The following is a 60,948-nucleotide window of genomic DNA, read 5'->3' on the forward strand; positions in this document are numbered from 1 at the left end:
CAGGTCTGCGCAGGTCTTGCTTGTCTCAAACAAGCCTAATATCTATATATTTTATACTATACTGCTTACCGTTTTCATACTTTATATATCTTAGCATATTCATACACACTGTTCATACTGCTCACAGGCTGATATCTAGTGTATTCATACCCCACTGTTTATTCATCATTCAATTCATTCTATATGTTATTCTGTAGATTGTGTGCATTACTTTCCACTTCACTGCTTGTTGCACCTGGTTAGAAGCTAAACTGCATTTCGTTATCTCAGTACCTGTAATATGTGCAATAACAATAAAGTTTCTCTTTAAGTTAAACCAAATCATTAAAATAAAATCTATTGTAATGTAATGATTTGGTTTAACCTTATTTATTGAATACATCATTTAAAATGGCAAGATTAAATCAAATTACAATCATGTTGTACACATCATAAAGCTTAAAGTGGCAGCTAAAGAATTAACACAGCAGCAGGTCTGTTCAATTCATGCTCAATAAGCTTCATGTGTGCGGATCTGAAGGGACTGATCATTTGTAGCCTGTCCACCTATCAGTTTTGCAAACATTAAGAGGGAGGAGCATTACTATTGCATCCACTTCATCTGCAACGAAAAACGCCAACGCAATTTCCGCCATTGCAAACCCAGCCAGTCAAGCCGACTCCGAGTCCGAGCTGTCCGACTTAAGACGAGCTTTTGGACACCTCCCCCGGCTGCGATCGGCTACTCTCGTCTACTTTCGAGGCGAGCCGCAATGTGTCTCAAACAAGCCTAATGACTTCTTCTGCGAGGATTTATAAAAGCAGCTGGAATCCCTTAAGTTGCTATTGGATAAAAAAAGTTAGGAAACGCCCCTATAGGAAACGCCCCTATAGGAAACGCCTCCTTGCTGCGGTCTGCAGCCAGACCCATCTCCAGTTGTCAGCTGAGGCGCTGAGGCTGAAGGAAATGATATGGTGCTTTTAAAGAAAATGGAGATATACATACTTGGTATTTAAAGTTGGAATCTAACACTGGTAAGTAACAGTTGTCATGTTTTTTCAAGCAAAAACCTATGTCATTAGAAGAATTTGAAATATGCTATGTCACTATTCTACAAAAAAAATGCTTGACCAAACATTGGCCATTTTTATTGGTTTTATTTTTACAAAGACAGGAAGACATCCATACTCACACAAAGTCCAAAATGTATACTTAAACAATCCTTTCTCTCTATTTCTGTGAGCCCACTGCACAGATACAATAATAATGGTTGACATGTTTATGGACATCACACCATCACAACACCCTTCTTGGATGAGAGCCATAGACTGAGTAACTAGCCACATATGTGTTGTAATGAGGCCACTGTGCCACTAGGGGGCCACTGTGTCGTATTAAACGTTGTATCTTGATTTGTTGTGTTTTTCCTTCATTTAAGAAAAATGCTTTCTCCATATTTCAAAATATCTTAGAGTGGCCAGACGACACTGTCAGCAAATTTTTTGGTTTTTATTCTTCTACTATCTATCAGATTAACTTTGTTAGAAATTTAAAAAGAATTCACAACATGTGTTGTCTCTTCATTACTCATCACTGTGGCTAATGATGGCCGACAGATGGAGTTTGGTCACTATTTCTCTGCTGACTGCCGAGAGCTAGACATGCCTAAGACCTTTGACTGTGGTTTGTTGCACTAAGTCACTGGCTGGGGTTAACAAAATCACTGCAAGACGTATAATTCAGTCAGATATCAAGTCATATGCAGCTTCTAGAGAAAAAGGCAGTCATAGAAGAGAATACAACAGCAGAGAACAAGGCATGTAAGTCCAAGGCAGACATCATAAATCATTTAACAGCAGTGCACATGGTCAAGGCCTACATTCGTGCACATTAACCACAGAGTTAGTGATACAGTAAGAGAGGGATAAGTGAGTCACAATGAGAACGACTTACAGTACATTAAAAAGTTATGTGACGTTTCAGAATTTATTTACCAAGTACATAACATGCATACCTCAGTAAGAGCAGACTTAACCAGAAAATTGAATGTGCAATAAAATAAACTGCAAACTAGTCAATGAACCAGGAGAGGGAAGCAAAGAGAGTCAAACTGTGGAGTTCACAACCATTTTCCCTGAGATGTTTATTATTCATTAACACCTAAAACAACATATAGTAAGATGCTTTAACAAGTGACAGCATTTTGTAGACTTTGAGCACAGAAAATGAGAAAAAAGGTCAAATTGGCATTATGTTGAGCATGTGAACTTAAAAACACATACTGTACAAACCAGTCAATCAGTGTCTCTTCATATGTAAACCAGAAAGTTAATCAAGCCATAAAGGAGCATTTTCCAAGTTTCCAAAATGAAAAACCTGGAAAAATGTCCAGATCTACAGTAGATAAAATGAAATACTTTAACAGTTTTATACAGGAACATATTTTACAAAAATAAATATTGTGTCCTCGAGACGTTCATTTGCCATACATGGCATGCATACAGTAAAAATGATCCAGTATAGAAGTCTGCCAATGCATTATCTAATTTTACAAGGTTACAGTTCATTTATGCGTTCATAATTTACAATCATATAAAATCCTGTCCCTTAAATATAATTTATCCAAGAGCATTTGCGTCAATGGAGTTTCTTTAACCGTAAAAACCATGAAAGAAAACAGCGACACAAAGGAGGATGATGGCGTTGGCGTTGACGACGTTCCTCCATAGAGGCTTCTCTGTGGTGTCTGTGAGCTTCCTCTGCAGCTCCGCCTGCTCCTCTGCACTCAACCTGGGCGCATTTGTCGGCTCCAGACCGCAGAAACTCATCACTACCTTCTTGCAGCAGCCAGGATTCTCCTTGGGCTCTGTGATGGAAAGAACAAAGGTGATGAAGCAAATCTGCATGTGTGTTTGTATGTGTTTATATTCAAGGTCTGCTGAATACCATCTATCTCCATATTGTTGGACTCTTGATTGTCGATCCAATCGTCCTTTTCAATGTCAATCCTCTCCTCAGTACAGTTCCTCAGAGTCCAGCACAGTCGATACAACTAGATAACACAACACATGGGTTGAAACAAATTATGTATAAGGTTGGTTTTTGCAGGGACTTCCAGTGATGTTTGGGAGTTATTAAATATCTATTCTTATCTCACAAGCGGTCACGTACATGCTTGTCTTCGATGGGTTTGGTCACAAGAGAGATTCCCACGATGAGGATACAGGAGACAACAAACAGAATGATGGAGAAGTAGAGGTAGTGGACTCCACATATGATGGTGGGACATTTACTGGGTTCAACGCAGCTGCCTGTCCCAAAAGCAAACTCTGCAATCATTCTGGAGAGGCCGATAACTAAGCCAATCGTGAGGCCATAAAATGCACCCTGAGGAAAGAAGAAAAAGGAAAACGTTCAGTCTAAGTATTGGCATGACTATAGAGCAATGACACAATGACAAAGCTAACATGCTGATTTTATAGCAAGTGACACACTTACTCTTGGTTGAATGTGTTGCTAACAATTGTTTTATTATGACAAACATATATAAAGGTATTTGACCATAAACTAAAGATTTGCCTTTTCTTATCAAGCTTCCAGTTTGTGTTCGGGCGGCAGACACCCTATCCGTTTTTAAGAGTGCGCTTAAGACCTTCCTTTTTGATAAAGCTTATGGTTACGGCTGATTAGATTCAGCCCCTAGTTTTGCTGATATAGGCTTAGTTTGTCGGGGGACATCTTACTTCTTCCTTCTCTCTGTCTATACCTGTGAACTCTCATGTTCCGATTAACCCAGCTTCCCCAAATGTCTTTCTTTTTGGTGTCTATATACGCCGGGATCCGGAGTCATGGATGATCCTGCGGTCCTGTGTCCTGCATCGCGAGCCCTGGATCTTGAGTCGTGGCTGTGGTCCTAGATCATCGGTCCTGGATGGATATCCTTGTGGATTCATCTTCCTATTATACACACATGCATTTCCAAACATTTGGACTACCTATGTTGCAAATGTATTATCTTTTCAATTTACACACGGCATCTATTGCACGTCTGTCCGTCCTGGGAGAGGGATCCCTCCTCTGTTGCTCTCCCTGAGGTTTCTCTCATGTTTCCCTTTAAACTGTGGGTTTTAGGGCAGAGGGTGTCGTATTGTCATACTGATATTCTGTACAAACTGTGAAGTCCACTGAGACAAATGTAACATTTGTGATATTGGGCTATATAAATAAACATTGATTGATTGATTGATTGATTGATTGATTGATTGATTGATTGATTGATTGATTGATTGATTGATTGATTCGGACAAAATAAAACAAATCATAACCTAATGCTGATATATGGACATGATTACATTTAATCCAGACGGGGACGTGAATGTGTTCACAAGATTTAATCTAAAGGAAAAGAAAAAGAGCAAAAGGAAAAGTCGGCAAAGACAGTAGGCTTCTTTCTCTGGAGACCAATTAATGTTACTGCCAAATTGTATGGCAATCAATCCAGAAGTTGTTGAGATATTTCAGTCTGGAACCAACATATCAACTCAACTAAATGAATCCTAATGAAAAGGAATACTTTTGGGCACAGGATAGATAAAGGTGCATCCAGCAGTCACATAAAACAGATTTATGAAATATACATAATGCAGATTGCAAATAGAAATCGACAAGAAATCATGGGCAGGAAGAAGAAATGAGCAGAGAAAGTAAAGCAGCAGCATAATTGAGAGTGAGCTTGTCAGATTATAAAATAGTCCTCACTGGCTTGTGTTAATAGTCTGATGACAAATCTGCTGATGGTGTGCATGACTTCAGTGCTTTGGCTAAGCTAATGTGACAATCGTGAGAATAAGAACGATTTCAACAGTTGGTCCATGTTCATGACACCTTTAGAGTATTTTGACCCCACCCCCACTTTTTTAGATCATATGACACATGTTGATTCAACTGCTTTATGGTCAGGATAAACCAAATGTCCCAAGAAGAAGAGCAGTAAGACAAAAGATGTTGCCATGACCTTTGGCTAGTAATGACATAATAACTTTATAAAAGACTGCACTTTAACACACTCAACGCCTTTCTTATCCAGGCTAGAGATATGGCTCTAAGGAAAGGTCACATCTGCCACAAGGGAGTGCCATGGCAATTGGTACGTTCCTGGTGCCTGAAGCATGACAAAGTTCACATTTGTCATGCTTCAGTGAAATATGAATTGTAATTGGATAAATAGAAATTAGTTTATAGATTTCTAAACAATACAACTAGTACCATTATCGGATAAAAATGTCAATTTGTTCAATATTTTGGTTTCCATTAATAATAAGCTTTATTTGTATAGCACCTTTCATACAAGACTGTTATTCCTACGTGCTTCAGAGTGGATAATTAAATAATATCTCATAAAATAGTAGTCACAGAAAATTATAAGACTCAGTTGCACTTTGTGTGATGTGCAAATTAGCCAGAATAAGCATGACACACGCTAATCTAAAATGGTTAACATAAACAGTTTACCTGCTTAACATCAGCATGTCAATACTGTCATTGTGAGCAAGTTAGCATGCTGACATTAGCACTCACAGCACTGCGCGTAGTTACATCTTGACAATGCTACTAACATGGCTGTAGGCTATTTGTCTTGTTTATATGGAGCATGCAGAAGATGTTTCTTAAAATTGTAATATGTAAACAAAAAGGAGATGATTGAAGTGGACACTCACAGACTCATTGACGCGTTTGCAGAAGATGGCAAGCATGAAGACAGCTGCAACAGGTGGAGTGAGGTAGCTGGTGATGGACTGGATGTAGTCAAAGAGCTGACCACTCTGGGCTTCCTGCACCACGGGGATCCACGCAATGCTCACACCAATCAGGAACACGATGAACACTCTAAATCAAAGATAGTGAGTCATGTATGATATCTCTCATCATCAGAAATCATAATAAACACACCCCCCAATTGTGTTTTACCTCCCAGCGATCATGAGTTCCTTTTCAGTGGCTGAGCTGCGGATCTTAGTGTAGATGTCCATTGTGAAGAGAGTACTGGCACTGTTGAAGATGGAGGTGAGTGAGCTCATCAGAGAGGCCATCATCACGGACAGCATGAGACCTCGCAGACCTGAAGCAGATTTTAAAAATTCACTTCGGTAATACCGATGTGTGCATTTTCAGATCATAAGATAAATGTCTTTAGCCACCCACCATTGGGCATGAGTTCCACCACCAGTTTAGGATAAGCGATGTTGGTGCAGCCCACCTTGGCATCACAGTATTTTAGACATTCAATCGGGTCCACACATGCCACCTCGTCTAGAATTACATGAACAATAAGTCAATAAGTTATATTTAAATCCAGCTTTATGTTTGCAATACTTTCATCCTCTTGAGCCTAAATATGTCCGTCACATACTCACCAGTGTAAAGGATCCTGCTGATCATACCGGGGAAAACCATGAGAAACATAGGCAGCAGTTTCAGGTAGCCACACAAGATGCAGCCTGCCTTAACGTGAGATAAATTCTTAGCTGAGAGACAGCGCTGAACAATCACCTACAGGAACAAGAAAACAATGGTGTACCTAGTCACAAATGGGAAAGATTAGTGGCGCAAAGATCGATAAATAGGTTGAGTAAGTAGATTTGAAAAAAGTCATAATGGAAATAATTAGATTTAGGTTCAATGGATATGCTGCTGATAGTATTTTACTTATAGACTGACTTTATCTATGTGCTCGATGTCAACATTTAAATCATCATCTACTCTTCTCAGAGATCCAGCAACCATCTGCCTGTACAGTAAATCTTATCTCAGTCTCTGAGGCTGTAAGGTCTAACTAAAAGCATGTCTCTCCTCATACAGCAGGCCACCTTAAGAGCGCTCGAGTGAGTCTGGCAAAAACAGGCAAGATAAAAGCACAATAATGTGTACACAAATATGTACAATCAATTGAAAGAGTCTGGACTGACCTGATCTGTGCACCAGTACCAGGTGGCCTGAATGGTGAGTCCAAACACAAGGCCGGGCCATGGCAGGTCTCCTGTGATCGCATTCCTAAAAATATGGAAGGAGTCGGCCCGAGGCTCGTAGCAGCTCGCACTGATGTTAGCTGTTACAGAAGGGACGGCCTCCATGTAGCGCAGCTGGAATTGTTCATAACCTCCGACCTCATTGAGAGCTGCACATAGGTGTAAAATAACGTTATGAATCATTTTTACTCCAACACTTGATTTCACAAGCACGATTTTTATAGTCAAAATGGAAACTATAAACATATAAGAAGCTTAAAAACTTAAAATATCATATTACCAAAGCCCATAAGGATGAATGATCCCACAACCATGATGATAGTCTGTAAGGTGTCCGTGTAGATCACTGCAGCCAATCCACCTGAGATAAAATATCATGATGGTTTTAATTCATCAATTTTTTTTCAACGTGATCTTTGTCCTTCATTTTCACTTTATGGAGAGAACTTTGTACATGATTTGATCCATTGTTGCAATGAGATGTTAAACTGTATTATAGGCAATATTCCAAGTCTTTTTACAACTAAAGTTGAGGTGTGCGTTATTACAAAACAGCAACCAACAGAAGGCCATTTCCAGCTTATCACAGTTCATGGGTAATTAAGCACAGTAACACACAACTGATCAACGAGACAGGAAGAGAGAGCGAGTGTGTGGGTGTGTATCTACATCTCCATATAAGGTAAATGGAGAAGACTTTACCCCAACTTGCAACCACTCTGTTAGGTAGATAAGAATTCTGGGTTTCATTTATGAAGTGAGTGCAATGGAAAATAAAGTGAATGCATCCTGATGGGACAGACCTGTGACTGTGTACAGGGCTGTTATTGAAAGTAGCATGACAACAGCCAGGTAGATATTCAGCCCGAGAGCTTGGTTGATAAAAATGGCACCAGAGAACATGTCTGCCTGAGTGGAGAGGAGAGGAGAGGAGAAAACACATAATTTCAATCAATAACGTACATCTCGTTGACATAGAGATAATCACTAATGATGTGGACACTTACTGAGATCTTGGTGAAAACATACAGGAAGAGGGACAGCACAGAGAGGTAGATGCGAATTCTCTGTCCTCCAAACCTCTTCTTCAGGTATTCAGGCATGGTGACCACCTAAACACATCCATAGTAAATTAGGTTTTGATTGATTTGATTTGAGTCTTTATGACTTTCAACTGCTATTTTACAGGGCCACTTTCGACTTAAAAGAGGACATACATTTCAAGTTTGCACTTGTAGTTTTGGGTTTCCATCCAAATTGGTTTTCATACAAATGACACATTATTTATGGTCCGTCAGAATATACTTCTGAATGAAAGTCTCTGTGTTAGTACTTGGTACTTTCAGCTCCATTTCTGATTGTCTTGCAAGAGAAATTGTAAAGGTAGTTTTTTTTGTTTTCTGGAAAACCACAAGAAACGTACTGTTTTTTTATTAGTAGGCAGATACCAAAATAAATGTATGCAAAATCACTGGAAAAGAAGGGGGTTTCATGTTAAGTCGCCTTGAATGATTAAACTGTAAATTAAGTAAATAAATACATGTTTACCATGATTATGAATGCATACTCTGGTGAAGTGAATACATACGTATATGAAGGTGTATTGTGGCCTGTGTGTTTCGTTTACCCCAGCTTTGATGTAGATGGGCACAAAGAGCCATCCCAGAATGACGACCACAAAAAGAGCCTGAAAGAGACAAAAATGCACAACAATAAATAACCAATGCACCATTTCCTTAAAATATTCCTATAAAGATAAAGTTGACTTCTGTTTCCTTCCTGTATCTGCAGGGTGGACCTCCCATGATAATCTTCACCAATCAGCTCACCTCAAAGAGATAACTGATAGTATCTGTCACAGGTTAGAAACAGAGGAGATAATGTTACACATCAGACATTATTACTCACATTCCATTCAAATCCACCAATAGCGATTCCTGAAGCTGCAGCGGTCCCAGCGATTCCTACAAAGTGACCACTGCCAATGTTGCTGGCAAACAGTGATGCTCCAATCTGTGGAGTGCAGAGTTATATTCATAAATCATTTACATCATTTTTTGATTTTCAGCTAACTGTGCCTTTATTTTTTACAGTATAATTGTACTGATGTTATGCCTGTCTGTATGTATTTCCTTTATCATCATCTGTAAAACACTTCAGGTTTGCTTTGGCTGTGAAATGTGCTACATAAATACATTGTTTTAATCTTGCCTCTGCTTGAATAATAAGTGATTTACTCCACATTGCTCTATATAACATGAGGTGATATTTTATACTACAATTAGCATTAAACAATATAAAACATGTCAACATGAGATACCCACCGGCCACCACACCATACTCCTCCCTGCAAGGAAGAAACCACCGACTGTGGCTCGGTTGGTGCTGATCATAGCCTGCAACAGAAGAAGAACATTTAAAAAATCCTTAAAACAGCACAAAACAGCAACAGACTCTATTTTTCAGTTATATTTGTTAATGATTACGTTTTGTGTTATGTACAGCTGTTAAAAGTGATAAAAAGAGTGAAAGAAACATATTTCTACAACTTCCCAATATCACAGTAAGTGTATAATTCTTCCTACACCTTTGTGGACATGACATAGTTATTTGTTGTTCATGTGAATTTGTATACTTAGAGTCTGCTGTTGATTTTATTTGTCTTTTTAAAAATAATTAAATGTTTAAAATAAACCATGAAGTATAAATCTTGCTTTGCTCTTCATTAATCTATCTAATATGCATTCTGAAATTAAAATATACTCTGATCGGCAATACAATTATACTGCTGTGATTGCACAATATGAACCAACTAGATTACATATAATGTACTCTTAAATGCTGCTGTAAAGGTCTCTGCTGGTTAGAGGCCTAAAACCTCTTATTTTAGAATGCAAATAAATATATTCTTGAATTCTCCAACATGTAACAAACATTTATAAATATATTTATATTTGCTCTTGTGGCTTAATAAAGACATATGTATTCTTATTTAAGTAAAGCAACTCTCACAACTATAAAACTGTTGAAGTGTTTCGTATTCACAGAGAAGAAGGATTTAAAGGGCAACCGAAATGAACTCACCCATACTCCAACAACCATCACAACCACAAAGTAAATCGTAATAACGGAGATATCTGCAGCATTGTTAAGAGCCACGCCGGCCGTGCCATTACTCGCATTGCTCCTCATTAAGGAGAACCCAAAATAATCCTTCGACATTTTGCTGAGAGGCTGACCAGAGAACAGGACTGTTGCTAGAGTCGCTCCTCTTTGACTGAATCACCTGCACAGACACTTATGTACCTTTGGCTGAGGTGTGCGTGTGTGTGTGTGTGTGTGTGTGTGTGTGTGTGTGTGTGTGTGTGTGTGTGTGTGTGTGTGTGTGTGTGTGTGTGTGTGTGTGTGTGTGTGTGTGTGTGTGTGTGTGTGTGTGTGTGTGTGTGTGTGTGTGTGTGTGTGTGTGTGTGTGTGTGTGTGTGTGTGTGTGTGTGTGTGTGTGTGTGTGTGTGTGTGTGTGTGTGTGTGTGTGTGTGTGTGTGTGTGTGTGAGAGAGAGAGAGCGAAAGAAAGACAGTGTGTGTAAGAAAGATAAAGGGGTGGTAGCGGTAGAGTTTGCTTATCTAATAAATGACCAGATAGTGTATTTAGTTAAAATCTAGATGCTCTGATTAACCTTGCTGATACATGGCAGGGGTTTGTAGAAAAAAAGATGTTTCACCTTTCAGCAAACAAAAAGTCTTGTCAATGATCAACCCACAAGGAAATACCACAAGTAAAGAAACAAGTGGTTTTTTTAGACAACGGACTACATGAGCACTGCACTTATATTCAGTTCCATTTAAATGGACACTATGGCAAATATAACACCATAGCCAAAGCTCTATATTACAATTTAGAAGATTTTTTTTTTTTTTAAAAGATAGAAAAATAACAAATTGAACCATCCAACAGTATATAAAGTACTTAAAATGTACTCCACCTATGCCAGTTTAAAAAGCTTCTTACAGTAAGTGATTAAGCATCGGAAATAAAATTACACCATTTATGATATTAAATAATTGTATTCTGAAAGGGACCATTTGCCTACGTATATATCTTTAGCTGTTTATACATTTGTGCTATAAGTGAAATATCTGATGTATGAAATTGACTACACTGATTGAGCTCCACTTACTTACACTTAAAAGACATGAGTACTTTTTCCAAACTGCTGAAGGAAATAAGATTTCTTAACACATTTAAGCTCTTTCCGACTTCTCACTGCCCCTTCAGACTGACTTTGAAACCTCTGTTAATAAGTAAAACAGGAATATCCTATATACAGTAGGCCTATGTGTTGCCTAACCAAGCAAACGTTTGCTATTTATTAACTAACACTAGAGTAATCCAGGGAAAGGCATAAATGACTTGTAAACTTTAGAATGTAAATGTTAAGATTTATTTAGTTTAATATTTGATTTAGAGCAAGACATTTACTTTTCTATGAACAAGGACATATGTTCTCATTTACTGTAAGTCACGTACAAAAGAGGACCTTAACCCTGCTTCCCACAGTGAATACTAAATATAACACTTTTCCCTTAAAGACATGATTCTTTATTTGTGTTCATTATTAGTCTAACAGATAATGTTTGAAGGAAGGAGCTAAGGAAATTACAAGTTTCTACAGTCATCATCATTTTCTATTTGTATGATCACTGAAAAATATGTAAGTATAAGTACTGTAAGAAGCCACTAGGTGTCTCTACAGTGAAACTAACCTAGGGTTCAGCCAACTGTATGAGCTCATACAGATATTTAGGGGTACAGTATCGACTGTGGTATAAAATATATTTCTTTCAAAATGTTTGAGTATATCAACCCAAGTACTGTGCTTGGGTAAACTTTACACTTTATGCATTATTATACTGCACTACCATTTCAAATACATATACAAAATAATAAAACAAAATGAAATCAACAGATACACAACTCGTGTGTTATGGTGGATTACTTCATCATTTAATTTATATTCTGTAATAGGCCAGTCTATATAATGAGTACTTTAACTTTTGATACTTTAACCATTTACTATGTTGATGCAAATGTTGTATTATTATTCATTACAATTTTAAAATAATGCATCTTACTTTAAACAGTATTTGTACACTGATTTGTGCAACAGCTTGAACTCGGTAAAAGGGTTGAGTACTTCTCAAATCACAGTTGGTTCCTCACTCTATGTTGTCCACATAGTCCACTCATGTTGTCTTTTTAAACCTTTTTGTGTGGACAGACTGCATGATTGACAGCTCCCATCTTGTTTTGTTACAGCATGATCATTACCTTATACAATGTAGTGACGTCATATTATCTCCAACAAAGCTCCACCCAGCTTCAACCTGACTGGAGGTGTAATCAGCCAGAAGGATTGAAAACACTTGTGTTTGTGTGCACATGACCTTATACATATTAACAAGAAATAGAGACATTTAATGTTTTTACCATGTGTGGATGTACCCGGGTGATGGGTGCTCACCCAGGGTTACAGCATACAGTGGATTGTGGCCTTGGCAAAAGGAAAATACAGCAAGCCAGCAATCTTGATATTTAAATGTAGGATTAACAAAGTGACTGTGATGTTAATGTTCACTGAGACAAATGTGGTTACAGGTTCAGCACCCAGAAAACACCAATATGGTTTTAACCAAGCTGTATCTCTGTACATAACCTAAGTACCAATGACCATATAGTAAGTGCATCTTATCCTAATTATAACCTAATGTGATTAAGAGATCAATTAACTTACATAGCCTAAAGCAATAATCACCTAAAACCCATCAGTATGCACTCAGTAAGCAGTGATTGGATTATTGAAGGCTGTTTTATTCAATTGCATCAGGTGTACCTAGTCTTGCAGCTCTGTCTCTTCAAATCTGACTACATTTGATTTACTCTTATATCCAGCTGTTACTGCCACAAAATCTAATTCAAACCACATTTTAAATACCAACCTACCTCCAACATCTGTGCACTCTCACCACTTTTGTCCCAGTGTTTTAGATGGCTTTGATTCAATTAATTAATGCTTGCTGCTTTATGTATTATTATAATGCTGACATCCATGTCCAAGGCTATAGTGTTCTGTCACAGCTGATGATATGGGGGAAGAAAGGAGAAAAAAGGAAAACAATTATTCCGGTTAATGCTATGGCATAAAGACAAATTATAATTGTAATCTGCTAATGTGCTACAAAATAAAAATAAAAGCGATTTATTGTACACACAATACTAAAATTAAAACATGTATTGTTTTAGATGTGTATAATAATAATAATGGGTAACAGGGAGCCAAAGCTCTGCAATTGTGTGTTAATCTTCCACATCATAAAGGTTTAAGAAAGAAAAAAACTACATTACAGCAACCACCACAGGACTTCTTCAGAAAAGTAACACCCTGGATGGTGAGGAGAGGAAGAGATGTAAGGGAGTTATATAGGAGAGTTATCAGACTGCTGCTGTTACAAATGGCTGCTTGAAACCCCTAAATGAGGACAATCAATATTAACTTCAATGAAAATCAATCACTGGAATGAGGCCAGTGCTCTGTGGGATTAAGGCTCGGTCACACTTGCTGATTTCAGTCCTGATATTAAACCCGAAAGCAGCCGTCAGACTGCTAACATCCACAGACAGGACAAGATTTTCTCAGCCTATTTGGATTTTTGTGTGGCCCAGTTTATTTATTATTATTTACTAACCCGTTTCCCAAGACAAAAATCTGATCATTAGAATTATTGTAAGTGTTTAAAACACACATCAGTATAGCAAGACCACAAACAAGCACTGCAGATTAGTGCAATACATTGATCTCTTTCAGGATCCATTCCCCGTAGTCTGCATAGTGTGGGAAAGTACATACTGTAGTTGCATTGGCAAACAGAGCAGTGAGTGTCCTGCGGTCAACACAGACACAGATCAGATCTATGATTCAGGAGACTCAGGCACATAGCCTCAAAACACAGACTTATGAACAGTTATTATTTCATTAACATGGTTGGTGAGAGTTTCATATTGTGCTTTGTCCACATTTCCATCAAGTAAAACATTAGGAAACAAAGATACTAAATAGACATGATCATTGAATGTAGCGACCTCTCTGGGGATAAAGTGTCATTGCTTTGGTGTCGGGCATCCAATAAATGCAGTGGTCCCACATGTCATAGTTACACATTTCAATCAATCATTGGTATACAGCTAATCGATTACAGAAAATTGAACAATATTACTTCATAAACTAGGTTTTCAACAAAACTTGCTGTAAATATCTGGAAGAATCAAAAGGTGTCTGCATATCTGTTAACCTGCAGCTGGACATATGTAGTATGATGCTAACAGAAGTCTGTTAAGGAACTCATCAATTTGTTTTGATTAATCTTACACACACAAAAACGACTAATAAAGATTGTAGTTTAAATAATACATTTTTAAAATAAACTAAATAGCCTGTATTAATGAATATATTGACATCATGATTGGTCTTATCTACCCGACAGTAAATGCGGAATAAAGACGATTGTGGCAGAGTTCAGTTGTTGGCCAGCATATATTGATGTGCATTAGTTGAAGAGTGTAATCACAACAACATCTCTGGGCACTGTTCCATATTCAGTATAAGAGGAACATTGTAGCCACAAGCCATGACAAAGAATGCAGGCCTTTCACCCAGGGAGCTGTTGATGCTATAAAAGATGTTAGACGAGGGTGAAAGAGGTGCTTCAAGGTGATCAGCTGGAACCTGAAGATAGTCCCTCTGCAGTCATTAAAGGTGAGGCTCCCCTGTACGTCAAAACCACAATGCACCCTCTCTCTGATCACGCTGGGTTTTTGTGAGCAGAATTGTGGGAGCTGGAACGCTGGTGTCTATCGGCCCTTTTTCAGCTCCCATGTGCTGAGCCTAAGCTTTCTCTATCTGAGCAACAAGTCCTCCAACTCATACGACCAAATGGGTCGATTGTTCAAGCCCTTATTACGACCAAATATGTCGTTTATTCAAGCGCTTAATACGACCTATAATTACGTTTTAAAGTTGTCGGCCTCGAGTGCTCCCGTTGAATGCAAACGTTACAGAGGGTCGTTTATTCACAAATAACCCTCTCTGTAAAATCCTAAATTGTAGGATAGTTTGGCCATTAACACGCTTTTTGATTAGATTTCTAGCGAGAAGTATATATTGTACTTTTAGAATCCACGTCCAGTCGATATGTAGGATCTATAGTTTGATAGATATTACGAAGATGATTTGAGGTTTCCTCAGGAGAACGTGTATATGCGGCAAGCTTCCATGTAAAGTTACGGGTTGAAAACAGTATTTCCAGTCTCGACGTTTTCATAATAAAACTAATGATCAAATGATTTAACAGTGATATCTGCAGTGCTCCTCAACTAAAAAAGCATCAGTTTATCCTAGTTAATTATACGACATTAATTGGTTTAAATTGTGTACAATGCTTTTGTGTTTTTCCCATAGGTTTTTCTCTTTCGATTCTGAGACACATTTATTTTTTAGGTTTTGATAGGCTAAAATCACGCCGCAATGCACGTCGGGATATGGTGTTTATGTGATGAAATCGGAAAACATTTAAAAAAATAAAATAATACTTTATTCCGAGTGTTCTTGCTTTTCTCTTTGAAAGTCATCACATAACAGCATTGTAATACACAGTTCGGCTGCATTAAATATTACATATCTGCCATAGATATTTATTTATAGAGCCCTGATCAGAAGACTTCTGGACAAACTGGAAGAGATGCCGCCAAAACTGAATACGTGCCGTGGACCATAAATATATCAACAATTAAACACATCTTCCATTTATTTTCACACAATACGTTTCCTTGCAGTATCAACACTAATTCGGCTGACTTTTATATTTGATCCAATTAGTAGATAGTCTGTATTTACACCCTAACGGTGCACAGCTGATAGAAAGGGACTTTTTTGTAGTTTTTAAAGATATTACTGATTTTCTGAACTACCTTTCCAACTCCTCATGCAGTTGACTGTTACAGGTCTATACAGGTTCATGGTACAATGCATAAGCTTCACATCGAGAGACTGAAACTGTATTTTCCTTTACCGTTCTGTTTTAATTTCACAATAAAGTGAATAGTCATATTATGTTTGATATTATTATGTTTGATTAACTAGACCACTGTTTTTTTAAACCGCACCGCCTAGTGGTTAAAGCACGTTATTGAATTTAGTTGTTGAATAACGTCACCTTCTTAAACTAATGGCCTAAGTCATATTTTGGAGAAAATGTTTTTTTTGCCTAAATCATCTCTTCTTGATGCTGGCCACCTCTGGTAAAATTGCCTACATCCTTATTGAAAAGAAAGTGCTGTTCCTACCCTGATAGTATAATGGCCTATGTCAAGAGTGTGACTTAGGCAATATATTTAAAAAAGAAAATTGCTTAAGTCACATTATCTTGTGACTTAGGCCATTTGACAAGCTTTACAAAATGGCTGCTTCAAGAAGAAAGAAAAACTAACAGATAAATTAAGTTATTTTCATGGTTCAGGGCTTGTCCCCTGTTGGTAAGTGATGTTTACTATACTATAGGCTAGGCTATAAAGCAGTGGGTGGGCATTAGGGGCAAAGCCCTCGAATGGTTTAGGTCGTATCTGACTGGTAGGACTTTCTGCGTCAGCCTTGGGGACTCTGAGTCCTCGTCTGCTGCTCTCCTTTGTGGGGTTCCACAGGGCTCAGTGTTAGGCCCCCTGTTGTTCTCCCTGTATTTTCTCCCTCTTGGGTCCATTCTTAGGAAGCACGGTATCGCTTTCCATTGTTATGCAGACGATTGCCAAATATATGTGCCACTTAAAAAGAATGACTCATATTCAATTAAACCGCTGTTAAACTGCCTTGAAGACATTAAGTCCTGGATGTCATGCAACTTTTTAAAATTAAATGATGACAAAACCGAAGTGATGGTTTTTGGTGCCCCTCAGACCACTCCTATAGACCTAGGATCCCTGGGCCACTCCACCAGGCCTACCATCACAAATCTTGGGATAAAGATGGACCCTGAACTCAAGCTTGACAGCCAGATCAAGGCAGTTGTTAAAAACAGCTTCTTCCACCTCAGGCAGCTAGCCAAAATAAAGTCTTTTTTGAATAGTGACCTCTTTGAAACTGTAATCCATGCCTTCGTCACCTCCCGCTTGGATTATTGTAATGCACTATATATGGGGATAAGTGCATCCTCCCTTGCTCGCCTCCAGATGGTGCAAAATGCAGCAGCACGGCTACTAACTGGCACACGCAAACACGAGCACATTTCCCCCATTTTATCTTCACTCCACTGGCTGCCCGTTCATTTGAGGATTCATTTTAAAACTCTTTTATTTACTTTTAAAGCCCTGAATGGCCTGGCCCCGCCGTACCTCTCTGAGCTGTTACACAGCTACACGCCCACTCGCACTCTCAGGTCAGCTGATCAGTTGCTCCTGAGGGTGCCAAAAACAAAGTCTAAGCGCAGAGGGGACCGTGCTTTCTCTGCTGCCGCCCCTAAACTGTGGAACGACCTGCCCTTGCTCATCAGACAGGCTCCCACACTGACTGTTTTTAAATCCCGTCTGAAAACCCACCTCTTCTCCTTGGCATTCAGAAACAAGTAGAGTGTTGCTTTTATTTGCTTTCAGTGGTCTATTGTTTTTATTATATGCCTGTTATTTATTTTTTAATTATTACGTTTATTCTGGTTTGTTTTGTGTTTGTATCTTGTATTTTAAATGTATTTATATTATGTTGTGTACAGCACTTTGGTCTGAAGGTTTTTAAAGTGCTATATAAATAAAGTTGGATTGGATTGGATTGGATAAATGTTGTGTAGTTATTTAGTCTTTTAATTTCACAATTACTGTAGCTAATGTAGCTACTGTAGGTATTATAGTTACTGAAGCTAATGTAGCTACTGTAGCTCCATGAAGCTTGCACACATTTCCCTCTGGGACAATAAAGACTCATCTAAAAACGAATCTAATCTTTCAAAACTAACGGTTACAATTACAGCATAATTATAAATAAGGAAAACTACATTTTGCCTTTGTCTGTTTTAATTCTTAATATTGTCCTTTTTCCACATTACATTTCCATCTTATTAGGAAAGATTAAATGTTTTTTTAACTGAATTTGGCCAAATAATATTCATTAAATAGCTTTAATGTATTAATGCATAGGACCACAGTGCCATTACAAAAATGTTTTTCACCATGATCACACAGTTGTGACCGTACACCTACTCCTTTTTGGTAGGAGATGCACTTGACTTTTCAGACACCGATCAGGAATCATCCAATGAAAATGAGACTGTCGTTAAAGAGGTGGAGCAGCATGTACCAGGCCAAGACACTGTGGGGGTTTCTCAATGTCGAGGACGCTTCCTTGTCCTCCGAGTCAGGTCCATCAGAGGCTAGGCAAGAATCATTCCTGGCTTTCGGAGAGTGAAGAATGGAACAGGCTAGCAAGTGTGCAGGTGTGCGTCATATGATTTGCCCCGCCTTACATGTTCCGACAAAGATTTGGGGAATTGGTCCGTGCGCAAAGCATTGTGCGGATTTTAAGACCGCGGAGGATACACATGTGCAGCCTCGAAATTTCCAGCAACGAATTACGCCGGCCTCGGTAGAATTCCAAGGATCCTGGACATTGGAACAGTCCTTCGGCGGGACTCGATGAAGTAGTATCCTTGAAATAGTGGCTCTGGAGCAGCGTTACTCGACATTGAGAAACACCCTGAGTCAGATGGAGCAGACAATAACCTAAACACTTTCATTGAAGAAGAGAGTGTTGCTGAAGATGCCATAGCAGACCCGTCCACACCATGAAGAAGACATAGATGATGATGATGTTATCATTGACCCAAACTACAATCCATCCTCTGATGAGTCCTCTGTCCCTGAAAATGAAGACAGTCTGGCAACAACTTCAGAACATTATGGTCCTCATCTAGAGGATGTATGAAAACAATACGATCAAAAGGAAACAACATAAATACCTCAGCCCAGAAACATGGAAGCAAAATGAATCCAAGAAGAAATATCTCAAAATAATGGCATACAAGGCCAAAGGTGGCAAAGAAATAGCTGCAAAGGCTATGGGCCTTCCCTGCAATTCGAAGTTCTGTCAGCGAGTCACAACTCGAGACTGTCAATCCATTACAGAAGAGCAGAGGCAGTGGATATTTGAGAAAGTGTGGTCAATGGACAACTGGGAAGAACATCGGTTATACGTCACCACTTTGGTCACAAAGGTTGCAATGAAGCAAAAGAAAGTTGGTGAGGGATCCAGGCGCAGTTCATCATTTTCCTACCAACTGAAACAAAGACACCATCGACCATGATGAACAAGTGGCAGACCCGTCAACTACATCTGGCCCTAAGAGTGGCAAAAATGCAAAGCTGGAAACTGCTGTGACAGATTTCCTTCAAGAAGTTCCTTCACCCAGGCACAACCATCTCCCAACTACATCGGGAATCTCAAAAGGCAGCTGCAACTGCTGAAGTTGACGCTCTGCCAATCAAGGCGAGGAGGTTTCAGGACCTTCCGTCCATGAAACATGTCATGCCCTTCGAGTGTCATCAGCTTTTTGACAATTTGCCACATAATTACACACACACACACACACACACACACACACACACACACACACACACACACACACACACACACACACACACACACACACACACACACACACACACACACACACACACCAAGATGACTGAGAAAGGTTCAGGGGAGAAACTGATTTAAATGGAAAAGGGTTAGCTACAATTAAAAACACAGCAAAGAAGAGCTGGAGGGAGTAGTGAGGAGAGACACATGCCTCCTCAGGGTTTGATTTACTTGCCTTTTGTTTTATTTAGCTAAGAGGGATTTAAGTTGTACCTTTTGAGTTTGCTATATTGAATTAAAGGGCCAAACTGCCCTCTGTTTCCTGAGTCTCTGTATGCTCTTCTAGCATGTTACTGTTAGTGGCTGACCCAGCCCCATGGTCTGTCACAGTAATGCGGGAAAGAGAAGTGCACTGTTTTGCCTAAGTCACTTACTCCAGAAGTAATAAGGCCTAAGTCAGGTTTCAAATTGCCTAAGTCACAACAACATGTTCGTAAATTGGCCTAAGTCATCTAAATCTCTTATTTTACACAATTGACAGACAGTGTTATGTGTATGTCAATAGTCATATATTGTCATAACCTTTTTGTGTGAAATAATTAATATATATCATATATTCTATATTTAGTTAAGTTTTTTCTGTTTTTTGAAAAACCTTCAAATATGACTTAGGCCATTAGTTTAAGAAGGTGATGATAAGTTATATTTGATGAAAATATTTAAATATTAAGAGTAGCCTACATACAAAATAGGGGTCAATGGTAGAAATATAGAAAATATCAAGAAGATACTGTAGTGATCTCTACAATAAAACAGTTTAGTGTGGGACGTCCAAAGATATTAACAGGAGGATGTGCAAAACAGACAAACTGATAAGGCTGAATTTGACTCAGGTGTAACTAAAGTCTGATTTAAGGGTTGTTTATATTTCACATCATTAATCAGAATCTGCAAATTAACAAAAATAAATGTAGTAGAGTAAAAATACCAGGTTAACCTCTGAATTGTAGTGGAGTAGAACAAAGTAGTACATGCTGCTGTAACAAAAACATTTCCCAACTTGGGATCAATAAAGTATATCTTATCTTAAGATGATCGATGGCTACTGCCATATTTGCTAAATGTGCATCTGAACCTTGACAAGTGCATGTTTCAGGCTTATCAATTAACAACAGGAGGGGACACAGACATAAGACCAGCTGTTAAATAAAGCTCTTCTGACCTTAGGTGTCATGTGGGTATAGTGATGCTGCCCATTATGGACACAAGCGATTTTCAACCATTTATTCATTTTATGTTTTAAATTTGATAACACCAATGTCTTTCATATCCCCTAAACCTCCAGGGATGTATACAGTTTAATACTGGCAACTTCTAATTGTGGGAAATACGAAAACGTCTTTTAAAACTACAATTCCCAGTAGAGACGTGCCATAGAACATGTTGCGAAACACACAATAGCCAGCATCATTCTATTATATGGCTCTGGCCAGCATGTGTAATTGTGGGGGGGAGGGCTGGGCTGGACCCGTCCAAGTCCAGTTTTGGATAGTCTGGCGTGGTTCCATTCCATTTCAAAGAGCTGTTTGACACTCGACGTAACCTTGTCGCACTGCCACTCCAACATCCAATCACAGAGCTTGAGGGCTAATCACGGGGTTTGAAAAGCAAGGCGGATGTTGTAGTCCCAAACGATAGCTGGGGATTCTGGGTAGTGTAGTGTATTTGGAAACTTTGTAGTGTCTAAACTCCGAAAAAACAATTTGTTTCTTCGAATCAAAGGTTAAAAACACAAAAGCATTGTACACAATTTAAACCAATCAATATTGTGTAATTAACAAGGATAAACTGATGTTTTTTAGTGGATGAGTATGGAGCATAGACTGTATGGAGATATCACTGTGTAATCATTTGACAGTGTGGGGAATACTTCCGGTTTTATTATGAAAACTTCGAGACCGGAAATACTGTTTTCACCCACGCTAACTTTACATGGAAGCTGCCCCATACAGTACACGTTCTCCTGGCGAGACCTCAAATCATCTTCGTATATCTATCAAACTGTATATCCTACACATCCACTGGACGTAGATTATAAATAATTTGTAGGAGGACAGGCTGATCTGAGGGTTACCTACAGCCACTCACCCTTAACAGTGAGGGTAAGAGAACCTGGAGGAAACAACTTCTTAGATCTGGTGACTAGCCTTTTTTACTTGTCAAACACAGGTGTAAATAGTAAAGTTGTTAATTGCTGCAAATTAGAAATTGTTAGAAATAAGTCATCAATCAATAATGTTATTGGCCTTTCCCGCCATGAAACTTAAGTGCAGGATGTACAGCACACAGTCAAATCCAAACGGAAAAAAAGTCTTGCTTTAGGTTATTAGCCAATATTGCAGGAGAACCGTGTATCTTTTGTGTGTAAAAAAAACCTCAAGGTTCAACATGCACTATTCATTTGCACAACAGCAACTATAAGGATATGTTAGCCACAAGGTGGCACTTTGGCACAACCCTGAATAAATGGTGCATCACTGTGACGCCAGCAAAAATATAATAAAAGAGCTATTGCTGCACAAAATAGATTAGCCTACATAACAAAAATACTCATAGATTGTACATTTTAAATAAACTATCCTGCATTTTGTATGTTTAAATGTAGGTCAGAGGTCATCTTTCAGTTGATGCAGGCAAGCTACTGTTCGAAAGCAGAATAGCATTAGATTTAGTAGGCCTGTGTAATTTTCCAATGACTAAAACCCAATTGATATATAATATTTGAATGTGTCGATTGGTGTTGTCAGTAAAACCATTTAAATAACGATACCGTGGTGTAAAAAAATATAGCAGACAGGTCGCTTTTCTGTTCTGAAAATGTTAATTTCACCTGTAGTACACATTCACAACAGCAGATGGGGCAAGTAAGCTGGGTATATTTCCTTAAGGGAGTGGAGTTTGTAGCTTTCCTTTATTATTATCTGTCCAGGTGTAGCTTGTTTGCTAATTAGCCCCACATCTATCAAGCTAATTAAGCCTTAGTCCAGTTGAAATACAGGGATGTTGATCTCCTCCTTCCTGTTTTGTTATTAGGATTGAGATCAATGTATAGCTAATATTAGTAAAAACAAGTGGAAAACGTTGCCAAACCCCTTGCTATTGTTACCAGTAAAGTCAACTTCGAAACCAGTCAAGAAATCAACATAGCTAAGAGGATGCTAATGCAAGCACATTAAAATAAATGCTGTTCTTTCCCAAAACGACCTGCTTCCAAGAAAGAGCCTGACAGGACTGAAGCCTGAACTCTTCTAGCTGCTGTTTACACACAGGTACATGCTACAGGTGAGACACAACTTACTTAATGAACTTCATATATATAAGAGAGCTAAAGAAAGACTTTCCGACTTACCTGTGTGAGTGACATGGTAGCATCGAAGCTATAGCTAACCATAGCGGCTAATAAAGGTGCACACATTTCACAGAAGAGGATGACATTTCATCACAGTCAGGGGATAATTGACTGCTTCATCCTAGCTCTACCTGCCAGAGCAAGTGATAACTTGAGTCTCATTAAGTCTGTCAACCATCTTAAACCAATTTCAGCAACCCAGGAACTTTTCCTTAGCCTTTTGCTTTCAAGGCCCCAACTTAGACAACCCATAGTGACACAACCTTAAACCACTAGTTCTTCTCTTTCATTTTAGTCCTAGGCCTTAAAGGTCCCATGTCATGGCCATTTCTACTGATCATAATTCCATTGTTGAGGTCTAATAAAAATACATTTATATTGTGCAATTTTTCAAACTCACATTGGTTTCTCATACAGCATCTCTGTATAGTATGTGTATTCACTCTCTGTCCTATACGGCTTGTTGGAGCTCCTGCCCCCCCTCCCTGTGAGCCCAGTGGCCGTCTGCAAAACCCAGCCCCAAACACACACACACCCGCAGTCTGGCTGGGAGTTTGTGTGTGTGCCCAGGCTGAGTTCCGCGCTGTCTCGCCAACCCCACACCAGTGAGCCAGCTCACAGTGTCCCACTCCTCCCAGCAGCGAGCCTCGCAATGTCCCGCCGAGTGTGTGTGTGCGAGGAAGTCCGTGGATTGGTCCAAATTTAACGGCTTGGCGGACATAACGTAACGTCACTATAACCGAAATACGTCACTATACCCAAGAAGTAAACAATGGAAAAAGAGAAATCTCCAACAAGGCGTTCTGGGGCAGCAAAGACAGGTATTTTCTGTGTTGGAGTTTTACTCGCTACAGGGTGTACTTTGAGGGTTTGTGACTCTGCAGACCGTTTATATGCATAAAAAGCTACATAACACACAAGGGGACGGGTAATAACTGGGTAAAGCATGAATGTCATGCTTTTCTGGTTATTACCCGTATAATCCCTTGTAGCGAGTACAACTCTTACACAGAAAATACCTGTCTATGCTGCCCCAGAACGCCTCGTCGGAGATTTCTCACACACACTCAATCTTTTCTCAGCCGATTTCTCCTCCCTGAGACTGTGTGTGTGTGTGTGTGTGTGTGTGTGTGTGTGTGTGTGTGTGTGTGTGTGTGTGTGTGTGTGTGTGTGTGTGTGTGTGTGTGTGTGTGTGTGTGTGTGTGTGTGTGTGTGTGTGTGTGTGTGTGTGTGTGTGTGTGTGTGTGTGTGTGTGTGTGTGTGTGTGTGTGTGTGTGTGTGTGTGTGTGTGTGTGTGTGTGTGTGTGTGTGTGTGTGTGTGTGTGTGTGTGTGTGTGTGTGTCAGATGGCCACTGGGCTCATATAGAGGAGGGGGGGTCAGGAGCTCCAACAAGCCGTTTAGGACAGAGTGAATACACATACTATACAGAGATTGTATGAGAAACCAATGTGATTTTGGAAAATTGGACAATATAAATCTATTTTAGTATACCTCAACAATGGAATTATGATCAGTAGAAATGGCCATGACATGGGACCTTTTTAAATGTAGGCCAATGAGATGAATGTGCTCAAGCTTGCATATCTCCTGTTATTTAATTCCATTTTCATATAATTACTGGTTATTTCCTGCAATATCTACTTAAATGTAATATGCTCTAAAGTAATCTGTAACTTACTGTGCAACCTTAGCAGTGTAGCTTTGTTTTGTATGTATTGGACTACACATTTTGATGTTGATTGTACTGTTAATGTAATTGTTTTCCTTTTTTGATAAACATGAGCTAAACACTTTAATTGAAAAGTAACTGCCTGTTCCCACATAATAGTTTTTTTTCACAGCAGATGTTTTGAGTTGTTATAGCAGGAAAAGCACAGGTGGAACCGATATGTTAACGAGGGCTTAACAATGGTGTCCAAGTAAACCAGCCCTTGACAATCACAATAACTGGCCATCATACATGTTATGAGGTACACATTTGCTTTTCCTGCTGTGATTCGTCAAAATGAATGCTGTGAAAAAACGCTGTTTGTTAAATTACAACAGACCAATTGACACAGTGAATCAAGGGCTTTTGTAGTCCTTGATGCATTAGACAGCAAGGCTTTAATCCTTAATGTTGTGATTTAATATGTGGATTAATTTCTCCATTAACGAATTGTTTGGTTTATGAAATTTCAGAAAAAAGAAAATAATTCCTCCACTTCGAGCTGCCTATTTTAATTACTTGTTTTGTAGTTATTTATCCTTTTAATATAAAAAAAACTGAGCAAATCCCTGCCTCAAAACAGTTTGAGGTATTTATTCGTGTAAACTTCATATCTTATTTTCAAACAGTATCACAAAAAAAGCATTTACTTTTAATTTATTTTTTGATAGGGAATCTGTATCAATGCAGTTTTGTTTGTAAGAGAAAAATGCAATGCTAACATGATGAAAAAGGTTGGATCATATTAGTGATAAAGCATTCGAGGCATTTTTAGACGGTTGTAATAAAGTGTGGCAGGAGGGCATATTGCCCAGAATTTGAAAGCCAGTAAGCCTATTAATTATAGGTGGATTGCTTCTCCTGAAATCGTATCTTTTTGAAGTAATGGAACATATGATGAAAGGACTTACAGAGGCTGAAAATAAATCATTTCTTTTAGGGTGATCATGAAATAGAGGGTCACCAAGGAAATGGAGATAAATAGCAGATAGATTGAAAAATGGTTGCAGCTGCGTTCTTGATATGGATGAGTATTAGAATACACTACTGTATAAAGGTAAGTCATGTATTGGATATTGTATCTAAGACAGGTGAATTTTATTCTGGTATGTATGAGGAATGTTGTCATCTAACTAAAAAAAATATTCCTTATTGACCAATAAGGGATCAAATCAGTTCAAACTATATTGCTGCCAGTTTTACCGAGACTATTACACCTGGCTTTTGAACCCTAGACAAACTAAAACGTTCACGCTTCTATACACTGCTGAAAATTCTCCAACAAGTGCCCTATTTACTCCTGTTTGAGTAACTTTCACTGAATAATACAACGTCCAGCTGTTTTAGTAATTATTGATCTTTCATTGCCCTTACGGCTAAGTGCCACATACTGGAGAGGTACAAAAAGTACTGAGAAAGCCATGTTGAGTTGACAATAAAATAATACAACATTTGGCAGCTGGCTGAAGTGATGCATTGATTCAGTTGTTTCCTTATTACGATAGAGCACAATTAACCAAACAGAAAGTGGATGTAGAGTTAGATGAAGAGAAGGAGGACAAGTGAACAAGAAGTCCCTCAACCAGTCCGGTCTTTATCCGAATGGCACAGTTTCTAAAAAACCTGTGATTGATGCATTGCAACTTTTGCTTCCACAGCCTTAAACGCTCACTGAGCTGCACTGGTATTACAAGTACAGTCCAGTGATTTGATTGTACGCACACATCAGTCAGCAGTCAGTCATGAGAATGATTTAAGAGGACCAAAGCAAATCAGGGTCATGTTCATGGAAAAATGGCACACCAGTTCACTCTCAGGAAAGCAGATGCACAAAGCCCCACTTAAGGCCATGTTTCCTCTACTGTTCTAAGAGCAGGAGCTTTACAGTAAAATTCAGCGCAAGCTGTTCATAAAACTACTTTACATTCTTTCTAACAAAAAGATTGTTTGGGCTTAACCGTTGGCATAGCGTAGGCTCAAGATATACATTGTTTTGTGCCATTTGTTGAGACACCAATATGAGTTAAAAACAGTATGTCTTAGATACTGTAACTGCAAGGCCTGCTGTCCTAATCCCATGATTGGCAGGAGACTTGAACATAGCTTACCATAACTACACTGCATACTTGTACATACATCTACATGTTCTATAAACATGACTGCATAACAGTGACATACCAACCACCAAGTTATTTTTCTGTACATTTATTTAATCAGTTACTCTCGTTGAGGAATAAGAAACATGCAAAGATGGACAGATGAGTATTTGCAATAAGAGAACTATGATGCAGTTTGTTGGTACACTAGGAGTCTCTTTGTCTGTCTCTGTCCATCAGTCTGACATGTTATGTTCCAGTTCGTCCCACACTGCAGATGGCACTTAGGTGGGACTTCCGCTTGCAGGCTGGCAGGCGTAGCTACTAGTGCTACTGAGGGTTGGGGGTGTTTATTTGCTTGTGTTGCTTGTGCTTGTGTCTGTATTTTCCAAGCATGTCTTTGTGCATTGTCAAATTACTAAATCAGTTTCACAAATGTGCTTGTGTCTTATTTGTCTCTATTTCTATGTATTTTTTTCTTAAGTTGCTTCCAAAATGGTGGGACTAAAGATGCATTTGGGCGTTGGTCTGTTAAACTGTTGCAACATTAAGTAATTGGCACCAGTTGTTGTTTTCAAAATAGAGGAAACTTGATCCCTGGTCATCTGGATTCCACTCAAATCAATGAATTTCTGACTCCCTCTTCCTTATTTTTATGATTCTTTCTACATATTCCAGCCATGTAGCAGGAATGTTGGCCCAAAAGCACTGTTAGATGGACTTGATCAAGGCTTTAGGCATTTCCAAACACCAGGTAAGCTAGGCCCATGTTTTTATTACATCCAGGCTACAGCAGGCTGGGCTTCTTTTGTTAAACAAACACAGGAACATTGCCTGGGAAGGCATTGTTCTACTTTTCATAATATCATAATGCATGTATGAGGAGGTGATGTAGAAGTGCTAAACACAGAGATTGTGTTCAGTGTATAGACCAAGGGAAGAAGGTACTAGCCAGTCTGTCTGCGGGGCCTTCAGTTTTTAGCATATACGACTCGCACAAAAGAAGGGCTAACACAATGACAACAGAGCCTGAAGAGAGGGCCTCAAATTGGCTGTGGATGAATAGAAATTAATCCAGCACAACACATTTTGTCTGGTATTGTAAAATGTATGTACATTCAAGATGACAGGCAACAGTAACCCTTGTTATGAAGGTTACTCGACCATTCATATTGGCTTTTCATCCTCCACAAATTGTTTGGAAGATGCTTTCATGCAGATTGTTAGATATCTTATGCCAGCATTATTATAGCACGGCCCGCCGGTTGTTCTGATTGTTCCTGGTTGGATGGTCGGTCCACCGCTTTGGTCCAGACTGGATTGCCAGGAAATGTTGTACTAATTCGTGGATTCCTTTCAATGAATCCAAATGAATTCAAGCGATCCTTGGACTTACCTCTAGCGATTACAACACGTTCTGATTGGTGGAGAGAAATGTCTCAACAACTATTGGGTGGATTAATGATGACATCAGACTTTTCATTTAAAATGTATTAATTGGCCCACATTTTTGATTTATGACGAATCACTGTAAAATTCCCATCAGCTCTACAGTGCTAATTAACGTATGCTAGCGTGCTAATATGGTAGAATTATCTTGCAGGTTAGCAGCACACATTTTAAAGCACTACTGTGACCATGGCTGTAGACATTTAGTTGTGTAATCTTCTCAGATTTTATATAGAAGGTTTAAATTGGTTATTTTGGCAAGTGGCATTTAAAAAGCAGTTATTGTAATTACTTTGACAAAAGCGCTAATAATATATTGGCTATAACAGCTCACTGGCCACTTGCTGTGTTTCATTGGATGTCTTAATACAGGCTTTTAAAGGTCCTGTAAAAAAAACAATATACTGGACTTTCATATAACTAACTTTAACATAATTGAAATGAAGAAAATCTACATTAGCAACATTTTATACCTTAATTTTATAATGGCTGTTTTACAAGTTCAGTTCAGATAAAAAAAGCTACAGTCAGAAATAGCAATAGTGCCAACGAAAAGCTTGACAGACATCTATAATTGGTGTCAGATGGGTCAAGACACGGTTTTGAAAGAGAACAGTGTCTCTAAAAGACAGATGGTTATCAGCCAGATGTCAGGGAGGGGTTGATGGTATGAGTCTAGAGCAGATCAGAAGCAATAGTTTTGGAGGGGGAGAAGGGGCAGGGTTTAGGAGGGGAGAAGTTAACTCTGCTTATGGGAATATTGAATAAGACTTCAGGATGGGTTGAGGAACATTAAGCTCATGTAAAAGGGGTCAGAGGAGGAGAGGATGACCAGGGTGGCCCGGAGGATATGCATCGGCTCGCATTACTGTTTGTGGGCAGTGAACAGCGGGAGGAGCAGTGCTGAGACGAGAGGATAGACACCATCGTCTGCGTGTCAGATGCAGGAGACTGGAAGTAGTAAATAAGAGACCAGATGAGAGGCTAAAACTTTTCCAAGAAAGCCAGACTTAGGGGAATTTCCTCCCAGCTGCCCGAAGGCTTGTCCATTTGATTCGACCAGGTGGTTTACAGCCATGAGCAGGTGTGAGCAGATATACAAGCTTAGAGAAAAAGAAAAGGCCCAGGGGATATGAGGGCAAGTATAAATGTTGAGGTCAGCTGTAGGGAGTAAAGAGAGGGGAGCAAAGGACAGCTGGAAGAAAATAAGTTATACATTGTGTTGGTGGATGGGAAAACTAGTTTAGACAACAACACGGGAAGCTCCAGTAGAGGCCCGTAGCATGGCCGTCTTCTGTTCTCTTGTTTTTCTTTTAGAAAAATGTCTCAATGATTCAGGAGACCTAGAAATAGACACAGCCGTGGAACATGCCAGGGAGTATAGATATTTATTGTTTCAGGACTGTCATCATAGGGCCATGAATTTCAATTTGTGCCTGTGGTTGTTTGTGATCTACTTACATTTTTAGAAATGCCCTCTATCCCTTTTCCTTATTGGATATTGGATGTCTCAATTAAGATGACAAATCTTGAGTTTGGCAGGGACCCAGCTAAAATCTTTTGATGCTCTTTTTATGTTTACAAAATCTAATAGTGAAGACAAAAGTCATTCTGTTCAGGGTTCTTAAGCATTACAGCAACCTCGATATAGCTGCAAGTGAACTCGGAAGATCCAAAATGGACAAATCTATATTTTTCAGATCTTCTTGTGATTTGTAAAATGTCACAATTGTGGCACCTAGATTTCATATCAGGGCACATTTGATCAAACTTATGGCAAAAATACACAATATATTTTTACTTTATCATATTTCCTATCACAAAAGGTTACAGATTTAATAATTTCTGCACCAGAAAATCTATGCAAAGTGGTAGAGGGAAACGTATTGTCAGTCTTATTCCTTTACCTCCTTTTTAATGTTTCTGTTCCACTAGTTATTTTTTGCAATTTAGACTGTACTCGTGCTTTTCTTCCATTAACCATACAAGCACATCTCCCCAGTGTGCAAGTTGTCAATTTCTCTGTGAATCTGTGTCTAGTATGCAAACCTAATTAGCATTTATGCACTTAACCATGTGCGTCACAGTTTAACGGGAATCCAGTCGTTCACAATTAAATACCTTAATTACCTTTTTCAACTTAACAGCTGGAGTTCAGCTGGTTTTCAGTGTATGTTATTTATAATATTTATTAGAATATGTCGCACTAAGTATAGCTCTTATGCTGTGTTTACTCACCATTCTTATATCTGTTTAAATGTTGGCAAGCTTAAAATGAATTTTAGCCCACTCGTATAACTCAGTTGTACTTCTGCATACTTAGTGTTGCTGTTGTTGGGCATTCCTAGCAGATTCACTAAGAGTAACCAGTTAATAAGGGACTCGTGTGAAATGTTCGCATGTGAATTTCCTATCATTACTTCAACATCAGCTTAACAGCACTTTGTGACAACAATCCTGAGCAAACCCAGGCCCCACCCGTTTCCTTGTTGTGCCTAAAACTTTCCCTTTCTGATCCTTCCAAATAAATGAATGGATGACATTAATTCCTGTTTTGATTTTTTTTGGCAGCCGTTCTACCATTCTGTAGTTTTTGATTTTTGATTTTATTGTTGGCAACATCTCTACAACCACATGACAGTCACAAGGGTTGATTTCAGCTGCCCTCTCAATAGTGGATTTTATGTTCTCTCAAATCTCTCATCAAATTCCCCCTGTAGCTTAAATCATTCCCTCAATGAATATGTCCTCATGACCTGAAGATTTGTACACAGTGATGTAAAGTAAATTAGGCAGAAATGATATAAGAAAAATAAGAATTTCAACACCAACAGCCTCAAGGTACGTCTGTTTGTATGTATGGTCCCCAGTTATACTGAAATGAAATGATGTTTAACTCTGTGTGTAACAGAGAGGTACTAATCATGCTTTTAAGTTTTTTAAGTTAGTGGTTAAGGGTTGCCTAAACTTCTCTGCATAAATACTGCATTCAATAAAATAAAGAATATATTGTAATTTTGGATATTTACTTTTTAAAGACTAAGGATTGCAAAACAAAACTTTTTTTTTGTTGCAAAGTTTTGGGACTGACATGTGGGGTCAGCTGGGGTTTATACACTAATTGGAGAGGAATCTGCCCGCTGTCACCTCATCACACATAGGCAAAGTTCATTCAGGAGTAATTTAATTGCATACTTCATGTCTGAGTTACTCTTGCCCGAGTGGCTTCATTGTATGGCGAGGACATTGGAACACTTTTTACGTCATGATTTTGTACGCAGTGTTTGGAAGCCAGGACTCCGGACAGTACGTCCTCTTCAGGTCGCGCAACATTTGATGCGGTTTAATTATGAAGATCAGTTCCATGTTTCATCATCTGCAGAATGCTTATCCAAAACACATTTAAAGCACTTTTGACACAACCACCATCCAAAAACACATTCACTGCACCATGGAAATTTGCATAAGTTGTTTTATTCATAGTTATTGTCCTCTTTATACTTCTTTTTGAATTGTTTTGTCTTTTGTTAAAGTGGACATCACGTAAAGTCAAGCCTTAAGCCCTTAGCTGAGTTGTTTGCTCACCACCCTCTAAACTGAAAAGAAAGGGTAAGAGGAGGAGTGGAGTCGGGTGTTCCTCCTTCTCCTTCTCTTTCTCTTGCTCTCTCTTTCTCACAGTATCACAACTCAACCTTTATTTTTCATTTGTTTGAACAAAGAGTGTACCTTACAGTATATTTACACATCATACTGACTGGCTGTTTGACAATTTTCACTTAGATAATGCAAGGAAGATTGAACTTTCAAGATTTGCTTCTTTGTTTTCATATTTTCTACAGTCTTGTTCTCCTTTGATCCACTCCTCTCATGCTAGCTGTGTAGTGAGATTTTCCTTGACATTAATGTGATTGTAATCACCACTATCATCATCATCATCATCATCGTCATCATCATCATCAGTCATCTTTTTCATCATCATTACATCATATTCAGCGTTATTATATTGATATAACTCTTTTCAATAGATTCCTCTCTGACAACTGTACAATCGTACACAGTGTTTGACTTTTATATATATATTTATATATATATATATATATATATATATATTTGGGAATATATTATTTAAACCTAAGAAAAGAGGAACATAATCCCAAATAAAATATATTAGTATCCCAAAGTAACAAAATCATGCATGTTTAATGTGTTTGTCCATAAAAACAAAACAAAAATTAATGTAATGGATGGGACCTTGTTTTTATTTACAAATTGATCTTGGCACTGTTTTTGTTGTCTCTTGCTGGAAACTGGAATGATCATAAAGAATACTTTTGACTCTACCGAGCATAACACTCTCCTGGTATTATCAGTCAGTGACTTGCTATAAAAGGCAGGTTTTAGAGACATGTTCTTTTTTTTTTTTTTAAAGCACAAAAAACGATAAAAGAAAGAGGGGGGGAAAGGACAACATTAGAGAGTCGACCAGGGGGCAAACACAAATAATTTGTAGAAAACGTATTTCACTTCAGCTTTACACTGTGGCAGTTTCCTTTTTAGGCAGAAACCCTGTGACATCATGTCTACTGACACATATTTATATATTTTTTTTTTCTCAGAAGTACAGGCTCTCCCCACGTCTCATCAGGTGCACTCACTGGTTACCATTATTAGGGTGAATATCCAAAAGAGAACATTGATTTTGTCAAATTTCTTCTTGTAAAGCAGCATTAATTGACTCTGGCAAATAAAATAAAAGTCACCGAAAAGAACCAGCAGTACAGACCTACTACCTCAGGTTTGGCAGGCAGGTAGGGGTCGCTGTCTAACGTTTCCAGTGATGCCCTCAAACAAGTGCTTGACTGTTGATCCAAAGATCTTGTGTGTGAGCAAACATAAGGATGTGTGTGCATTTGTGTATGTGTGTGTGTGTTTCTGGGTGTCTCTGCATACTCATATTCAGTGCAAACACATTGGGTAAAAATCCCATCTTGACCGTGGCCCATCAGCTCTTTTTGTTTCAACTGAAACGCATTAATCTACAGCATGGTCCAGCCCTGTCCATCTCTACCTCCTCTCCTCTGCAGGTCTCTGTTCCACCTCTTCCAAGAGATAAACTGGCAGGCATGCCTTTTGTTTATCCAGCCTTATGGCGTGCCAACTCCTGCCAAGTTGCCCGCTTTTACCCCCCCGGACACCACAACCACTACCACCACCCCCCCACCCGGCATCAGGTCCTAGCACAGCCCAATGTACTTGAGATTGTTCTGGATGATCACGTCCGTCACAGCGTCAAACACAAACTGGATGTTGCTGGTGTCAGTGGCACAGGTGAAGTGCGAATAGATCTCCTTGGTCTCCTTGTTGCGGTTGAGGTCCTCAAACTGCCGCTGCACGTAGACGGCCGCCTCCTCATAGGTGTTCTGACCTTTGTAGTCAGGGAAGCACACTGTCAGGGGAATGCGTTTGATCTTCTCTGCCAGCAGGTCCTTCTTGTTGAGGAAGAGGATGAGCGACGTGTTGGTGAACCAGTTGTTGTTGCAGATGGAGTCGAACAGGCGCAAGCTCTCGGCCATGCGGCTCTGTAGGCATGTGGAAAGAGAGAGACACAGAAAGATCAGGCTACGAGGAATTATTTTCACAGCTTAGATGTTATTGTCTCAGAAGCAACAACCTAAATCAGCCCACACTATCACACATTCAAACCTCATTGACAGGCAGGATCATGTAGTGATAAACCATGTTGGCAAGAATTGAGAAAGAAAATGGAGACAAGATAACTGACTGACTGACCAGCAGCACGGCTTCTCTGTTATGTCAACAGAGACTTGAAACTCACACAGATGAAGACCTGCATCTGAACTCTCACGTTCTCCTCTGTAACAACTTTCTTGTTTTTTCCTCGCTATTCTCTTTCTCTAAGTCCATAACTGTGAGATAATCAGTCCTAGAAGATATGTCAGTTTTAGGTTTGCTCATTACAGAACAATCTTGTGAAGAATATGTGCATCAATTGTCATTTATAAAAAATGTGGATTGGGTAGAGACTAGGTCACGGGCTGTTTTTGACAGATATGCTGTTTACACTGAGGACAGACCGCTCTAACCTTTCCTTCAGTGCACCGTTACTGCTCGGATTCTATGATATTGTTTTCTTCTTCAGCCTTCAGCTTTCATAACACTTAACAAGGCTTATCCAAATGTTGATGCATTTTCATTTATAGCCAGAAGGACCTCATTAAGTGTAGCAATATTTTCTCAATAATGAATTATGAAGATATGTTTCACAATTCTGAAATGGAAATCACTGACGTTGGCCATGTCTTTCAGATAAACGGGCAAATCAGAGGAAACAAGAAGAGTACAGATGAGTCGCAGCAAGACTTTTTAGCAAAAACAGGAACCATGTGACGCCAGACGCTGTACCAAACTTCAATTGTATTTGTTTTATTCATTAAACTTTTTAAATCTGAATTATTTCCATTTGATCTGCGGAAGTTTAGGTACAGAAGAAACACCCTTTGTGTATCTGTGTGGGTATAAACGTGTTTGTGTGCATGCATGTGCTTCAGTGTAGTTTGTGCTCATGTGACTTTGAATGTATAAGAGAACATAAGAGTGAAAAGGAACGTTGATCAGTTCATGGCAGCTGCTAGCTGATGTGGCGACTGGCCAGCAGCTTGTGACCAGCAGGTTGTCAGATGGAAGACTGTTGTTTAAAAGGTTACAGAAACAACATGGTGCTCTGAGCAAATCACAAGATCCGCACAGCATGAACAAAAATACAGAGGGGAATAGTGGAGGATTAGACGATCGTAGTGTGGTCTGAAAGTTAACCCTGATTTTTCAGTGTCGTAAGTGCACTATTTTTGGATAATGATGAAAAGGCAACAGTTATGGGAAACCAAAGTTTTATAATAACCTTGAATGTGGCCAGTTTTTCATTTTGGCTAAAAGCGCTTTTTTGTACTATGTGTTTTTTTTTCTAGGTAGTACATGTTGACAAAGTAACCCTTTCTAGTAAATAATGTGGAAACGACAAAGGGCAACAAAAACAAACTCTTGAACCACAATAACTGCGAAGGCTATAAACCAAGGCTTTGTTCATGACAATGTGTCTTTAGTCCCTTTCTTCATCCATGTCTTCCTTTCTACTCCCGTTCTCTCACATGCTGTTACAAACATAGGCTCTCCTTTCTGTATAAGTATGTTTCCCCGAGGACTAAGAATGGCCCCTAAATATTGTTCAGTGCACAAAGTCATGTCTGGCTGATTGACCTCACTCCTCCTCTTTGCAGGGTGGGAAAATAAGAGAGAGTGGCCGGAGACAGCCAGCTGAGGCCACAGAGGACCTCGACTCCTCACCTGGCCACTGCAGACTTCTTAATGGGGAGGGGGAGAGCAGCGTTCAGGAGCAGTAAGGCATGCAGACCCCCTTAATTTGATTCCAACACACACACACACACACACACACACACACACACACACACACACACACACACACACACACACACACACACACACACACACACACACACACACACACACACACACACACACACACACACACACACACACACACACACACAGCTTTCCTGTCAGGGTAGTCCAGAGGCGCAGGATCTCATTAAGCTCAAGTATTAATAAGGAAGTTCAACCCTGTGTCATTGCTTTGTTTCCCATAAATACAAATCACTTGCAGCCACCCCTTGGTAATTCATTAGGGTTCATTTTAAATGTCAGTCTTACTAGACAGGGTGCTTCTACCAAGATGATTTTCTCTGTCTCAATGTTTCCTCTGCTCTACCTGAACATCACTTTCTTCACACTGCTCTGCTTTCCCTCTCTGTGGGCAGCAACAAATTGTAAACACATTACAATTGTACATATTAGTGTCGCGATAGATGCTGATCATAATCAAACTTCTGACTGTAAGCTAAGCACATTCAAATGAAAATGTTCTATAATTGTCTGTTTATGTTGATGGTAATTGTTTGCAGGTGAATATGTTAACACAAAGTAGTGTTCTAATTTGCTTTAACCTGATTATTTTGTAATGTGTAAGACGGAGTATGATGAGCATTATTCAATATTAGTATATCCATCTATCTATTATATCCATTAACATCCAAATCTAAAAAGATTACAAATATTACATTATGAAGGTGAATATCTGTGAGCCAACTTCAACTTCAGGCATGTTTTGAAGGATGTAAAATATCTCTGCTATGATATTAATTAATTAATTTAACATGTTTTTCACTTTGCAGGGACTTTGACAGTCATTGTCGGACATTGTAGGGCACAAACAATTTCTTCATAATTTCCAAATGGGAACCTTTGTGTGAATGTTTAGCCTGGTAATTAAATATTGGCAAAACCATGGCCAACATGTTTATTTTCCACTCCACTTGTTTGTCCTTGAACAATCTCATTCCATTTCTTGGAAAAGCAGCGTTATGTCATAAGATGCAAGCAATTAAATTAACTGATAGTAATTCCTTTGATAACCCATTAGGGGGTTAAAATGCTGTTGCTGAGTGAAGGAGAGAATTGCTGGATGCATTTTGAAAGACTAAAGTCTGACAGCTTCCTCTGTGCCTCTGAAAGGACGTGAAGTCACCGATCAGAGGAAATGTCATTTGACATACAATTACATTTCTGCGGCTTGAAAGGGAAAGTGCACATGCACACATTGACATAAAATCCTGAAACCCCAGTAATTCATTTCCAGTCGTCATTTATGTGACAGGTAATTAATTCCTGTTAGACAGCTTTAGAAAATAATGATTGCGACAATGGAAATAGAGCAGTGTCTGCCTTTATGTTTGGCTAACACAAGCTTAAATACCCGCGAACCTCTCATCGAGGCGTTTCATTTTCACCTCTCACACAACCCACTGCAGTTGCTCAGCCTCAGCCAGAAACCTCTACTACACATTCATAATAATGCACCCACAAACACTCGCGCAGAAACACAATTCGTGTGTGCACGTACACACCTCCTATCTATTCTCTCTAGCGCTGCTGTTTGTTGTACAAACGCTCTCCCCCCCCCACTCTCCTTCTCATCCTCCCTTCCCTAGTCACAGCTCACTGTCAACAGCGGCAGGATTAGGAGCATTTGACTGGCCTGTTACCATGCAACAGTAACCATGGCAACCGATTCATTATGAAGACAGGGAGAATGCATCAGGGAATGGGTTGATGGGTAAATGTTGCACTGTAATTATTATGGTGTACTTTCTCTCGTGTGTGAGCTGCTGCATTGAAACTGAATCTGGTCGGACGAAGTTTGTTTTTTCTGCTCGTGTGACATTGAAGTTTTGAAGGTTTAGATCACTAAGATGATCTATGATCTTTTCCTCTAAGGAGGAACTTTCAAAGCAGCGTTTTTGTTCAGTGATAACCATACACACAATACGTAATGCACATAATGTCTTACACTCCTACGTTACAGTTACAAAACCAATTGAAATATTTAACAAACACTGAGCTTAGTCCTCCTTATGGCATGCAATTTAACTTCTGTAATGCTTATTATGTTGGTTTTCTTTACATAAGACATCATTCATGGAGCATCTGTTCATACATTCTGCTACTGTTGTTCGGTCTGGACTAAGAAATATAAGAATCAGAACTGCACTTAAAATAAGATAGAGGAGTCACCTCAGCTCAACCACTCAGTGACTTAGTTTGATCTCAAGGTGTATTTATAGCAATGATAACTGTTTTGATAGACTTATACATTAAAAAAAAACACATTTAAGTTATAGTCTCCACGTCAGGCTTAAGATAATATGGACATGAAGGTCTCTTAATGAAACAGCTGATATTTGATTAAGTCAAATATCGTTGATGCTGGGGGGAAATTACCTCAATTTTTAACGCAGTTAAAACTAATTAAAATGACAGCTCGTCCTTGTATTGCAGGACTTGGAATTGAACACATTGATGATAACATTATGGTAATAGAGCCACTATTTAGCAATCAATACATATGTTGTACAACAGCTTTACTGCAAATGTATTCAACATGTTCATGTTCTCATAGGAATGTTAATCCAATAAAAGAGACATACAGGAAACGTTTTTACGGAGCCTGCTTATATTATCTCCGTGGTTAAATCTAGTTTATGTAGTGTACAACCTGTGAAAGATGAATTTCAAGATAGGTTATATGTTAAGAGAAACCTAGATTATCCTGCAAAATGCTCAGGCAAAGATTTGTTGATGTTCTTGTTATTTATCAAAGCATCTGATGAGTCTGCACAGTTGTCTCCTTTCCGTACAAGATTGAAAACATTTCCTTTAGAAATATGTATACATTTTCCCTTCAGTCTGATCTCAATATTCTGCTATTTATTATAATCTTTGCTATAGTCAATTGTCAATACCTTTTTGTTTTGGTAGATTGAAACATGTCGACTTGTCTGTCCTTGAATGTTGGTCTAATACTTAATCCGTATGAATTGTATACTCGTTTTGTTTTTATGGAATATCATTTTATCATGAAGTCGTGTAGCATAAGCTGTATTCATTTCCCTATATTAGCGTATACTATTCTCTCTTTGCACCCTTATCTGGGTCATCTTAATTTACCAGCACATGGATGGTTACAAACTTCATGCCATGTCGAGGCCAGATTTAGTGTTAGGTAACAGCTGTTCAGCAGTGCTGTCAGCTGACAGCGGTTATGGAAGCAGGGGGCTCCAAGATGCAGGAATTCACAGAGGAGCCTTCTTTGGAAATGGAAGCGCAGCAACATAACTGCACTTAATCCAGAAACGTTTAGATAAGGTGTACACTGAATGTGACATTTAGAGGTGCTGTTGCATTATGCTGTCTGCCTGATCATCCTGTAGAGTTCTGAGGGTGTGGCCTGATTGCCACCATTATGTGATTTCTATGCTAGAACAGCCTTTCTTCCATAACTCTGCATTTAGCTCTTTTATAAATCTTCAAGCCACATAATACAGCAGAGGATTTTTAAATCTCAGCCATGTTATGAGTATGTATGGCAAGGCAAGGCACGTTTATTTATATAGCACCTTCCAACATAAGGCAATTCAAAGTGCTTTACAAAAAACGAAAGACATTAAGAAGAGTAGTTTTTCACTAATACTTTTACACATCTATTCAGTTGATTTGGTGACTAAAACGTGAATATGCGAGTAGCTCCTCGCTGTAGGTCATGCTTTAAAATGTTCTACCATTCTGCTATACTTCTGCACATTTCTGCATGATCTACCCATCCATTATATACTGTAAATGAATATAATTATACTTGGGGGCATTAAGACACCGTCACATCTGTTATAAAACCGCCTAATGAGTAATGTAATTGCATAGTTATATAATAAGGTATAGCCTGCTATTTAAAATGCTTTTTTTGATATGATGATCATTTTACAGCAGATGTTTGTTCAAGTCATTTATATTAGAATCTGGTTTATTTACCATCAATATGGTATTGAATCTGCACTCATTAATGTGGCATTCAAACACATTTCTTTAAACCAAAAGATTTGCGCTAATTGCTCATAATGCAAAAACTAATAAAACTGTTAAAGTGGAGAGAGACTGGTTGCTCACCGTGGAATAGATAATTAGTGTGCCGTTTTCGCAACTGAGCCACTAGTATCCTCTAAGCAACGTGCATAGGGCAATGGAGTTGGCTGTTTGCCGCTATATGCGTACTGTCTCTTGTGTAGATCCTCAAATTATAAACATGATTACTTAGCAATATAACCCATCTTCAAAATTCTATGCAATAAAACCATTGTGGAAAGGCCAAACCATTCCCAGTCTCATGTGCTCATCTCTAATGTTAACAAGTACAACTAGTCGATGCGACCCAATGTTCTTCAGTGTCACCTGAGTTCAGGGTTAGCTGATGCATGTTGAGTAAAACTCTTAAACACTTAAAATACATCTAAATATAATGGACTTATTTAGCTGAGGTGTAGTGTAGTGAGTCTCTGTGTTAACGCACAAAGAAGAGCTGTTTGTGAAATGGTTCATTGAGTCAGTTAAGGCAACATGTCACAGTTTGGCCCCTGAAAATCACAGCCACCATTAATGGGTATTTTCTTTCACAAGTTACTTAACCCTCGTTTAACTAAAAGAAACCCTGTTGGTTTCTTCAAAGGCTACTTTATTTCACGTGTTAAAACACATACAACTTTAAAAGCAGTCATGAATTCAACCACAACCCAACCATGAAATTGTCAGTATTTGCAGAAAATGTCTTTATATTCATATCTGCCGCAGGATGACTGCTCTAATTTCAGGATGTCTTTCTTTCTGGTTAATCTGATCTATTGCCATCTTCTTCCGCTCCTATCTTAGAATATTAGAAGTTGTTTTTTCTAGCACCTGTGAACTCCCATTGCTACTTGGTGCCTTCACAATCTGTTAATTCTCACAGGTACAGCCTCACACTTTATTCTGTGAACTCAATTAACACCATACTGCATTTTCTTCTCAGACTTTATTTTTAACCTATAAAACTAATTGATTTCTTGTTCCAACCCATCTCCGTGCACTCCCTGTTTTATCTGGGCAACCCATGAATTATCAGGCCAGCTCAGTAACAGGAATGACTTTGTTCTCAAGCTATTTTTGAGTGTATGAAAAAGTGAACTGGAGCCACTTTAGGAAAAAATATGTGATCATGGCTTTGAAGAAATAGTACATAGCTGACCCCTCATAGTTGGTCTGGACTCGAGAAGTAAAATAGTATCTATTGTTGACCTTCTATTATCAAAAAGGCAGTTAAACAAGCAATAACTACCTAACTATTCCAAAACACTCGGATAACAAAGCAGATATTCTATGGATGGCAAATCGTTCAAATTCCACAACCATGAAGGGGAGATAACCAACCGGCCACTCTCATTCAGACAGATTTGAAATAGCTGCACGACCACAATAAGGCAAAGGGAATGTGTTTCACCTATTTCTCCATTCATGCCTCCAGCCAAATAACTTTGGAAAGGACCATAACATTTGGATAAGGCCTTCCAAATGGTTTATTAAACAAAACTGAATGCACTGAATGCTATTACAGTCAGTGGTAATGTTATTTAGAGTATAATAAAAAGATGAAAAGGGTAAAGAGTGGAAAACAACCTTCTGCAGATAAGTGTTTTGCCTGTTACATTTTCACAGAGAAGCTCTTCAGCACTTTAAAACAGTAAATCCAGTCCATGTAAATCAAAATGTACCAAAAAGATTAGGACTTCTGAGTTGAATCTCCTAATTCCTCTCTCCAACAGAACATATCATTAATGTAACCTCTGATCCTTTAGTTGAATGAAACTTTTACATAGCTGTATCCTCTAGCTATAGACCTGAACTAAAGGTAGGCTTAATGTTGTACTTAGAATGAACTCACATTCTTTGTTCAGGTCTGTTTACAGTAGCTGCTTTAAGTGATAAGCTGTTCACTGGTTTCATGGTTTCATAATCTTACAGTGAACTAATGATTGTGCATTTATTTACATTAAAGTAAACGAGGAGTGTTAGATGGAAAAGGCAGACCTGATGTACTTGATTACATCCAATATAACAAACTCAATTGTGATCTCTTTGCTTCCAAATTTAAAACATTTAATATAAAAATGTAATATTTGGAGGTGTTGACAACCCCAAACATTTTGCCTTTGATTGTTCATAATTAGCGAAGGAATATATTTAACCTATTTATGCACCAGACAGTTCATGCTTTGAAGCAATTACGTGGACTTCGAATATAGATACCAAGATTATTGGTATCTAAGATCATTGCAATGCGTCAGAAGTACTTTCTTTTCTGACTAAAAAAGATTTGATCTTGTCACTTAAATGACCTCAACCCACTGATTAAAATACTGGTTGGATCTCTTCTCACAGAAGTAAAACTTAGTCAGAGTGAAGATTGAATACTTTCTTGCTTATTAGGATTATCTATTCAAACTGCTATATTAACAGGGATGTTTAGTGCACATGTGTGCATGTGCATATATGGGTCCTGTAAAACTGATTTTTCTTACCGTCTGGTTGTCCTCATAAAGTTTGAGGTCATAGCCACTTAGCTCGACACAGAAAATGATTGCAGTCACGCCCTCGAAGCAGTGGATCCACTTCTTTCTCTCCGAACGCTGCCCACCCACATCCACCATCTTGAAGGTAAGCTCCTTGAAGGTGAACTTGTTCTCCACAATGCCGGTGGTCATGTCGCGGGATCGCAGGATGTCCTCGACGGTTGGGATGAACTCGAGTGCAGAGATGCGGTCCAGGTCATTCAGGTAGTAGGCAGTGTTGTCCTCTAAGTGGTACTCATTAGATCGCTGAAAGCACTCCTGTACCCCTGAGTCCCCCCACAGACGTTTCATGACCCCCTGCAGCTCTAGAGTGATCTCCCCTTTGCTCTCAGCCGGTCCTGTGAGGGCGAAGAGCTGCACGGCGTCGTAGGCGCGATCAGCATTGTTAAAGTCGATCTTGAGTGTAGTGAGGGCACGGATGATGCGTGTGAGCGAGTCGATGGCATTGTACAAGATTAGGGGCTTGTACTCCTTGCAGGCATCCAGGTTGAAGCCTCCACTGTGGATGATCTTCATCTGCTTGACAATGGTGCTCTTGCCCGAGTTGCTGGTGCCCAGCAACAGGAGCTTGATCTCACGCCGCTGCCGCTGACTCTCTGAGCGCAGGTGGCGGTCGATTCGCCGGGAGCGCCGCGCCGCTTCCTTCTCCTCCGAGCTCTGACGGCATCCCATGGTCCTCCACCACGTGGTGAGCACAAAGGAAGTCGTGCTGCTGCTTGATGGGAAAGCAAATTATAACGAAGTGGTGACCTAAAAGGATCTGGTGGACGAGTTGGAGAGGGTTTTCACTAACGCTAAGAACTTGCTGGTGAAGAGGCAGACAAGTCTTCACAACAGCCCAATTTAACACTAGACAGGAAAGCCACCACACAGAGGAGCGGCTCAGGAGGATTTGATTCTTTTTGTTCAGGGGCTGTCTGTAAGTCCAGTGTGGTCAGAACCCAGGCTTTTGGGATGCCCACACAGCGCCTGGCACTGAGGTTGGACTGCCTGCTGAAGCCAACAGAGCTGGGGTGCATAGCAGGGGCTGCCCCTGAGGAACAGCTAGGAAACAGGGCTGGAGAACGTTGAGCGAATAGCACTGGACAGATTGTTAGGGCTCGATGCGTGCGAATTGCAGAACTGCCTTACTCTCCTCCCACATGGCTCTCGTGACACGTTGCCCTCGTTTGGCTTCTGTAACATCCACCCTCAGTTAGATATAGGTCGGTTTTGCTTAACCTTCCTGATAAAATATGTTCAGCTTCTTCTGTGGTGTGATATCTCCCCAGCAACTGAAGGCGTCCAAGTCTGCAACACATAATAAAAAGAGATAAATTAATAGCATGTTGCACACAAATGAGAGCAGGTTCATCACTTTCCATCACATAATTAACATATTTGCTACAAGAATAGTTCAACAAAATACACCTTTGGTGATCCCTTTAACTTGATGTTTGCCCCTGCTTCCAGTCTTTATGCTATTTGCCTCCTGCCTTTTGCTCCACAGTTAACACACTGCCATTACTTACACCAGCCTACTTATTGCAATTTCATAACAACGCACAAACAATGGACTGCATACTGACCTGCTCACCTCAAATTCAACCATTGCCATGCTACTTGTATACTGTGTAAACTGCCACTTGATATTTTTACTCCTAACAGTCACACACCCAAACTCTGTCCCTGTGCAATCCCGTGTTACCATAGACCCTTAACTGAAGCAGACCTCCGCTGACCTCCGCTGACCGCACCTACAACCGTGCACACACACAGAATCATTATATACACAACCAAGGTCAAACATTGGCATAGAACCTAATACTTTCAGACCTGATAGGCAAAAAGGTGAAATTATTGTTTACTCCTACAGTGGAAAATAACTGAGAGAGAGAGAGAGAGAGAGAGAGAGAGAGAGAGAGAGAGAGAGAGAGAGAGAGAGAGAGAGAGAGAGAGAGAGAGAGAGATAGATAGAGAGAGAGAGAGAGAGAGAGAGAGAGAGAGAGAGAGAGAGAGAGAGAGAGAGAGAGAGAGAGAGAGAGAGAGAGAGAGAGAGAGAGAGAGAGAGAGAGAGAGAGAAAAAAAAAAAAACGGAGCAGAACAAAATCATCACAACACAAACAGAGTGGAGAGCATTGTTTCCTGGCTCCAGGCACCTGACTGCCCCCTCAAAATGGCATAGCCAGCCAAACCGGTTAATGCACATCACTGATTTTGAGAGCCTATGAAACACATTAAAGCTGTGTATGAAGTCTTTTCAATTTGCTATCTCAGAAATATGCAAGCCTTGCATTTCCACACTTTTTGAAGTCATACCACTTTAGATAATTGCTAAGGAAGTAGTGTGCGAGCAGTGCAAAGAAAATCAGTCAGTTATTATCGCATTACATTTGTATTGATAATATCACCCATTCTATTACACTGCATAGAAGAAAACGTAGTCCTTTGCTGGTATAACAACTAGAGCAGAACACAGTGTAAGTATAAGTTTAAACTAAAAAAATTAACACAGGATTGATACTAATTTTGATTTTGAAGCCGCTCTGAATTCATATATGACCATCTCCAATCCAGGTAATGGTAACGGAGTCATCATCTTTACTCAAAGGAAAACACTTCCAGGCTTACCTCCTCTGGTAAGGCCTAAATATCCTCATACATGTCAAACACCTTCCAAGAAACGGCAATACAAGGAGCTAACAAACAGTTGGCCCTCTTACACAGAAGAAGCGTGTCACTTTAAGTGTAAGAGAGTGGAGGTAGAGGCATGGGGGCCACGGAGATAGGCCAGCATCTCAATGTGTTATGAGGGCTGAGGTAATGTGATAGCCTGGATTAGACTGAGCTCGGTCACTCCTGCCTTTCCTACACAGCTCCTGCTGCACACGGCCCATCAGCCCTGCCTCCATCACTCTCCCAAGCGCTTACTTCCTATTATTAATTGACTATGTTGCAAATAATTACCATCCCACCCTAATTCAGATGAGCACATGTAGTCACAGTGGGTTTATGTTGTATAACAGTCTCTCCTTTCCGGCTGTGGTTGATAATTCCATAAGATTGCTGTTAAAATCAGGATTTAATCACATTACATGGAGTGGCGATTCTTTTTACAAAGGCACAATTATTGCTCACACAAAATGATAAAAGCAAGCTTATATTAAAAACTAAAATATATATTGTATGTATTTGCAAAGTTTGTATACAAAAATCTAATATCATGATTAAACAGGCAGAATGAGCCACTGTGTTTGAATAGTGTAGATATGTATAGCTGTTTAACACCTAATGTTAAGAAAAAACAGGTAGTTGATTGTATTCACACAACCACCCAAAACGTAACATTCAAAAAGAGGAAATGGAAGAGAAACTCGGCAGGCAACTCATCTGTTCGCACGCTCAGCGAGAACATTACCAGGTAAAGTAAATTGTGAAATTCCACTTGGTGTTCCAGGTCAGTACAGCCAGATTCAAAGCATACAAAGAACATTCAATTGTATCTCAGCTATTTTAAAAAGAGCAACACAAGTGTGTTGAATCCATTATGTGTTGCTGTGAAATCAATCTCCCCGTGTGCCAGTGAGAACACATGATTTAAATTAAATGAAATATAACCATGTAGCATACAGGGAGGCTGTGGCTCAGTGGATATTGTGCTGGACTTTGAATCAGGGGATAGCAGGTTTGAGTCCCACTGTAGTCAGCATGTCGTTGTGTCCCTGGGCAAGACACTTCACCCCAAATGTGCCCTTGTGGGGATTGTCCACAGTACTGAATGTATGTAAATCGCTTTGGATAAAAGCGTCTAACAAATGACAAGAAGGAAAAAACATGGCACAGTGGTATCATGTGTCACAACTGCTTAATTTGCTCACGTTTGGGGAGATGAAGGAAAGCAAAGGTATTATTTTTATTAAAAGCACATTTTTGCAATGTTAAAACAAGAATTTAAGGCACAGGTGAGCTTTTAATCATCTTGTAATGCTTTATGAATGAGGTGTGCAGGTGTGTGTGTGTGTCAGAGCTGTGCTCGGAGGCCTTTCATTTCAAGAGGGATCGGATGAGTTGTTCCACTGAGAATAACCCCGCTGTGGAGAGGCAGCAGGGAGAATACGGCTCTTCCCTACATCTGCCAGTCATAAATAACTGTAGTTTTCAGCAGGGGAACAGCACCAGCAAACATGTTTCACATTTATTAAACCAGGTACCGATTTACATCAAAACTAAAGCAAGAAAACAGCCTATTCATCACAGCTAAGCATTCCAAGGACTTTTGAAAAAGCAACCTGGGGAGTGATCAAACAAGAATCCTAGTATATATCATTGTCTGTTGCATTAAACACAATACTAGTCAGCCTATTCCTTTAATTTTAGGGTTTTAATGGTGCATGGGCACAAAGAGATTATTCCTGCCACCATGATGGTCAGCTCTGAGTTAGACATCAGCCTATGTTCACTTTAAGGGTGTACTTTGTCAAAATATTTCCAGATCTTCTTCTCCTGTTAGCTTCTGGTTCTACACAGAATATGATCACTTGATCAGCTATGTTTTTTTCCGCTGCAACGTGATTTAACTTTGTATCTGTTTACACAGACACTTCATGGTTCGTGACCAACAACGTTAGTTTCAGGAACAAAATGCAGCTGAAGCACAGTTGTTATATCATAGGGCAAGAGCCAATGGGGAATTTCCATCACATTAATTGTCCATTACCTGACTGACCAATGGTGAAACTCCATAAACCACATGTGTCAGTCAGAGACTTTCACATTAGTAGGGATGACCCTGCTTTGCTGAGGTCAAGAGTATTCTGATTAAGATTATACAGAAAGGCACATGTAGGTCAGTTTAACCGTAACTATTCAGAACAGTATGGGGTTATGCAAATGTTCCTCTTTGATGACAGGCCTTGCATTGTGTAGTAAACATGTTGTTATATAAATTTTAATCTAAAGTGCGATCTTGTCTCTTTCGGATGTTGGCATTGCATACAGACTCCCTGTAGCAAACTCAAATACAGCACATGCACACAGGAAACAAAGCAGCTCACATGCTTTACAATCAGCTGCACAAGGCTCATGCTTTCTCACCCAGAGGCGGCTGTTTTAGTGGTGTTCTCTCTGCTTCTGACTAGCTTTCCCCTGGCTGCCTGACAAAAAGAGGTTCAAGAAAGACTTAAGGCTGTCTGGTCATTGTCCATATACAGTGTCATAGTTTTACTGGAATGCAGCAGACTGATTCTTACAATAATATCTGAAACCACAGAGTGAAACAGTAGCTAATCCCCAGATCTGTACTAAATCCTGCTATTGTGTCAAGATTAAGCAGTTAGAGTGAAACTGTGATCAAACCTTTGGGTCATGTCGGGTATTAATGGGCTGTGTGGCGACTGTCAAGAGCAACTTGACAACTTGTTTCATTGTCTTTTTTTTCGGAAATAAGTAATTTAGTTACTTTTAAGGGGTAAAAATCAGCAGATAAAAAATGAATAACAGCCTTGTGGTGTTACTGGAACAAAAAGTTGCCCAGCCGAGCAGAGAAGCTCTCTAAAAGAGACAAGAGGCTCTGATGAAGGGACATTATGCATTTATGTAATGCAACTGGCAGTGAATAAGCTTTGCATTAGAGAAAATCTGAGTAGATCAATAGACATGCTTTCCTCAACTACTATCGCCTCCAAGAGCTTATATAGGTCACCACAAGGTCAAAGATAATGCTGGAAGGCTGACAGAGGTATACAGAGGTCATAGACAAGAATTGGACCAAATGTTCCTGATTGAGTTGAGAGGCAAATTAATACGTATTAAGGCAAACGAGAAAATACAGGAAACGGATATTGGGGCAGACCAATCGTAAAATCTTTAAAATGTTCTGAATTGAATTTGCGCATGAGTAAGTCAGCTGACCCTATTTCCGAGTTTGTGTAGATTGTTTGAGGCTGTGTTGGGGTTATTGAGCTACAGCGCTGCATTAGCACGTCTGCTGAAGGCTTACTGAACTATCCAAAGGCCTTAGTCTTCCACTTAAAGAGATGAGAAATGTAAACTCTGGCAGCGACTCTGTTGACAGTTGAAACAAACACTATCAAAATGTCATCTGCAACTGCAAAAAACGGTAAACACAGCAGACCTTTTGAAAGAGCAGCATTTAGTTTAATTTTAGAGTGACCACTTCGGAAAAATCTAAAATAATGTTTGAATAAAGAACTGATTGATCTTAATCAAATAAACGGAATAAATTAAATTAGTATAATTTATCAATAAGCATTTTTTTTTTAAAAGGACACAGACGGGGCCAGGAATTACAAGCAAAAGCAAGAAATTAATTACTATAAATATCCTAAAAGAGTAAGCCTTTCATTCAAAAAATAAATACTGGACTTTACTTCTATTCTTCACAAACATTTGATTTCACACTCTGGACATGAGGGTTGCACATGACTCAAATCAAGCATTTTAACCTCAAACTCAATTAAGACCTGACTTTCAGCGAGTCGGACTTGAAAGAAATCTGTCGGCATGATGGATGTAGTGTTTATAGTTTGTATAAAACGACTTTGGCCACCTAGAGATTTAACATTTGCTGCCATGTTGGACAGGTCTCCCTTGAAAAAGAGACGGATGATCTCAATGGGACCACCTGGTTAAATAAAGGTTTAATAAAAAAAATTAAAAACATTGACCTTATAATATAAGCACATATTGGTGTTTATGATGTTTTTTTGTGAGAAGTCTGATCACATGGTCGATTATCAACACAACAAAGTATGCTTCTAAATTGACCATAGAGCTGAATTAACACCCATCTGACACACTGCCAACACAATTCAACTTAATTAAGGAAAGATGTATCAGCGCAGGTTTGTATTGGACCACATTAAAAACATGTACCTTTTATAAACTATTGAGTCACTGTATTTTGATTGGTTGTCTGTGTCAATATTGACCAGTTTGATAGGGTGTAGACTAAATTATAAGAGAAAGAAATATAATCTTAATTTACGGGGGGGGGGGGTTTATTGATCGAGGAAATATTATATAAACCATCCCGTTATTACAGTACATATTTGTGAGATTTCAGCTACAAAAAATAAAAAGGATTTAAAGTGGAGTCTGAATCTAGAAAAAGACAATTATTTTTTAAATAAGCATTGTTCAAAAATATTTTACAGACTGCACTATTGACATGACCTAGGAGCAATGCAAGCAGTTTTATAACCCAATACTTTTAAATCCCAGTCTCTTGTTGTTGTGTTCTCCGACTTACCCCAACTCCAATCTACTAAGGTCTCCTGCCGCAGAGTAGAGCCCAGAGGAGTCTTAACGCAGCAGTGCCAGAGATACTGGAAAGAGCACTGGAGATGTAACAGGAATGCTCACATCTAGCAGCTCAGACTGTACACCATGGGAGCTTTTGATAAGAGCTGGCTACTTTGGCGATTATAATCTTAATCTGTCAAAAATCCTTTTGCCACTCTTAATGTGGGAACCATGAACAGATAAAATAAATGTATAAAAAAGCCTGTTGACCTTTTACTCCTTCCAAAACACCTGAAAATCACATTACCACATCTTATTTGCTGTATGACAGATGCTAACTAAGAGCTAATGGGCATGTCAAACTGATTTGTAATGGCGGGCCACTGGTTAGCCTGTCCTTAGTAACACAACTGATTAGTAATGGCAGCAAACAAGGTGGATGTTTCATTCCAGCTACACAAGCCCAATACTGACTAAAATGTACTAAAATGGCATGTTTTTGAAAGCTGAATTCCTACCTTGCGTACATCTTCACTTGACTTGAAGGGCAGAAATCCAGCTCAACAAAACAGTTCATCTTTATAAAGATATTTCTGAGAATCGATATGATCTGCATGGCACCACACTGACTGGCTTTGCTTATCCATACACTGGACATAGTGATAAATAACGTTGTGGAATCTGGGACAAAATGCAGAAGTCAATTTCATGCTTTAGCAGCAGAATGACGGATCAATATCATCGCCGGGGCCAGTTGCTAACAGATCCTGTAGATAACACGACATCATGTGGTGCTTTAGAAAATGTAAAAGTCTTACATATTAGAAGGCCTGCGTCTGTGTGATGAGTCAGATTTGTGGTCGCCACATCCTACGTCAGAATCATATGAGATATAGGTCAGAGGCAGAGTTATCCTCAGCATCATATAACAGTTTGCACCACTTTTTACAAGATGTAGCATTTGATCCTATAGCCCTGATTTTCTTACCATTAACCAATCTATCACTTCATGTTATCTCATGTTATGGTATCTGTTCTTAAGAATGGAGTGGGTTCAAATGGACTGGCAGGGGACCTTTCTATTCACGCTGAAAAGGGATACATGGTTTACGTTTTCTCAGTGAAGACACATTTAAATTGGCTGTCAAGGAGTCTCAAGAATGAGCCTGTCAGCGAGCGTGTGTCTAGGATTTCACTACAAGAAGACTCCTGGGGGAAGGTGTCTGGAAGCCTTTATTGTCAGATCGCACCTTGGCTTCAAAATAATGTCATGTAACATTGTATCTAATGGATTGCCATTGCCATGGATTCTTGTCACATAAATGTATGTGGTTAGTATTGTTAGGGAATCTGACGTGTTTTTATTAGCTTGAAGCAGTAGAGCTGTTAGACTCGAATTCTTCTGAGGTCAATTCTGTGTACCTTAATGAAAAATACTTTAAGTGGTTGAAATCATGGCGAACTACAACTCTTCAGTGCACCTCCTTAGAGCTTTTTGGCCTCTTCCAGAATATGTTTATGTTTTGTGTCCTGCATATTTACTGTATAACTAACTAGGGAAGAAAGTCAAATATCCTGAAAAAAACAAGTGGCACAAAATTGGATCATGCAGCTTTTAAATAAGCTTGTCTGTTTTGCTATTCCCAGTAATGTGAATCTATTTATTCATTAAGAATGTACCAAATCATCAAGGAGTTGAAGCTAAATCCAAAATAAGCTATAACATTTAATTGCTGTTATTTGCCTTAAATTGCTTTATAATATTCAAACCTAGTTACTTGAAAGTCTTAATTTATATCTCACAATTGTCTGTTCCACATGTCTTGTTATCACTTTGTATTATCACTCCTGAAATACTGTCCTGAATGCGGACTTCAGAGAAAGATGCCTGTTTACTGTACACATGTGAGGACACTACTCATTCATTATGGAAAACAATGATGCGCAGTGTTCTCTACTCTACTCCCCCAAAACAGTGGGCTGTTCAGAGGGTGGAGACGGGATGGGGGTGAGGCCTCTGTATGCGAGATGCTGTTCCGTGATAATGCTCCGTTTAACGTTCCTGATCTCAATGCTGTGTTCCCCCTTCTCCAATCCAGCGGGTCACACTGAGTCACAAGGCCAGCCAGCGATGACAATGGTATGTTTGTGCCCAGGCTGAGCTATGGCTAGGCTGTCTGATGTGAAGGGATAGGTGGACAGTATAGTCTCGTGTGTGTGTGTGTTCACTGGTGTACACGGATATGTGAGTAAACGTGTCTAAAAGTCTTTAGATATCTGCCTGTTCAGATCTTTTGCTGCTGGTGCATACGGAAATGTTCTGCTTTCAGTAACTGAGGTCTTCTCTCTCTATAGCGTGTATCACGTAGATCAGAACAAAAATTGAGGTTGGTTTTATAAGCAGTCTGATCTTCGTTCAAACACTCCAACTTTATATTCATTTGGGTCATGACAGATAAGATAAACGTTTCCTCCAACAGAAGGAAATTGTGGGTAACGGAGACTTTCAGGCTTGTACAGCCCACTGACATTATCTGCAGATTTGATCACTTGAACAGGAAAATGAGAAACGGCTCATACTGAAGCACATGCAACAGCCGTTAACCCATTCGATCAGCACTGAAAAGTGAATGCTATCAGGCACAGTGATGAAGTAGATGCTAAAAGGAATAATAAAAGTATAATATCTTATAGAGATGTCCCGATCCGATCACGTGATCGGGGATCGGAGCCGATCACGTGATTTTCAAAAGATCGGAATCGGGAGAATTTTTTTTTTTTTTTATAAAATATTTTTATTATTTTATTTAATGTTACAAAACAAAAATGACCATGTTCACGTCTTAAAGTCATCCTGAGGACTTAGTTTTGGTTTAAAATTACACAACATCATGTATGTGTTGCTTTCTTTGGGCTTGTTTTCATAGACCTGGTTGCTTATTTCTCTCAAATCTGGCAACAGAGTGGGCGCAGTGTCTAATAGTAGCAGTAAGCTAACGAGAGGCTACGTTCAGCTGGTGACTCGGGAGTCAGGACAGAGAAAATGTCAGGAGTTTGGAAGTATTATAAAATTGAAAGCGAAGGCAGTGTAACAGCCAGATGCAATGTTTGCAAGGCGGAGGTTCCGCATGGTGGAAAGAACAGAGCTACGTTCAACACGACCAATCTAATACGCCACCTGAGAAACAAACACCAACATCAACACGACGAGTACACAGCGGCCACTCAGGTAACGGCACTGAAACAACCGACACTTTCAGAGACTTTTAAAAGGAAAGAGAAACTGCCCCAGAACAGTGAAAAGGCCAAAAGAATAACAGCCAAGATAGCTGAATTCATCGCGTTGGATGACCAGCCGTTATCTGTTACCTTTTTTCTCTCTTAATGCATTGCATAAAGATCGGATCGGGAAAAATCGGTATCGGCAGATTGTCAAAATCAAATGATCGGAATCGGATCGGGAGCAAAAAAAGGTGATCGGGACATCCCTAATATCTTACATATTGCAGTGAGGCGGTTGCCTCTGCAGAGTCGTTGCAAGATTTATACCAAATGATGAAATCACCGTCCAAAGAAGCCACACCTATATTTTAATGCACTTATGTATAATCTTGCTATATTGCCAAGCCCCTAACAGATGCCAGCAAACCATGCCAGCACAGTTGAACTGTATGTATTATGTAATGTGTGGGGAGGGGAAAGATATGAGAGAATGTCAACTGTTCAAACAGGGAAAGACAATTATACTGCATGTTAAACATTGGAAACCAGAACTGATTTCCCCACAGGATGTGGACACCACTGTCAGGTACTTTCTTTAAAAAGCAGGTCAATGTTGTGCTCATAACTTCAAATGTCTTCTAGAAAACCTGTAGAAATATCACAGAAGTAATACAGGTAGGCCTATATTTAACCAATACACACACAGTATAGATTCTCATCCCTCCCCAGTGGGTAGCAGGCCATACACTCCCTCATCATCCCCTCCCTCTCTTCCACCTCCTTGTTGTCATATGACCGCTGTTATGTGTGTGCAATGGAAGACAAAGTTGCTCTGTTAGTCCCCTCTGTGCTGCCCTCTCAGATTTGAGTGCTGTAAGTAAGGCCCTCTCACTCACCGGCATCAAACTGTATGTGACTAGCAGCACAGATTAGAACAAGGAGGGGAAAGAGAAAGAGGGATGAATTGAGCTGATGTTATTTCATGTAGCTTCCACAGATTTCTTAATCCTTACTCATTCAGTGCCCCGCCCTAAGATTTTGTATTTGATTCAGTGGACAGCTTTCCTCGCTGAAGCTTTTCTTTTAAGTCATTTATTAGTCCTCTCTGCGTCAGTGTTGGCCGGCCGTTTGTGTGGAGATGCCATTTTGTCCCAGTACCTGGCAAGGATTTAAAAACACAAAACAAACACAAATGCTGAGCCAGCTGAATCTGAGCCATGTCTGAACTTATAGTGACAAAGCAACTGAGAGGTTTGAACTTGACGGACACGTATTCACTCTAGAGTCATCTCATTGCCTCTGCAGGTTCTATTTTAATGTTAATTGTTACAACCACTTAAGCACATGTCAAAAACACTTTTGGGTACTCCCTCTCCATGAAATGAGTGACATCTAAGATTAATCATTTTATTAAGTAGGTTGCAGAGGGAACTGCGCTTGGCCCCCTTGGTACTTAACTGTAATAGAGCTGAGTTTAATTGTCCAAGTCAGCTCTGTGCTCACCTTAAATGTTTAAGACGGCTGGAAGTGAACCGGACGCGCACGGTGACACTGACCTCCTCAGTGCAACAGCCGCCACCTCAACAGCCTCTGTCGCTTTGAAACCAAGTCTCTCTCGCTGTCCCCTGCCATTATGTCACCCAGTGGAGTGGATGTAGCGAGTAACAAAGGAGGTGGAAGGAGGTCAACTCAACATAGGTTGTGTCACACCATTTCTCTCGTTTCCATATGCAGAACGGTTACTCGAGTGGCAACAAACTGTATTGCCGTTGAAACTAAAAAGGACAAAACACTTTGATGCTGTTGGCAGAGGCTTTATGCTTAATTTATGTGAAGTGTCTTCAACCGGTTTAAGAATTCATGTTGAGGTTGGCTTAACAAAACTCCTTTATCAGGGCATTAAAAATATGTTAAAGCATTCTCAATAAGGGTATGATGACATTTGTCAGTGTGTGTGCGTGTTTGTGTGTGAAACCTAGTGAGGACCCATTATGTAAGCATGTGATTAACCTTTACATTTGGTGCTGGACCTCGTCATCCATCATTTTGAAGCCAAGGTCATCATTGACCTGACATTATTTAACAGGTCACAGAGGAAAACATTAACTGAAATGATTAGGGTTCATTAGAGCTTTGGACATAGTGGATGGCGTCTTGGTTCGTCTTCCACTGGTCATCAAGTAACTGAGACTATAGTAGTTGATATTGAGAGATCACAGCTAGCCAAAAAATCATCAAAGATAATGAATTGTGGGTGCCAGACACCGTTGTCGACACACTGTTTGCATGCAAGACATTTGATGCCGAGCACGCAGTTCTGATTCTGGGTGTGATATTACAGGCCACTGTTTTTTTTTTCCTTCACACTGACATCTTCTCTTGAGATGGCATCATGGAGAATTAAGTATGTGCACATTGTTAACCATCCTAAATCCTAACTCTTTGACGTTTTAATGAAACCAATACTGCACTGACCAGTTTACTGCGCTTTGAGTCATTTAAACTTCAAAAACACATGATGTTGATGCATTTGATTTATCTAGTAATATAAGATCGGAAAAGAAATAAAGCATGATTGAGATGCATTTTAGCCAACACACATCCTGAAAAAACGTAGTTTGTACGCACCAAAAACTGCTTAGCTGAATTCCAAAATGTAAAGCTATTTTTTATTTTGATGAAAACATTTCAATGTAACTCTCAGCTTCCCATAAGGCTTATTTCAATCTGTTAGCATTGCACTGTGACAGCGATCAATATTACTATCCAGTTTTTCCCATAAACCCCAATCAGGCATCTCAATGGGATTGTATCTGTATAAATAAAGGTTTGAAATGAAATGAAATGAAGGCAACATTACACAAGTTCAGCAGAAGTATCAATCTAATGCTTCATGATCCATGTTTTGTGTGAGTAATGCTCAAGAGATAAAGGCATGGTGGAATTTATCCGTCATCTTTGCCCGTGATCCAAAGATGTCTTGAGGCCTCGATGTGAGTTGCTGCCGGAGGAACTATCACAGGCTCATCCTGCATTCTTTCTGTGTCACATGCTCAGAAAAGCGCTGTCTCGCTACCACCGTGAAATGATCACGGCCGCTCTTTCATCCAATCTATTCCAAATCTTCTCTTTCCACTCTCTCTTGCTCTCTGCTGCATCAACCTCCGCCCCTCTGCCCCATCTGCCTCCCTACTGTTAAACCCCCCAGCCCCTCGACCCCTCCCTGCACTGGTTCTCTCTCTTTTCTATTTCTCTCTCAAGCATGAGCCCTCACATACAGTACGCACAAATACACATGCTCTTCTGAGGATGCACAACCGAGCCCGAGCCCCCATTGAAAAAAAAAAAAACACAGGAAGGCTTTAAAAATTGGAAAGATTGGGAAAGATGTTGAAGCAGAAAATGTCACAAATCATCATGCTGAGTAATGAACACGGTCTGCTCCCTCCCTCTCACCGTTAAGACTTACATTCATAGACCGTCTCAAAAAACCAAATACATTTCAGCTCGAGGATATTAACCAAATTCGATGTACATTTTCCCCCAAAAAAACAGCAGACAGAAATCTTCACTGTCAAATGTCAGTGCCCGCGAGCTCAGTGGGATTTGTACACCTCCCACTGCACATTCACGTAAAGCCAGTTGTAAGTACTGAACACCTGATAGTGTGTGTATACTCTCTCACTTCTCCTCTTTCCATTTCATAGCTCATGGCCTGGACAGAGCACAGACACGTACATGCAAACACACATACACACGCACTCATCTTTGATGCATCCTTCACTTGTCCTACATACAGTAATTACACATACTAAGCACTGCGTTGAGATAAAAGCATCCTATAAGTATTAAGGATGCTCTGGGGAGATGATGAGTCAAATTGCAAGCATAAGATAGCAGCGTCCGTTGGCACAGAGCTAGCAGGGTGGAGGAGGGGACTGGACAGCCTTCCTTGGTGCCATCTCTGAACATCACCTTCCCCATTTTATCAGGAAAACACACTCGCCCTCCACAGAATAGCTGTAATTATAAAGCGTCTCGCTCCTCCTCTGTGTCCAAACCAGTGATTACAAAAAAGCTTTGTGTCTGTGTGAGAGTAGTCAGGCTTACCGTGTTCACAAGGCAGCATCCATTTACAAAGGATACTGCAGACAAGCCCTTGCAGGGAGAGAAAGGCTCTGTGCAATCCACCTTTAGTCCTGCTGTTTCATCTTCATATCTTCCTCATATTCACACACACTCACTTACATTTCTCCTCTATCTCTCTCTGTCTCCCCTCTATTTCTGTCTTATTAACATCTGCTGCGTTCTATATCCTCTCTTGTTTGCTCCAAGGCAGTTGAGACACTGCAGCGATGGGGGTGGAGGGCGTGTATATATGTGTGCGTGTGTTTGAGTGTGTCAGAGACAGAGAGGCAGAGCGAGGGAGTGGAGGACAGAAATGGAGGGAGGAGTCAGCAGGGATAGAGAGAGAAGGGGGAAATGGTCAGGATTAAATCATGAGAGTAACAGAGAGAGAGAAAACAGGCTTGGGTGGGGTAGCTACAACATGTTTTGTGCATGCTATAATGATTAAATATACATTGGTCATTAAGGAATCTGAGCCCTGCCGGCTAGAATGGAGGTGATACAGAGTGGATGTGTTTCTTGAGGTTTTTTATATGTCTGCTGACAGGCCAGCAGCAGGGTTGATTGTGATTTCATTGATGATTGAAAAAAACATACAAGATAGGGGGAGGAGGAGGAGGAGGAGGAGGAGGAGGAGGAGGAGGAGGAGGAGGAGGAGGAGGAGGAGGGAGGGGAGATGAGAAATGACGACAAAGGAATGGGAGGGGGATTGGACGATGGTGTAATGTGCTGTTTCCGTGCCAACTGTTTCTGTGACAGTGGGACTACTTCCTTTATTGCTATTGGCTATAACCAACAATTGATAGAAGCTCGGGCAAATGAGGCAGCATGCCACGGGGTGTGAATGGGTCAGCTTCTTTATTTATTTCCGTCACTTCTTGTTTATCTTTAAGAACAATCCAAAAAATAATGAACGCGATTTGCTTCACTGCAGCCGCAGAGTACACATGCATGCATGAGCACATGGGAACATAATGATCACAGCGCTGGAGCACTATGCGAATTATTGCTTTGTCATTATGGATGCCACCAGTGTGTAAAATGACTCCTCCCTTCCTCCTTACACACACACACAAACACACAGAACAGGAAAAATCCCCAGATTGGGTTGCTCAGGGTGTGTGTAGTGTAATGCAATTGCCTGGACCCCATCCCTGGTGTCATGAACTGTGAGATAATGAATCGGCTATAGGCCAGAGCAGGCGCACATCTGGTGGGGGTGTGTAACTTTGCCTCTCCCTGACCTTTCTTCCGCCGCTTTTAATCCGGAGTGTGATCGGTAATTACCTGTGACAGACGCTCAATCTCAACGTATAGTCCCTTCCTCTTTTAGAGGCCATGTAGAAATGCATCATCTCTCGGTTTCGGCTCTTGTGCACAGTCTACGGTCTGGACTTCTGAAAAATGAGTAACAGAAACCAACAGACAGCAGTGCAATAACATGATGTTAGTCAGGTGCATGAAACTGATGCCTGCCACAAAAACACCCAAAACTCACACACTGGGATGTTCCATGACGACGACTATTAAACACACCTGCCAGTAAACAGGATTTTTCATACACCATGCAGGTTCCGAGATGTCACGTACAAAGGTCTGATAAACTAGGTAGTTTCCGCCAAGGCTCAGTAGCTGTTGTTATCAGTACAAATGTCCTGTCACAATCACCCGGACCACATCACACAGGAGAGCGGCCTCAAGGTGTGAAAGGAACACTATGCATGTTTTGATGTTCTTGAATCAAATCTTGTCATGAATGAGAGGATTATTAGGCTAATAGAAAATGGTATGCTGTTCAAAGGTGATGATAAACAAACCTTTAAAAAACACTCTTATAAGTTGCTAGCTAGGTCATAGACTTTCATTTTGCTCTACTATTACTTTAAATATGCTATTGTCAACTGAAGAACACTGAAGATTGTAGCCATCACAGGCCTTTATTTTTTACTAGAATTACTTAATGTGACAAAAATATGTTCAACTTGCCGTTAAGACTTCCAACCTATCCAGGACCATGAACAATCTAGATGATGACTTATGTGACTTTATTAGGATATTTGCTTTAATGATACCTCGCAGTCATTTGAAAAGCAATTTCCAAAATATTTAAATGTTTATTATTTGCTGACCTCTAAACCATGGCACATATCTTCTACATGTATTACATTTAGACTGCCAGATTCCCTTTCCTCTTTGCGTAGTCCTCCAAAAGAAGGACAAACGATCATTTCTCCCCCCATTGAGCGGCTCTACACTGGTGCCCTGTTAGTTAGAATTGATTTCAAGATTTCACTATTAAAGCACAGCAGGGTTTATCTCCCGGCTAGATATCAGAGTTAACACTTCCTGGGCTGCAGCACAGCCTGGTCCTCTGGGAAAACGTGTTTGTTTACAGAAGGTGATCAACTAAAGCTGCATTGTCTTTTAAAAATCACTCCAAATGTGGGTTTTACATAAAAGCCTCTTTTATAATGCTCTCTGAATGTACTTTTTGTTTTACTTATTAATGAATTGATGAATGATTTATGTGTTTGTTAAATCCCTTCACACTTATTCTCTGATTTCTTTTTCTTAAAGGTGGGGTAGGTAAATTTGAGAAACCGGCTCGAGATACACTTTGTGTTATATTCCATGGACTGTTCTTAACATCCCGATAGCAATGAATATCTGAAGTGCTTTGACAAAAAATCCATAAAAAAATGTCATCTGTGGAAGCCGTAGCTCTGTAAAAAGCACCACCATTTTAGCCGGCCCGGCTAAAGTAACTGGATGGCCTACCTGCCTGTCAGCCTTCCATCTGTGCACAAATTTATCTCGTGCCCTCATTGGTCATGTGCGCGTTCGTGTGTGTTGGAGGAGGGGCTCTGTAAAGAAGTGGCAGATTTTTTCCAGCTGTGTAATTTCAAATTCTAGCGCACTCGAGCTGGTTTCTCCAAAATTACCTACCCCACCTTTAAGATGTTCTCTGCCAGTGCCATATGACCCCCTCTGTCTCCTCTTGCATTTGTCCATCCCTTTCACTCTCCCTAACGATCCTTTTTTTGTCTCTCAGAGATTGTCTCTGTGCCTCTCCCAGTTTCCTGTCTCCCTAATCCTTAATCCTGTGGAAATCGGTCAGGCAGAATGAGCCAGCTTTGATCAGGCTCTCATATCAGGCGTGCTAACAGTGTCAGCACACCCGGATCCCACAGAACCCTGGAGTACGGGGGAGAGCTTCAAACAGGCATTCACCACCTGACTCTGCTTGAGAGGAAGGGGAACGAGAGGCTGCAGAGTTCCTGTCTCAACTGCCAGCTTCAGACTCTGTCAGCAGCCTCTCTTTTTTAATTTCGCAAACACCCCGATGTATCATTTGTCTCTGATGGCAGGCACCTCTGCTTTCGGGCAGGCTTTTTTCCGCATGAGCTAAACAAGAGATCAGCAGCCAGTGTAACGCCATTTGAGGTTGAGAACAGTGTACAGCACAGCGATGTGAAAGTCACTTCTGGTTTTATCAGAGGTGTCCTTGACAGTAAACCTTGATTCTGTGTCACTGGGGTTTTGGTATTGTGATCCACGGCCAGCGATGATACCTGCATGAGTTGGAGGCATTTCACACAACACTTGGTAATATTGTGGCATAAATGCATGCTGGAAATGTAGCTTGCACTAAAGGTCAGTTTTTTACAACATCTAAAAAAATACACAAGTAAGAAACCTAGACACAAGCTGAATTGGGCCAAAGCAATGCGTGTGCTTTTTCCCCACATTTTAATCCAGACATCCTACCCTGGAGATATGTCTGGTATAGTCACTGCATTTCATTAACAAACCTGCTGCTTTCACAGTGAAGGTTCAGAGGGGGAAACCTATATTACATGCATCATCATGCAGACGACTTGGAATGGATGCCATAAGGCAGTGGTTCTCAACTGGTTAGGCATCGGGACCCACTTTTT

General features: G+C 39.8%; 2 protein-coding genes across 3 annotated transcripts; both read right to left on the reverse strand.

Moving 5' to 3' along the window:
- Nucleotides 1-2,093: 2,093 nt before the first annotated feature.
- On the reverse strand, nucleotides 2,094-10,291 carry slc5a1 (solute carrier family 5 member 1). Of its 2 annotated transcripts, none has more exons than XM_034096599.2 (15): nucleotides 10,090-10,291; nucleotides 9,330-9,401; nucleotides 8,914-9,018; nucleotides 8,633-8,692; nucleotides 8,013-8,117; nucleotides 7,809-7,914; nucleotides 7,286-7,366; nucleotides 6,946-7,154; nucleotides 6,394-6,529; nucleotides 6,182-6,289; nucleotides 5,948-6,098; nucleotides 5,698-5,866; nucleotides 3,152-3,367; nucleotides 2,927-3,032; nucleotides 2,094-2,846 (listed from the first exon to the last, which is right to left on the reverse strand). In XM_034096599.2, the coding sequence occupies exons 1-15, from the start codon at nucleotides 10,225-10,227 to the stop codon at nucleotides 2,632-2,634; spliced, it is 1,977 nt and encodes a 658-aa protein (XP_033952490.1). In that variant the 5' UTR covers nucleotides 10,228-10,291; the 3' UTR covers nucleotides 2,094-2,631. The 2 variants fall into 2 exon arrangements, with proteins under 2 accessions (XP_033952490.1, XP_033952489.1); XM_034096598.2 differs by having other exon boundaries at nucleotides 8,594-8,692.
- A 21,497-nt stretch (nucleotides 10,292-31,788) lies between these two features.
- Nucleotides 31,789-57,259, reverse strand: gnaz (guanine nucleotide binding protein (G protein), alpha z polypeptide). Its single transcript, XM_034095715.1, has 3 exons — nucleotides 56,993-57,259; nucleotides 42,368-43,708; nucleotides 31,789-33,913 (listed from the first exon to the last, which is right to left on the reverse strand). The coding sequence occupies exons 2-3, from the start codon at nucleotides 43,088-43,090 to the stop codon at nucleotides 33,569-33,571; spliced, it is 1,068 nt and encodes a 355-aa protein (XP_033951606.1). The 5' UTR covers nucleotides 43,091-43,708; nucleotides 56,993-57,259; the 3' UTR covers nucleotides 31,789-33,568.
- Between the last annotated feature and the right edge of the window lie 3,689 nt (nucleotides 57,260-60,948).

The sequence above is a fragment of the Pseudochaenichthys georgianus genome, chromosome 12, assembly GCF_902827115.2.
Source record: "Pseudochaenichthys georgianus chromosome 12, fPseGeo1.2, whole genome shotgun sequence".
Taxonomy (NCBI): Eukaryota; Metazoa; Chordata; class Actinopteri; order Perciformes; family Channichthyidae; genus Pseudochaenichthys; species Pseudochaenichthys georgianus.

What these genes read in the sequence shown, in the direction of transcription:
- slc5a1 (XM_034096598.2), bottom strand. Translation starts at nt 10,227, where the DNA reads ATGTCGAAGGATTATTTTGGGTTCTCCTTAATGAGGAGCAATGCGAGT. An exon ending in CACAATACACCTTCATATAC is followed by an intron (nt 8,118 to 8,593) that starts GTATGTATTCAC and finishes GGATGTGTTTAG; the next exon opens with GTGGTCACCATGCCTGAATA. An exon ending in GGTACTGGTGCACAGATCAG is followed by an intron (nt 6,530 to 6,945) that starts GTCAGTCCAGAC and finishes TTGTTCCTGTAG; the next exon opens with GTGATTGTTCAGCGCTGTCT.
- gnaz (XM_034095715.1), bottom strand. Translation starts at nt 43,090, where the DNA reads ATGGGATGCCGTCAGAGCTCGGAGGAGAAGGAAGCGGCGCGGCGCTCC. An exon ending in TTTATGAGGACAACCAGACG is followed by an intron (nt 33,914 to 42,367) that starts GTAAGAAAAATC and finishes ACATGCCTACAG; the next exon opens with AGCCGCATGGCCGAGAGCTT.